At 44.3% G+C, this 72,089-nt stretch overlaps 3 long non-coding RNA genes across 5 annotated transcripts; 2 read left to right on the top strand and 1 right to left on the bottom strand.

Moving 5' to 3' along the window:
* Nucleotides 1-13,950: 13,950 nt before the first annotated feature.
* On the bottom strand, nt 13,951-70,550 carry LOC125407291 (uncharacterized). Of its 2 annotated transcripts, XR_014997954.2 has the most exons (4): nt 70,363-70,550; nt 68,146-68,307; nt 42,919-43,067; nt 13,951-15,705 (listed from the first exon to the last, which is right to left on the bottom strand). It is a non-coding gene; the product is annotated as an uncharacterized LOC125407291 (long non-coding RNA). The 2 variants fall into 2 exon arrangements; XR_015735693.1 differs by lacking the exons at nt 13,951-15,705; nt 68,146-68,307; nt 70,363-70,550 and adding exons at nt 34,016-34,170; nt 43,245-43,280.
* LOC125407290 (uncharacterized) lies at nt 49,089-62,420 on the top strand. Of its 2 annotated transcripts, XR_014997953.2 has the most exons (3): nt 49,089-49,216; nt 59,133-59,453; nt 59,807-62,420. It is a non-coding gene; the product is annotated as an uncharacterized LOC125407290 (long non-coding RNA). The 2 variants fall into 2 exon arrangements; XR_014997952.1 differs by lacking the exon at nt 59,807-62,420 and having other exon boundaries at nt 59,133-59,718.
* LOC148119008 (uncharacterized) lies at nt 50,420-55,844 on the top strand. The gene is made up of 3 exons (XR_015735692.1): nt 50,420-50,539; nt 50,648-50,766; nt 54,594-55,844. It is a non-coding gene; the product is annotated as an uncharacterized LOC148119008 (long non-coding RNA).
* Nucleotides 70,551-72,089: the final 1,539 nt, after the last annotated feature.

Below are 72,089 nucleotides of genomic sequence, written 5' to 3'. Positions count from 1 at the left end.
TTCAGATTGAAGGAGAATGAGTTCCTGTTTCTTCATGCCTTTTAGTCCTTTCTCGTGCTGGGATTAAAGGTGTGCACCACCACTTTCTGCCTTCCATGGCTAACTAATGTGGCTACTGGGATTAAAGGTGTGCACCACCACTTCCTGCCTTCCATGGCTGACTAGTTATGGCTGTTTTCTGTTCTGATCTTCAGGCAAGCTTTATACATTAAAATACAAATGAAATATAACTACATTTCCCCTTTTTTGTCTAAAATAAAAAAGAAGGCTGCAATTAATAGAAGAAAAACTATATACAATAAGTACAATAGCTATATACAATATATACAGTCAATAAATACATTGGCAATGTCTAGCCCATTTGCATTTGGCAAATTCAGAGAAAATATTCCATATCTGTCCTATCTTGGTGAGTCCAAAGTCTTGTGCCTAATTTACTTTCTATCATAATTTGCTTTCTGTGTCTGGTAAAAAAAAAAAAAAAAAAAAAAAAAACTATAGCTATCTAATCTCCAACTCCCTCAGAGACCCAAGAAGGGGATAATATTAATTGAATAATCAGGGAAAGCACATAAGCAACTTCTAAAACAATGTAAAAAATGACAGAAACAGCTGGCTGCCTGGACAGTTACCCAAAGTTCCTCTGGAACATTGAGGCATCCCTCTTCTGCTTACAATCTTAGCTTATCCAACAGACTTTCTGTGGAGCAGGATATTTTGAAGGGCTGTCCCTCCTTGTCTTGACAATGTTTGGCAGTTACTCTCTTTCATGTCCTGTGTTTCTGATTAGGACAGCATACTGTCAACAGTCTAGGCCAGGACATTCTCTTGCCCAGTGGCTGTTCCTCTCCATTCTTATAATGCAATGCTAAAATTGGCTTTCCATTAAATTCCTCTGTCTGGATTCAAATATCTCTGTGATCTATTTTATTAAGTTTTTCTAAAGCCTCTATCTTAGCACTCAGATTAACCAACATTTTTAGTGATACAAGAAAAATTATAAGGCTGATAATGTTTACAATTAACATTACATAAATCCCATCTAAATTAGTTAGTCTCTTATTTAATTGTTCCATTTTTAAACTGTTCACTGTATTATCATACAGAGACACAAATTCCCTCAATGTAATGGTGTTTCCCATTTTTTAATGTAGAGGAAAAAAACTCTGTTAATGAATTTCTCCCTTTAAGAATTCCCAGTTGTCTTACCAAATCTTTTGATGATGTTGAAGATGTGAGGTTTATTGCTGCCATGGAGAACAGTAAAAGCCTGGTTGGATTTCAAGGAAGCTACCTAGTTTGGCAGTAGTCCAAGATGGGGTTTCAGGGAGAGCCCACCAGGGGAGAAAAAAGAAAAATCTAGCTTATAGGGCAGTAACTCCGGCTGCTTGTAGCTCTGGGCTATGCCAGTGGTTGTAAAGCCACAGGCAAATGGTTTTTCTCATAAATTTGTACCCCAAACACTGGGTGCCAAATGTAGGGTGAATAATAAAAAGCCAGAGACAGATATTGGGGTCCAATCTGATGATCAGAAAGGCAAAGCAGCCAAGCAACTAGAGAACTCTTTCTTACCTCTCTGAAATCTTCAGACTGAAAGGGAGCGAGTTCCTGTCTCATCCCACTTTATATTCCTCTCTTGTGCAGGGATTAAAGGCGTGCATCACCACCACCTCCTGACCTCTATGGCTGACTAGTGTGGCTGCTGGGATCAAAGGTGTGTGCCACCACTGCCTAGCCTGTGAAGTTGGACTAGTATGGCTGTTTTGCATTCTGGTCTTCAGGCAAGCTTTATTTACTAAAATACAAATGAAATATCTCTACAATAAACAGTATAAAAACTACAGCTGGGTTACTCAAGATTGCGTGGGTGTAGCAAGCTCACATAGTGTGAGAAACAAGAAACTTGGCCTTGGAGCATGGGCAAGGGAGATAGATTCTGAAACATTAAAGGAACAAGCAGAATAAAATTCCAGAAAGGAGGGAGGCACCTGAGAAGGAAGAACGGTGAACACTGCAAAATGGTCCCAACTTCAAGGACAGTGAAGACTGAAATAAAGACTTTGCCAGAATAATGTCAGTTAAGCAGTAAGTTTGAGAACCCAGTGACTGAAGCGTGGGGGTAAATGAGAGACAAGTGTAGACAAACTCTACTAGGGTTGGCTGCCTCTGGGAAGGAAAAAGGTGTATCACAGTAGTTTCTGCACATTCGCCTTTGATACAGAATGTTCTGAACACATCTGCTTATTGATGTGAAAGGAGAAGGCAACACAAACAGGATACAGAAGGAGCAGGCTTCCGACAGATGTGGGGGTGAGGAAATGCAGGTGAGAAATGCAGAGACCAGCCTTGGGTGACCTCTCCGGCTCATCCAAGAGAAGGGAAAGATAATGGTGGCTCACAGCTATAACCCTAGCCCTCAGATGCTGAGGCAGGAGGGTGGCCATGTGTTTGGGGTCAGCCTGAGTCACAGAGTGAAACCCCAGCTCCGACAAACACACCAGCAAGGCTGTATTTACCTTCAGGAGACAAGCACCGTCAAACTTGCACACAGTCTATAACTAGAAACCCAAACTCCCCCACTATCAATGGAGTAGAAACGCAAAATGCCGATGGAAGTGAACTCCAGTAGAGAGAATAAAGGAGGGGATAGCTGGGTCACTGAACAGCATGGAGGCTGGAGTCCATGAACTTCCAGTGACACCAGTCAGCCAATGTCCTGGAAACAATGGAAAACCTCTCAGTTTGCCTTAGCTATTGAACACATTGAACATTTCATAACTGGAACCTGACGTCATCCTGCCTGTGAACATTTACAGATAAAGAACCAAATGACCAGCAAAGGGCCAAAGGAATTTTCACACTAAACAACCCTTCCGTGGAACTTTCCAGACTCTCACGTGCACAATGTCCAAAGAAAAGATGTATCTTGTTTATGCTCTTTTTGAGCCTTCAATGGGAGTACCTGGGGTTGTTTGGATGAAGATGGCCCCCATAGGCTCAGGCATTTGAACACTTGGTCCCCAGTTGGTGATGCTATTTGGGGAGAACTAGGAGGTGTAGCCTTTCTGGAGGAAGTACATCACTGGGGGGTGGGTTTTGAGAGTATATAGCCCTCTCCCCTCTTCCAATTTACTTTCCTTGGTTCATGTTTGCAGTTGAAGAAGAGATGTGACCCCTGGAGGTGGAGTCAGGTAGGTGGGGGCAGCCTGCCTAAGGTCTGAATTACTGAGTTGACTTATCTATCCAGTCCCAAGGTTCAAGATTTAAAAATTAAAATATTTAACCTTGATTAGCAATTGATTAACAACATTTATATTAAAAGCACACATTCTGGAATTACTAATGGGAACATAAATTAGCATCATTTCCTAGAAGGCAATTTGACAATAATCACTTATTTGAACCTGAAAGTGGCTCCCAATATTTACCCCATGAGTACATTCTCACAGGTGAAATGCATCTTTGCTTGTAATAGCCAAATATGGGAAACGAACTAAATGCCTTGGCAGTAGGCTAAGACCGGCCGTGTTATTCCTCGAGATGGGTAGACTTCCAAGATCTAGTGTAATTCGGAACAGAATAGCATATGTAGCATGCAACCATCTATGTAACATATTTGTACATGTAGAGATATGTATATATGCATAAGGTTATAAGCATATAACATACACTTATATATATATATATGAAAGTAGGGCTGGTAGCTGGGAAAGGAATGGTTACCTGGAAAAGAGAGAAAGAAGGAGGTTTTCTAGTCTATGTGAACAGACTGAATTTTTAACAGAGGATAACAAGCTTGAAGAATCACTGTCTATCAGACCAAATAAGGATAAACCAGCTCCTACAAGCACAAAGCCCTCTCAGCAGTAAATGAAAGTTCAGGAAGGCTGGATAACCTCTGCAGACTTTTCTCTAAGCATAAATTCTAGCTGACCAATCGAGCTTAATATTCTTAGGATGACAAAACCACACGGGCAAGGGTCAGGGTGCCCCGACCCCTGGAGAACAGAACAAAACAGTTCCAGCAGCAGACATGTGAACCTTGAAGCCTCCTTGCAAGCCACCACTGTGTGACTGAGGCTGAGCTCCCATGGAAATTAAAAGGCTGTGTTTGTTTTAGTGACTTGCAGTAATAGCATCAGAAAAATTAAAACAAAGAGAAATGTCTCTAACTTGTCCTGCATCAGACTTGAGGAGCATTTTCTCTGCTCCCAGTTTAGAAAAGAAAAAGCTAAAATGGCTCCTAAGGCAAAACTTCAGACCAGCGGAAATCTGACTGGTTGTAGCCCTTTGTAGACTCTGTCTCTGGATCTGGCATGCTTCGCAGAAGAAAGGATGAGTGTGACTCCCACGCAAACCTACAGTGACAGGGACCTCAGTTTCTCAAGCTGATGTGAGATCTAGAGCGCTGGCCCTGCTGACTTGAGAGACAGGGAAACAATATCTTTTCTTCGATTTTTCTCCTCCAACATTTCCGAGCAGCCACACTAGGATGTGGGTATTTACCCCGGCAGCTAGGCATTCTGTCTCCATCACCAGGGAAGTAGTTCCCTGAGCTATAAACATACAGAACGCTGACTCATTATCAAAAAGGAAGTTCAGTTTGGTAAGAGAGGTAAGAGAGAGCAGGACACACTTTCAAGCATGCGTGGAAACGGTAGTGTCAATCATTGCCAGGACAAGAATGGAATGCTGCTGAGCTGATTGACTTAACCCCGGACTTATATCAGGACCTCTGACTCTGACTGATAACACTGTGGGCCCAGCATGAACTTGAGTATCAAGAACTTTCCATTTCATTGTAACTGTAATAATTTTTCCTATTGTGCTACAGAGGACACCATTTTTCTCTGTTTTGTCACACAAAAATTTAGCCTGATTAGCCTATACTCAGGTTGTGATGTTATTTACTTATCAGCTATGATGTGGAAAACTCATAAAACAACCATCTTTCAAAACTTAGAAACAAAATGTATACAGAGAATGTAGAAAGTGCATAGTTGGCCAGGCCATGGTGGGGGCATGCCTTTAATCCCAGCACTCAAGAAGCAGAGACAGACAGATCTATGAGTTCGAGGCCAGCCTGGTCTACAAGAGCTTGTTCCAGGACAGCTAGGGCTACACAGAGAAACCATGTTTCAAAAAAACAGAAAAAGAAAGAGCATAGTTGTTTGGGGGGTGGGGCGGGCGTGGGGAGTTGGTGATTTACCATTTAGTACACTGGTGGAGAACTTGTGTGGTATGCACAAAGCCCTGTGTTTTATCCCTAGCACTTAATAAACTGGGCATCGTCCCACCCCCCACCCCCGTAATCTGAATACTCAAAAGGTGAAGGTATGGGTAGCAGGAAAGGGGTTCAAGACTATCCTTGACTACATGGTGACTTCAAGACCTGTCTGAGATACATGAGACCTTGTGAAAGAAAGGAAGTGGAGAGGGAAGGGAGAGAGAGAGAGAGAGAGAGAGAGAGAGAGAGAGAAAGTGTAGCTTTATGTATCACAGAATTATAGCCATATACTTCTCTATTCAACTCTACTCACAAATGTATAAGTAGAATTTTTCTTAATTTGATTGTATATTTCCTTCCTTTTCTAACATAAAAACTAAACTAAAACTAACCTTGGGTGCCTCTCCAAAAGGATGATTTTTTTTTCCCTTGCCTGGGCATACAGCCAGTAAAGATTAAGCTGGGGAGGAATTGATAAAGCAGGGGTGGGGTGGGGCGGGTGGGGGTGTTAACCCCTTGAACGCCACTCTCTTTCTCGGCAAAGTAAGAATCCTGTACAAGAGGGCCTTTCCAGACCTAGGTGACTTGTGAATAGAATCTGTGTATCTGAAGATGTTTTCACACAGTGCAGGAGGCTCCGATATACACCCAGATTGGAAGACCCCTAAATTCAGCTAAGGTTTTGGCTGACTCTGAGAGCTGGTGGTCCTTAAAGATGGCCTCTCTGGACACCCAGGAGACTATGTAAGTGCAGAACTGCAATCTCAGCCGTAATGGGGCGGGGTGCATTTTTCTTCCTTTTTGTACAGCTTCTGCTCCTAATCCTCCTCCTAAGAACTCCATATTAATATTCTGTCAATGGCTTCAATAAAAGAGGGGACTGCCTGGTCCCTTACTCAAGATGTGAAGTGCTGAATCCCAAGGCTCAAATACATTCTTTTAATTTAACAAAAATGCCAGTCCTCTTCTAAGTCTGTAGCTTCTTTTCCTTCCTTACACAGCCAGTTGATCTCATGTGACCAGCCAGCGGCCCTGCGGTCATGGTTGTCTGTTTTGTCTCCAGTCAGTGTTTGGGTACTTAGTTAGCCATTGTCCACTGACTAGCTGCTCTGGAAAGTGCTGGGGGGATGTTAGTCTTTACCTCTGAGTTTTGGGTATCGGAAGTCACCATCTTTCCCAAGAGGGAGAATGTCAGAGATGAATGACAATTGCAAAGGAATCAGCCCTTGGGGACTGGGTTACCACAGGCAAAGAAGACTGAAACCCGACAGGTTTAAAACATGAGAAATAACAGCCTCTTCCAAAGCAAGTAAATAGGATTCCAAAAGCACCGTATCATCTATATAAATATCAGATGGTGCCTCCGAAAATTAGTGTGCTAGGTCTCATTCGATTGCATTTTAATTCTGTTTTCACAAAAAATTAGACCAGGAAAAGAAATTAAATGCCTAATGAAGGTTTATTCAAATAGAAACAATAATAATAAAGCTTGTAGTTTTGAATATTTGGCAGGAATTTAATATATAACTTCACCAGTGGGTGGAAATCTCCATGAGCCAACACTGACGTCTGCTTCAGTGACTCACCCATGGCTGGGGAGTCAGGCTGAGATCGGCCGCTCTGCCCTTCTCCCAGGGCTTTCCCAGGCTCCTCTATGTTTAGCTATTTGTCCACCCCAAACATCCTGATAAACAACCCGGTACAAAAGTGCATGCGCTGAGAGATGACTGTCCATCTCTGAGGTACCACAGAGGTCTGCCAAAACTATCAGGAGGATGCATGGTGCTGCCTCCCTCGGCTACACAAATGACAGTAAGTTAGCCCTCAGCCAGGGAGTCCCTTCTCCCACTACCATTAATGTATATTATAAATTTAATTCAGAATTCAGCAGGAGCTGAAGTCAAACGAGTATGGCTGACGATACATCCTCGAATCCATGAAGAAATCAATACTGAACACACACTGACCCGTCTTCCGGGTACTTCCAGCGCTATCACGTGTTCTGAAGATCACAGCACAGAGAAGGCTTTGGTCTTCAGAGCTGACAGGCAAAATTCCCAACTTAGGTACTGAAGTAAACATTCATCATACTGAAGTGACCAAGTCAAATCTTTAAACAAGCTTGGGGCCCAATCCTACATCTCTCTTGTGTGAGCCACAGTGGCCATACCCAGGGTTGGGAGCCGCAAAGGCCAGTACAAATGACTCAGCCTTTTCTAAGGACAACTCCTGCCGCCTTTCTTGAGATCTTCAATTAAAACAGCCGAAGCAGTTCAGCCCTTTTCTCCAGGTGCCCAGTGAGCTGGTCTCACAATCTGAGGTCACCTATGCTCAGCTCTACGGTCTCTGGAGAGGAGCAGAACTTAGTGAGAAGTGAAAATATTGGAATACAATAATATATCTGCAGTGATGAAAATAGCTGTTCCGTGTTACTCGGAGAACAGCGCTAGGAGTTGCTCGGTTAATGTAGGAGCAATAACAAGATGGGAGACAAACGAGTTAAGCCATCAAGCATGGCAAAATCGAGTCACAAGGAGATGGAGTCTGTGGCAAACGGCCTCTGTATCAGGAGAACATCTAATGTAAATTAATGTCCAAGGGTATTTGAAAAATCCATCATCCACGAATATCTCTGCCAAATAATATACTAATTATTATTTCATTGAAATAAACAGTGCCTCTCATATTCCATTAACATGGTCTCTCACTCTCTAAATTATTGTCCTTCATCCGGATGCTGAAATCAGACTGCTTTTTCTCTGGGATACAGTGCTATCTTTCCCTCAAAAAAGCATCCAATCTCCCCATAGTTCCAGCAGCACCAACAAAAATTCTAAGCCTCCTCTGCCGTCGCTCCTGTATATAGAGATTCAACCAAATGTTGTTATTTGTAGAGAACATGGATGAACTTCTTTCTGTCATTATTCTCTAAACAGTCCATAATAACGACCGAGATGGTGTTTACGGTATAGTGGCTATTATGTAGGTAACGCAAAGATCATGTCAAGTAAATATGAGGTGTTGTTAGGATTTTGATCTTGTGTACATATTGTAAACTTTACACAAAGGTTTTGAGCACCTGTGGATCTTGGTATCCTTAGAGGGACTTGAAACGGCTCTCCCAAGCTCTGACAGTCTGGATACATATTAAATACCCACTGTCCACCTCTTCCCAGTTCCCATGGCCCTGGCTTTAGCCAGAATCATCTCCCTCCAGACCAAAGTTCGGCCTTCTGCTTCCCTTCTTGCCCTCTTCAAAGTCATTCTCCATCAGCCACCAAGATGACCCTCACCAGGAAAGCCTGACTTTCCCATGACTCAGGATAAAATGTACCCGTACCTGGCTTTCACACCCAAGTGCATGCCTGGGTCTCCCATGCTGTCCCTTACCATGTCCGACCCCCTCAACAGACCCAACTGCCTCCCTCCCCTCGCCGTCACCATACACAGGCTTGGGGTTACCTCCTTAACTGCTGGGTCCCGCCCTCACCTGGTTTTAATTCAGAGTCAGCACTCACAAAGGAACACTTTGGTCTCACTATTTCTAATGCAGCCCCAAGTTTTAGATTCCCTGTCACTTCACCCTGATTAGCTCCCCCATGAGTCTAGAGAGGGCCCAGGGCTGAGCAAATGGCCCTGACGTTACTCTGCACTAACTGTGATTGGGTTGGTTGCAGGGTGCCCCCTGAGATCAGTTAACTAAGCTGTACTCAGTCGGCTGGCTGTTCAAGCCGTAGCCAATTAAGTTGCTTTCTATGCCTCATTTCCACCTCTCTATAGATGAATTAACATTGTTTGTTAAAATTCTGCTCCATGAATTATTCTTTATTTTCGTTTGTCAAATAAGCGCTGCTGAATGTAATTTATCGTAAGAGACTGCCTTCTTGTGGCTTCAGTACAATGAACACACTCCTAATAGCGCTCTAGTTTCCTGGGAGCAACGAGAAAACAGACGTAGGTAGCTGCTGAGCGCTCTGGGCTTGCTCTGCTACAGTGAGGGATTGTGGGTCAGTCCTACAGTGAGGGATTGTGGGTCAGTCTTGCTCAGACTCTGAAATCCTGCGCATCTCTTTTGTGAGACACGGGAGTTTGTTCAAACAAATTCAGCCTGGGTTTTGAAGTCACGATAGAAATGGGATTGGAGCCTGAAGAGAAGTCTTGACGCTCTGAGCTGGTCTGACAAGGAAAAGACTGAATGAAGTTCCATAAGTGGTTAAGCCTTAGGGAGCCACGGTGCTTAAACTGGTTTCTGGGGAAACCGCTTCTCCTGCCTTGTGGGCCGCCATCTTGACGCTGCACGGCACTGACTCAGCTCTTCCTGCAGGCAAGGTGGGGGTGGGGGAAGTGGGAAGCCCTGGTGTTTCATTTCACAAGGACACTACTAGCTGCCCCACCTGATCATTTGCACTTACCAGCTTTTGCCCTGCACTCCTCAGTCTATAGACTCTCTCTCCCTGAAGTAGAATGAGGGTGGGCGGTTGTTTCTTTCCCGAGTGCAGCTGCATTTTAAACATGGAATTACTAGCAGAATCAAAGGAAGGGATCTGAAAGGGCGCAGCAATCAGTGGTCCGTGCAGGCCTCTCAGGTGGGATGGGGAGAATTACAACAAGGCTGTGCTCTCCTGCGCCCTAGAGATTTCTATGCGTTATCGTGGGGGTGGGGCTAACTGGGACCTAATAGCTCCTTATACGGAGAAAAGAAGACATGAATTCTTTTGCAGTTGGAAAATAAAGACAAATCTGGTGGGGAGGGAATGCAATAGAGCTAGAAGTCTGACATTTAAGCAAATGTGTTGTGTTATGGCTATCGAAAGTAGGAATAAAAAAACCTTGAGTGCATGTTAGCATGGGCTAGGCAACTCTAAATCAGACTCCTAAATGTTCTCACTTGTCTTCTTGTATTTCTCTATTATTTTAAGGCTAGAAATAAGTCTGTAAGAATTGTAATAAGTCATTAAGTAAGCAGAAACTTCACATTTTTGTCAAAATCAGTTTCCTTATATTCTTCACTGTTTCTATTTGCTTTGTGCATTCTTTATTTTAAAAAACACTTTACCTCATTTTATTCGAGTGTGTGGTGTGTGTGTGCGTGTGTGTGTGCATGAGTGCACGTGTGTGTGTGTGCATGTGTGCATGCATGCACGTGTGTGTGTGTGTGTGTGTGCGCGCGCGCGCGCGTGCGTGCGTGTGTGCACGCGTGTGTACCACAGTTCCCATGTGCTGGCCAGAGGACAACCATCGGGAGTCAGGTCTCTCCCTCCCTACTTGGATGTCATCGGGCTTGGTGGTGAGGCCCTTGACCCACTGAGCTGCCTGGCCCAGATAGTGAATTCTTGTAGAGAATCTAAGCATATCATTTCAAGATACGATGCAAACATACCAATGTTATCATATTGATCAAGAACGCCCATCTGTAGCAGTTTTACATTTTTCTGGCTCCTGTACTCCTCCTACACAGTATGAAAATGACTGAAGAAGAGAGGTGTCCTGAGAAACAGCAGCTGGCTCGTCTGCACACTCTGGGGCGGGGGGTTGGAGGGGTGGGGGGTGTCTGTTCTGACCCAGGGGCAACTGGGTTTTCCTGCTGCCCAGCACTTTCCTTACCTAATACAGGACAGTGAAGGAGGGGAAGTTATCCTCAGTACCTCAGTAACAACATGCTTGAAAAACTAGATCACTCTAGAGCACCCACAGGGAAGGCATCCAGTCAATGTGTGGTAAATAAAAAGGATTCCTGAAATGATTGGTCAAAGTCACAAGCGTGAGACATCTTTAGAAATTAAACTTCTGAACTTTAGCAATTCAAGATTCCTTCTGAAGCCATATCTTCTTGAATGTACTCTTCTTCTTCTTCTTCTTCTTCTTCTTCTTCTTCTTCTTCTTCTTCTTCTTCTTCTTCTTCCTCTTCTTCTTCTTCTTCTTCTTCTTCTTTTTCCTCTTCCTCCTCCTCCTCTTCCTCCTCCTCCTCCTCTTCTTCTTCTTCTACAAACGAACTCGGATTATCAGAATGGAAAAAGTGGACCAAGAAGCCAACTCATAAGCACAAACCTGACAACGGCTTATTAACAGGATAGAACAGTTTGGTGGCTGTATGGCTGTGTATGACTATCACTCCCTTTAACACTGAATGAACAAAGCCTGTCCCCTTCACAGGGGAAACAGGCCTCTTCCACCACCCTCTACACTCAGGTGACTTTCTCCCAGGGTATTTTTAGCCTGCATAGGAAACACTAAAGACAAGGAAGCTGAAATGTCACTGACCTTTTACCTGTACTGATGCCAGCACCGCTGACATCTGCCGACAGTGACGCAGACCCAAGCTGACAGCTTTTTGGCCAGCGAACTACACAGCTTCTTTTTCATTAGACCGGATACCCTCACCAGTGGTTTTTACAAGGCCCGGGAATTACTTCAGACGCTATTTGATTCTGAGACAGGGCACAACACATAATATCTTTAGAATTTACTCCTTCTGGAAGAAAGAGTGGGGCAGTCATCTCAGCGCTGTTTCCCTTGACTGACAGAGCCCTGAAATGGGAGTCCAGGAAGACTGTCTTCAGCAAAAGCAGTCGGCCTAGCCCTTGTGCATTGCCCGAGGCTGTCCTACACTCTGCACCTTGCCAGGACAGCTGTAGTAAAATCACCTGTGTCCAGTCATGCAAAGTCAAGGACCAACACTTTGGTCACTAATATGAAACAGTACTTTCTAGTCTGAAAATACACGGGATCTAACTCACAGGCAATGTTATGTAATATTTTCTTCCTTCGTGGCTGCAAACCACCGACAGATGACATCTTCCTCTCACTTAATTAGATAAATCAAAATTAATGTTTTAGTTCAAACCTAAAACTTTGAGGGTGTCATGTGATCCAAAACAGGGCAGAATGCAGAGGGGCAAAGCAAACAGGCACCTGCTGAATGGGGAACGAGGAGGGGCAGCTATCCCTCACTGTGGTTAATCCAGTCCAGTCTCTGGAAGCAAACACTGACCCATCTGTGAGGGCTCCACCCATTCCCCCTAAAGCCTCTCACTAGGTATCATTACCCAGCACCGACACCCTGTGACGCCAGCCATCAACACGAGTTTTGGTGAGGATGAATGGTATTCAAACCAGAGCAAGTGGGAGGCAAGAGGGTCGATCAGAAACGGCGGCTGTAACAACCGGAAAAAAAGTCACCGGACAGGTAAGAGGAAAAGCTGCAGAAGGTGGAAGAAGACTAGGTGGAGTTTTCACCACTGAAGGGCCAGCAGGTGCAGTCAGCCGCACCACGTGGTGCAGGGAGCTGACTAACTGGGAAGTGCTTAAGGACCACAAGCTCCTAGTTTTGCATAGTTTATGGAGATCAGAGAACAAACTAGACCTCATTCTTCAGCCCTTCCTTCATGAGTGGCTAGTTCCTTTCACTAAAACTCTTCTCCTAAAATACCATTATTTCTCCTTCCTTGTACTGTGCAAAAACCTATACTTCTATAGACTCCAAGTTAAGTTGCTGACCCTGCTCCCAATTCAGCACCTTAAACAGACAGAAGTTTGCTTTTTTGTTTCCTTGTTTTTTGTTTTTTGTTTTTGCATGTAGCAGGCCAGAGGTGGGTGGGGTCACACGGGTGAAATAACTCTACTGTCATCAAAATGACACTTCTCTCTGCAGTCAAAAGCAGCTCCAAGGCTCGGCTGCTTCTCTCCCAATTGAGGGGGGAAGTGGAGAAAAGACAGTAATTTTCGCATATTTTCAAACCTCCCATTCAGAGTACTGGCTAGCACTGAGTCCCACAGGACTCCTACACACAGAAAAAACTGCAGGAATTAGTCATGCAGCCAATCCGGTGGTCAACTTGTGAAGAGAAGGGAAGTCGTTTGTAAAGGAAAAGTGGTTCCTAGAGCAAATGATCAGTACTCACCAGGTCCACCTCCAGGTCTAACATCAAGTCTACCTCCAGGTCCAGCTCCAATACCCTCTTCAGTGAGCAGACCACTCCGTCCATCTTTAACTAGGATCCTAATATTTTCTAATCTTCATATGACAGAAACAGAGTTTTAAGTCAAATTCCTATTTTACTTGCTGGTCTTTCTGCCTAGCTGGCCCTCTCTATCAGCAGGGTACCATTCTGCTGATGAGATGTCCTCTCCATCACAGACATTGGCTGGTGTTTCTAGAGGTTTCAGTGTGCAGTTTTTGACTATTTTTTCTGAGTAGTGAAACTGAACACCCCTGTGAAGTCTATGACGAGAACGCTGCTGTAGCGCAGTAATTGTTACCAATGCTCCTGGCTGGATATGTCCATGTCATCCTCTGTGCTAGCCAATGAAATAAACTTTCATATTTATTATGACACCTGTTAAGCCCTCTTATAAAGATCCCCCCCCAAAAAAACTACAGTGTCTTCATATTAAGGAAGTTCATTTCTCTTATCTAACAGTTGAGCAAGGAGACTCTGCTACCAACCCATGACATCTGTGCGGTCTTTACAGCTGCTATTATCACCTCCTAGCCAGGACAAATGCTTTTATACAAGTGAGATTCAGAAGATTTGTGCTTAGGCTCCAATACTATCTGTATTCTGGTGACGTGTATCATCAAATACTCAGAATGCCTTTCTGTATCACCTTATCTCACCATTTCTGTATTCATTTATTCTCATAGCTGTCTTTACCGAATGCCTAATAAGTGCCCGGCATTTAGTTAGGCAGCAGAAATCCAAAGGCGAGGCAGAACCACCTAGAACATTTACCCAAAAGTTTTTATTTGGATAATTTACTTAAAATTTTTGTCACTCTTTTCTGAACATAAAATTAGGTCTAGAAATTAAATTCAAGAGAAAGCGTACAAAAGAAAGCATACTTGCCTTGATTTTGTATTGTTTACATCAATCCGCCTAACTAAAAATTATAACTTAATGTAAAATTCAGTGGATCATTGAAGACACAAAACCTTGTCAATAAGGACAGGCTGCTACGTTCTTATCAATCAGCTGCCACATTGATACGAGCTTTCCATCACGTAAATGAAACTACACTATGCAAAGCCATTCTCTTCTGCCGAGTTCTCTCCAACTGGGAATCCCACTTCCTGCCAATGTGCCTCCACCATTTATTTGTAAGGAGCACATAACCAGGAGAAGACTCGTCTGTGTCATTGGAGTGAGGATGGGGTATCTAAAGGGCTGGGGAAGTGTGGCTGTGGATGCAGCTGTTGGCTGCAGGTACGTTCGGCTTGCAGCGTCTACTTAGCTTGTACTAAAGTTCCAGTAGGATTCTGTCACTCTTCCAGAATTTAGAAGGCATGAAGAGAAACTTACGAGGTACCAAGCACTGTATCGGCTGTAGTGGAGGTGTCAAACTGCGTATGATGTATGTTATCTTCCCCCAGAACTGTTTTCTTTTCCCCTAAGGAAACAAAAAGAAATGGGGCTGGCAACACAGCTCAATGGGTGAAGGCGCTTGGCTGCCAAGACTAACGATCTGAATTTGATCCTCAAAATCCATATGAGGGAAGGAGAGAACCAATTGCCTCAAATGTGTGTCTGACCTCCATATATGTAGTATGGTACGTGCCCCCCTACACACTCACAGAGACACACATGGACACGCACACTCACACATACATACATACACACACACATCACTAAATACAGTCATTTTTTAAGGCTGTTGTGATGAAGAAGATCTGAAGGGCTGGCATTGTATGTCTGTATTTTCCCAACAAAGCCTGAGTTTCCTGAGTCACAGCTGAACTCTGTGGTGTTCTGCTCCTGCTCCTCTCCTGGTCAAATAATCGTGGTTGTTTTCTCCCCGCTTTTCGCCTGAAGAAGCATTTTGGCATTCAGAAGACAAAGCCAGGTGGGTCCAAAATGATTTTATAACAAATCCATGTAGCTCTTTGCCCAAGGCAGACAGTACAGCCAGTCAGAAAAGTCTGGAACCGCTGGTTCCTGAATCCTTTTTCTGTCCATAGCCAGCCACAAGCTTGCTCCGCAGTCTTAGAGAAAGCCCCTCTATTTTCTACCTTAGTCTTGCCCTGTGTTATGTCAGACTGGGAGATCTCCTCCCAGGTCCTGCCAGTTCTACATCTCTAAATCTGGGTTGGTCAGTTTGACACTGTGAAATAATAGGTCTAAGACTCTGGATGTTTGCCATGAGCCTGGTTTCCTTGCTCTAGATCTGTATGCTAAAAACCAACCCAAATTCAGACTTTTAAGTTATTTTAGCTTAGTCTATGTATCAGGCGCACCATCTTTGATATTCACATGGGGATCCAGTCCTCAGATCCTTCAGGGAATCCACACTGGTGTGTACCCGCCTTCTACCACACTAGTGTGTGCCAGCCTTCCAGGGGCAAAGCAGGATCTACGGCTTCATCTTCCCAATGCTGGACCTTCCTTCTCCCTCTGGAAGCTGGGAACTGGTCCAAAGTTCATCGAATATGCCGAAAATACATCCAATCCTAAGCAAAATTGTCTTCCTTTAGTTTCCTCTAGCTGAGAAAGAAAAATAAGAATTGGAAGTTTATACTTTTAACACATATAAAACTTATAATTTGTTAAAATTATAAACACCAACAGTTCACACCATTTTTCTTGTTAGGGCTACTGCTATTATGATGAACACCATGACCAAAAGCAAGCTGGGGAGGAAAGGGTTTATTTGGCTTACACTTCCACATCCTAGTCCTCCATTGAAGGAAGTCAGGACAGGAACTCAGACAGGCAGGAACCTGGAGGCAGGAGCTGATGCCGAGGCCATAAAACTTACTGGCTTGTTCCCCTTGGCTTGTTCAGCCCGCTTCCTTATAGAACCCAGGACCACTAGTCCAGGGATGGCTCCACCCACCATGGGCTGGTCCCTCCCCATTAATCACTAAGAAAATGCCGTACATGCTTGCCTCCAGCCCAATCATATGGAGGCATTTTCTCAACTGAGGCTCCTTCGTCACTGATGATGCTAGCTTGTGTCAAGTTATCACAAAACTAGACAACAGACCATATCTCCAAATCTCAATTTATTTTGTTTTAACATTTATGTTAACATATATCTTCACATTTTATCTACAAGATACAACTTCTTGGGTCTGTAAGAGGTTTTATGAATATGTACAGTCAAAAGTCAAGAGGGATTTCCCAGTCTTTTTCAATAACGCTGCTAAAACAGGAGGGATTACAAGCCTGTCACTCATCCTGACGTGACATCCCTTGTCAAGTGTCCTGCATGATACGGGGACTTGCCTCTACCATCTACAAGAAGCAAAGGGAAATATCTGGACTGAAGTATCAGAACAAACTCTTGGCAAGCTGAGAAATACTTTGCATGTTGTCTCAACCCGACCCATGATTGTTTTAGGACAAGTATCCCACTGTGGCTGGACACTTGATCTGTAGAATTCCTTAAAAGAAAGGAGTCAGGCAGTGCGAATGTATCATATGTTCCACAAAGATACAAAACGTTCTGGACATGGTCTAGCTCTCAAGGAGTCCTCGGGCTAGCTAGGTCACTTGAGTACTTCTAAAAATACGACGGGATAATGTTTCTGGACTTGTTTTCATGAGACACCAGACCAATTAATAGACAAAGAAGTAGCCATCATCAAAGTTTGCTTTAAGAAAATTATGCAGTCTTTATTGTGTGATTCTTATGCATGGAGTCTTCCATTCGATCTCTGTCCCTAAATTCAAAGCTAAACTGCGCAGCAAGATTTGGGGTTAACGTTATGTATAATAGGACATTTTCTAAACCAGACATTTTGAGCCTTCATATTTGCTTTTTTCCCCTGTAGTTGTAAATTTGCAATGTGTTCCTGCTAACACTGTGTTCTCAAGTTTCCCTGTGCGCCCCCCCACGACCTTAGCCCCTCCCCCAGTCCCAGCATGCTGACCTTACTAAGTGCAAGAATATCTCTTGGAAGCCGCTTCCATCCAACAACACTTTCTAGAATTCCATGTATCGCTCGTTAAACATGCTTTTACATTCTCCTATGCCAAAGGCTAGTTGTTACAGATAGAGCCTTAAACAGCACAGGAATAGTCCTGTCTCTACAGACGTGACTGCCAAAATAGATTTGGACACGAACCCAGGGGCACCAAATGGGGAAGCGATAGAAAATCCTGCGGAGGCCAAGGCAGAGGCTCCTGAAAAAGGAATCTCACCCCAGAAACAAGAGCCAAAGCTCTACTCAAGCCTGAGTTCTCAGCTGATACAGACAGTTCCCACTGGGGTCCAAAACACAGGTCTTCCCATTCCCGCGCATGCCTGAGTATACGGGGTGTTCGTCATGCAGAGGCAGCCTGCATAGTCCTTGAATACTATCAGCAGACCTGAGCCAAGTGCTGTCTTAAGCTTTTTATACACACCTGTGGTTTGGTTTGGTTTTTTTTCACTTAATCCTCGAAACTTCTCTTCCAGGTCGTATACAGGATCACACCTGTTTTCTAAGTATAGAGAAGGTGAGTAACTTGTCCAAGGTGGCATAGCTGTGACTTTGGGAGCAGCCTTTGAATTCGACAGCCTAGCTTAGCCTTCGCTCTCTGGCCCTGACCTCCTCTGTACCTCTGTAGCCCAGCATGTTTTCTAGGGTACCCCCCAACACCCTGCTTTGATGTGAAGAGTAAGGGGAAGTCTTTCCATTCTTGCAGTTACTAAACCCTGTAACAGGAAATTGGTGCAAGCACACCCAGACACAGAGTGCACCCTAGCCTGGTCGCACAGAACTCTAGCTCCAAGCACCCATCAGGAGTGTTGCCAAACCTCCGGGATGCAGAAGGATCCATGTTGGAGGGGGTTAGTTTTGAGTTGTTTTTTTTTTTTTTAACTTTTTCGGGGCCCACCACTCCACTCCCAAACAAATACAAGGAGACTTGTTCTTACTTACAAATGCCCGACCTTAGCTTGCCTTGTTTCTAGCCAGCTTTTCTAACTAAATTAGCCTATATTTATTTAACTACGCATTGCCTCTGGGCCTTTTACCTTTCTTTACATATCTTCCTTTCCTTCTTACTCCATGGCTGGCTGTGTGGCTGACCCTGGCGTCCTCCTCTTTTTCTTTTCTCCCTCCCCGCTTCTCCCTAGATTTTCTCCTCCTGTTTAACCTCACAGCCTGCCAGCCTAGCCTGTCTCTTCTCCTGCCTCGCTATTGGCCATTCAGCTCTTTATTAGACCCAACAGGTGTTTTCGGCAGGCAAAGTAACACAGCTTCCCAGAGTTAAACAAATGCAAAATATAAAAGAATGCAACACACCTTTGCATCACTAAACAAATGTTCCACAGCATAAATGAATGTAACACATCTTCAACTAATATTCCACACCAGTGAGAGGAGGGGATCCTGTTGTGTTTAGAGAACAGTGTCCTAAAAACTTAACCACAGGTCAGGAAAGGGAAGGGCCCTTTAGCCCTGAAGTACAAAGGAAGTCGGCTGCTTCAGGACCAGCAAGACAGCTTAGCAGGTAAAGGCACTTGCCCCCAGCCCAACGGCCTGAATTTAACCCTCTCAAGCCCACATTCTCACAAGTTGTCCTCATACACAGGACAAGACAGATTAATAAAATACAAAAGATATGTTGCTTCAGCACCCTGAAAGGTGACGAAACTGCTGCTGTGCTTATGAACAGACACTGAAGTTTTATAATCCACATTTCTTTTCTGCCTCTTCCACTCTGAAGCCAGGAGGGAAAAATATACCCATTGTACTAATTAAATCCTACCTGACGATCTGGTTCACACTGGTCTCTATTCTTTGTGGGGAACAGACAGAGAACAGGGTATTAGAACTACTAACAAAGCGGGGTGGGGGGAGATGAGTTATCAACAGAAGCAACATTTCAAGTGAGAGCCTGCCAGAAGGAATTGTGCCTGAGTTTAAAAAATAATGGCGTGAGTGTGTGTGTGTGTGTGTGTATGAGTGTATGTGCATGTCTGTGTGCATCTATGTGTGTATGTATGTATCTGTGTGTGTATGTGTGTGTCTGTGTGTATGTCTGTGTGTGTGTCTGTGTGTGTATGTGCATGAGTGTGTGTGTGTATATGTGTATCTGTGTGTGTGTCTATGTGTGTATCTGCTTGTCTGTGTGTGTGTCTGTGTGTATATGTGCATGCGTGTGTGTCTGTGTGTATATGTGTGTCTGTGTGTGTCTATGTGTGTATCTGTGTGTGTATGTGTGTCTGTGTGTGTCTGTGTGTATATGTGTATGCATGTGTGTCTGTGTGTCTGTGTGTATGTGTGTGTCTATGTGTGTATGTGTGTATGTGCGTGTCTATGTGCATGTGTGAGTGTGTCTGTGTCTGTATGTACATGCGTGTGTGTCTGTGTCTGTGTCTGTGTGTGTATGGGGGAGTGGTGCAAATTATCCCTCTGGCTAAGAAAGGCGGCAGCACACACATAGGAGCCTCCCCTCCTCCTGTCTGAGGAAGGAGTTAGGTAGATGGAAACGCCTTCAAAGAACCTAAGATGTGAGAAATGGAAGGCATAGCAGGCTGGAATTGTCACTGGATATTTTTAGGAGAGCTTATTTTGCAAGCTAAAATTACAGAACAGAACAATGTAGTCAATTAAAAATATTTCAGGATGAGTTTCTGGCCTTGGGAGAGGATAACAGGAGAGTCATAACCGGTGACAAAGAACCAGAAGAGACTACCATCCCTGCAAAGCACTGGTGCCACTTTAAAATGACATTTTAAAATAAACTGACTTATTCCCCAATAGTCAGATCAAGTTGTCAACAAAAGGAAGTGGCTTATAGAAGAATTCAGAACAAGGACTAAAAAATTTTTCAAGGGAGAGTACTATTCATTATTTAGGCTCTATATTCTTCATTAAAGGGTCTAGCAGGGGTGGGACTATAAGGCCATACACTAAAGAATCCCCACACTCAGTTTTCATGGCCTGTGGGGCACCCCTATCTGGTTCCTGTCCCAATGGAACCCCATACTTCCTATATCCATGTAGGGGTTCAAGAGTTATCATTGACAGATGAGAAAACTGAGATGTGAGAAGGTCAAATATATTTATATGGGCTCTCAGGTAAGAGTACAAATATATTTATATGAAGGGCATGCAGGTAGGAGTGCAAGGCCCATGCTTTCTTTCCAAACTGCCTATAGGCCACAAGTTTCAGTGAGGTGAAATGTGAGAAAAAGTTATTAAAGAATTGAAATCTTGGGCAGTGGTAGCGCGTGTCTTTAATCCCAGCACTTGGGAGACAGGGGCACGCGGATTTCTGCGAGTTTGAGCCCAACCTGGTCTACAAGTGCTAGTTCCAGGACAGCTAGGACTGTAACACAGAAAAACCCTGTTTCAAAAAAAAAAGAAAGAAAGAAAGAAAGAAAGAAAGAAAGAAAGAAAGAAAGAAAGAAAGAGGGAGGGAGGGAGGGAGGGAGGGAGGGAGGAAGGAAGGAAGGAAAGAAAGAAGAAAGAAATAAAATTTCAGTTATCTTGTCTTGTTCTGTCAAACCTGTCTCTTAGGTTGCCTCGACTCTCAGTGACTGTAGGTGTACCCACATCTTCTATTGTACTTCTTGTAGAACAATGGGGTCCATCATCTGCACTGAAACTTCTAGAAGATTCCATTACACATTGTCTATCTTGGTTCTCATCCAGTGATTGCATCATTTTCCAAAGCCTACCCTCTTTTGGCACATTTCTTTCCTCTGGACATGACTGTCCTCATCCACTAACAACCAGAAGAGCCACCATGGCTACTCTCTCACACTCCATCTGTCGTACCCTCCCCCACCCCAGGATGCTGGGCACATAATAGATGCTCATTACAACTGTAAAGAATCAGTCACTCTCTAGCCTGTTCTCCCCCTCCATGATAAACATTACCCAATTATGGCCCTATGAAAACTTACATCATCTGCTGTGGGAAACGTATAAGTTTCATAAAACATGATATTTCAGTTACCTGAGGTTCAAATTTCTGACTTTGTTTGAATCCGGTGTTTTCTTACTTTGTACTTTTACCAGGCCTCCCGTTGCTCACGCACTGACAAAGAGTAGTAGAAACTAGCATTTATGGAATGCTTATTGTGTGCTGGGCATGCTAACTTGTGCGTGTGTATTATCGATCTTCATAATCACTCTCCTCAGTTTCTAGCCCAGGAGACCAAAGCACAGAGAAGTAAGACAATTTTCCCAAACTCACACCGCGAGGGGTAACATTAAAATCCACCAGTAACACAACTTGAAGAATGTCATGTGGTATAGTTACAGAAATGATTGTACAATGGTTTGTGCTTTCTCCCCGATGGCTATTCAATTGTAAGCATTTTGCATGACTTTTTCTTTTTAATCTCCTCAAAACATTTTTGAGGTTTATATTATTGCATTTCTAATTAGGTTAAGAATTATTAACCTAATTCTTAGAACATGCTTGCCTCAGTTTCCCCTTATAATAAGGAGAGCACGAATATCGTTGCAAGTATTACTCTAGTGGAAAGCATACGAATTAGCCCACGGTGTATGGCAGGGTCTGTCACTGCAAGCTAGTATCACATTTGACCTGTCACTCTGACCTTCCTTCCTCATTAAGGTCTCCATTTTAAGTTGCAGACGCTCACTCACTAGTGACTACAGAGGTGTGATAATTTCTTTCTAACATTCAGGGTATGGATTAAAATAATAATTGTTTGACCAAATAATGAAGAAATATGTGAAAAATGGCTCAAACTTGTATAAAACATAATTGCCCCTAGTACCGTGACCGGAACATAATTTAAGGTGGACAAGCATTTGGTAATTAGTGTATAAATAAGTGCATGCAGAAAAATGAAAGAACACAGCCAGGAAAGAAAGGGGATAGAGAGATGCTGGGAAGCAGGGTGATGGAGTTTAAACTGATCTGCAGGAGACAGGGAGGGAGGAACTCCGAGGCACGGGATGAAAAGCACACAATGTTCCAAAGGTCGTGTTTTAACACTTCACCTCATGCACAGAAAACCTTGTCTATTTAAATGAAATTAATATTTCCAAAATGCACAGAATGAAATCACTTAAAAAGCAAATAGGGCTCACGTCCAAGGTGAGAGAATCTCATTGAAATGTGAGGAAGGAAGTTTATGGCCAGGTTTGTATTTCATCCTACGTTTCCCACGCTTTTCAAAGAGCCATGTTCTAATTCCTCCTCTAACGTTTGGAAGGAAGTATGGCAATTGTGAAAATAGATGTTCCAAATATCTAACCTAAATATTTACATTCTGCTTTTTTAGTTAAACAATTGGCTTTGTTCTTTAACATTTAGGTCAAAATACTTAAATGTTTTAAAACATCAATAGCAGGAGGATATGGGTGTTTTTATTTCCACTCCATAGTCTAAACTTACAGGTTTTAGCAAAACCTTCACAAGAAAAGAATTGGAGCTTTAAAGCATAATGCACACACACCCTGAAAATAGGGGGAAGGGAGGTTGCTGGCAACACAAAGGCAGCCCCCTTCACCTCCCTCAGTTAATCCTGGCAAGCTGTGCTAGCCCTGATGAGAGTATTCTCAACCTCAGGGGAGTGAGTCCAGTGGCTCCTGATGCATCAGCATCCTCACTGCGGAGCATTCTTGAGCACTCACAGGACACGGGAGTTAAACCCAGACAGGAGTGCCAAGCATGTCACACCTCAACGCCATTAGCTTGGGACACCTGGCTTACAGAACGTGTCTTCCCTTAAGGCGGGAGACTGCTGTTCCTGCGAAGCTATCTTCTTTTCCCTCCATAAACTGAAGCTGTCGCCTCGGAGAGCAGAGTCGAGCTAAGCAGGAAGGACTCACTATCAGGGCAAACGCCAAGAGGACTCTTTTGAGGTTGGGTCAGCATGGCCCAGGAGTAGCTCCGAGATTCAGAAGCAGAGGGGACACAGGCGAGAGAACAATCAGAGTTTGTGGCACCCAGTGAGCGACAGGCGCACCACTGCCACCAAGTCAACAAGATAAAACTGGGTGAGAACAAGCGGGAAACGCGAGCATCTCCCAATAAACCTCTCTCTTTGCTGCCTTTGTTACACTGCTCTGGCCCTGAACTGTGTGTCAGTGCCTTGGAGCAAGCCCTTGAGCTGAGCTGTCCCTCGAGTTTCCATTACTGCTCTTGTCCACACCAGAAGCCAGAATGAGACAGGCAGGTAGGTATGTGTGTGTGATCAGTTGTCCTGAACTGGTCACCTTTCTGACACCGTAACTGAGTCTTTGGTTAAAAAAAAAAAAAAAAAAAAAAAAAAAAAAAGCCACTCAAAGGTCTTTTGCTGCATAAACTTCAAGGAAGCAGCCAGATTCTCTCAGTCACCTCTATCAAACCTGACTTGGGCATCCAGAGCTGAGTCATCCGCTCGCTGACCTTCCACTGCGGCTCACACTACTGGGATCAGGTTCCACCTGTACCAATACTTTGTTGATGACAACAACAGTTTACCCTTGAAAGCTGAGTGACAGGGGCAGCAGCTGACAGACAGGCTTCCAAACCAATTATAGGAGAGACCAAGAAAACTGAGGCCCTACAAAAAGGGTCATGAAGGCCACGAGGCCAAGCGGGTATTCCAGTGGGCACCTTTGTCTGCAGAGGTTCCTGGGGTTGCCCGGGGTGGGGTGATGGATCAGTTTCAACAGCAGCAGAGGCGTAAGTCTACATTGTCACAGAAGGAATGTAGATCTGAACACTGAGGGTCGTCTGCACATATCCACACTGGTGAAGGAGAGCAGACCGCATAGATCTCTAAAGTTGACACAGAGCAATAGCCACCACGATCCTTTCTAATCCTCCAGTTCTCTGTGGGAAAGCTGGCTTTGTCTCCCTTTTGAGAGAGGACAGACACAGCTTCTGCTACATCAGAAGGCCCTTCTGCTACTTCCACACAGCCCTGCCCTCCACAACCCCACGGCTGGACCCTTCTGTGAACTCATTCTATATTCCTTCCACTGTCTCCCAGTACAGACAGAGAGCTTTTCCTCTCGTTCCTCAAGGGCATCACCCCATTCCTGAATCTCTCTTCAATGGGCAAGAGGGGAGCTCTGACCCATTGATCAGGTCATCAATCGGGCTCTTGTCATAACCTAGCAAGCCTAAGCAGAAAGTAAGAGTGTCAAGGTGGATAGTAAACTACTCCTTAAGGACCACAGGACCTAGACTCTAGTTGGCTGCTGCTGTGTGTGTGGTCTACAGATGGCGTCTCCAGGGCTTTCTCCCCCATCACCCTGCTCGTGTCTCCGGCTTGACGCGCTCTAGGGAATGAGTGCCGTTGGCACAGAGTCTGTTTCCTTCTGTACCTGGAGCGTCAACTATCAGTATTTCCATTAGTCACACATATTCAAGATTTCACGTCAGTTCTCAAAGACACTTTCGGTTCTAGACTGTGTGCCAGAAAGTTGGTATAGTCCCAGAAGAAGACAGGAGTTGGTCAAGGTCGCCAGGTTTCAGTCTCTATTTGTTTAAAGTTAGCTCTTCTTAACTAACTGCCCACAAGATGTTATCTCTCTCTCTCTCTCTCTCTCTCTCTCTCTCTCTCTCTCTCTCTCTCTTTCTCTCCTCTCTAAAATATAGTCTCTCACTTTACAGGAAAGAAGAATTCTTCAATTTCAGTGAAATAAATTGTAGGGTAGTCTTGGGGTAATTAGTTTGTGTTTGAATAATCTAATCTTATAGGCATCGTCCTTTGTTTGGCATGATGTTGGAACCTCTGTGGGAGCCATAGCTTTCCCCTGGGTGAGGAAAGTATTCTCTGGGTTCCCATCAGATGACGTCCAGTCTTTTCACTATGTCGTGACTGAAGTTTCGTCTTCTACAAAACCTTTGGATCCTGACACACGGTGAAAAGGGGTCCTTTGCAAAGCAGAGAAAGAGCACAGGAGAAAGAGGAGCATTTGTGTGAACCACCAAGATAGGTCTGTGTGATAGAAAAGACAGAGCAGAGCCCTGCTAGATGACTCACACATTCCAGGGGATCTAGTGGCTTTCTCCTTGCCTCACAAGAATCCAGCTTTAGAGAAATTATACCGCTCCTTGCCCACTTCAGCCCCCTTAAGCAACAGCCTAAGACCAAGTGGTTAGAAAGAGGGAAGAGCAAGAACACAGCCCCTCCCCTCCTCCCCCCTGGAGCCCTTTTCCATATACTGCTCTGCACTTCGTGGAGCAACTGGGAGGCACTCTGCAGTCATCCGTCAAAAATGCGCTGAGAACCTACCTCACTTAGCCCTAGGGGATGAGCAGAGTCTCACTGCCAAAGAATGTAAAGATCCCCCTCCCTCCTACAGAGAAAAAAAAAGATTAAAAAGTCAGCATGAGCAGGTAAATAGGTGAATGCATGCCTTCACAAAGATTTTAGCCTGAACAGATCCATGTGCACATCCTGTCTCGACCCCTCACCAGCTGAGCGACCCTGGGTAAACCACAAAAACCCCTCAGAGTGGAGGGAGTCTGTAGGGATTGAATGAGATCCCAGTTTCTTTGTTCTTTGTTGGTTGTTGCTGTTTGCTTGTGTGTGTTTTTAATCGTAGCGTGTCTGAACACGATAAGGAGCTCAGTGAGGCTGGGAGCAGTCACCATCCACAGAAAGGAGGCCTTCCCTCCACCTGCAGGTGAACCAAGGCTGGCAGCAAGATGCTGCGAGTCCCTTTGCCTCCCTTCCACACACAGCAGAACACCCGTCCTCCTGCCCTCTATTCCAACTAAATGATGGAATTACTGATGGGCTACAAGGGGCCTCAGAGCGCCTTATTTAGACAGCTCTACTCACAAGAGGACCTCTTGACTCCCTCTTTCCATCCTGACCCCCCTCTTTCCTTCTCCCACTCCCTCTCCCACCCTTTCTCTATGCTCTCTTCCTTCCCCTCTCTCTCTCATTTCTCAGGCTGACTTTCTTAGTAAATCACCACTTTTGAATTCCTTAAAACCAATGAGTCATGCACCAGTCCGAACTTGTGCACATTCCTGTCCCATTCAGAACCCTTGCCTAATAAGTTTTTAGTTAATAATAAGACATCAGGCCAAGAGGAGAACTCAGCTTAAACGCACACACATGGGAAGGTGTGCATAGAGAGCTTCCCCCAAAACACCCTTTACCCATGGTCCCTATACTTAATTCTAATTAAGTATACAACAGTGTGACATGTAGGAAGTACCCGCTCCCTCTCTAGAGCCCTTCTGGGGAAACAGGACAGACACTGGGAAACACTGAGTGGCAGACATGGAAACATGGAGGCAGTGGAGCTTAGGTCAGGTCCATCAGTGTTGGGGAAAGAGGACACCCACAGGCTATGACTCTGGGCAGGGAGCAGAGCCCGCAAAGCTCCATGGGAAGGGCCTTGAAGGGCAGTGGGGTGGCAAACAATGACTTGATTTCAGAGAGGACACTGGCAGCAAGTAGAGATGCCAAAGATAACAGAGAACATGATGCCCTGGGACCAGAACTCCCTGCTGCTCCCTCCACCCCACCGCAGGCGAAGGGACCAGGAACTGAGCAAATCCGATCCGGAGATGTGCTTCATGCTACGAGCTCACCCACCTTACGCACGTTTATCTCAAGTGGGAATGGGGATGCCCCAAGCTCAAACAGACCATGTCAAAGGCTGGCAGTGAGCTGTCACCCTCACAGGCCATACAGGCAACTAGCGGAAATGGGGAACATCTAGCGGAAATGGGGAGCATCTAGAGAACACAGAACTACCTGGACTTAATCATTTTAAATTCTTTTTTTCTAAATATTTTCATGGTCATGCCTTCCCAAGTAGTATTGTCAGTTCATGACCAGAAAGTATATTATTTTTGCTTTTTGTATGATGATGTCTAACACAACTACTCATGTTGACAGAAGGTATGTTCATAAATACTTGCTGACTAACTGCCATGGTTCTGACTCAGGTCTGAAGGCTCACACACAGACCGCTTTCCAGAACCCCTGACTCACTCCTCTACAAAGTCCTGCGGGCCCCTGGGTGGCAATTTCTACAGGAAATCAATGACCTCATCCCGAAACCTTGTTCAATATGATGGGCACTATGCTAGAACCTTAGGAGTCATTACCACCCTGTGCTAAAACAGAGGTCAACAGCATTGAGAAAGTATCACCCTGGGGGGAGCCACACAGTAAGTCCTGAGAGGAGACAGCAGCCTGGCTCTACCTGATGCCACACAAATTGGGCAGTCCTGCTCGATCAGTCAGAATAGAGCTGAGGACAAGGTAGAGAGAGCTTACCTAGCATACACACCACTATGGGCTCAGGGCCAACACACACACACACACACACACGCGCACACACACACACACACACACACACGCACACGCACACATCTTGCTTAAGAACCAGACAGAGGTGGGAAGGGAGGAGAGAGGAGGAAGAGAGAGAACAGATTTCTACACATAACCCTCAACAGACACCTCACAAGGTCAGAACCAGATTATTTAGCCAGCCAAAACAGCTAAAGCCCTTTTCTCCATTCCCCAAGAACCAGGGCTAACTGAAGGTCAGATGTCTTCAGGTTCCCAAACACCCTCCCTGTAACCCTACCCCTGTGCACCAAGAGATTTAAACAATTGAAGCCTGAGGTCATTGGTAGCTGGACTCATCCCACAGGGTGCAATCCACTGCGTCCGGGGACACCCGCCACTCAGAAAGAAGGACATGGCATAGGAGCCTCCCCATCCCTCTCCAGCCCTGGCTCACCTCCACGAGAACCGCTGTGGCTAAGGAGCAACCGGCCAACTTCAACACCGGCCCAGCTCCCACAGCACACTGGCTCCGTGTTCCTCAGGATGGGACTTGGCTGGACCACAGGAATAACATCAGCCCCACAGCAGCACCAGGAAGGCAGTGTGTCCACAGTGTTGTTTCTGGAAGGGTGGGCAAGTCTGCGCCAGGGAACCTGAGGCCACACCAAACTGAAAGAGGCCCTTGTTGAAACGGAGCTGTTGCTTCACGTTCCCAGTCCCAGTAGCCTGAAGCCCACTGCTTGCACCCCACCCCCATCGCATCTGAACCTGAAATCCTACAACCACAGCCCTGAGAAAGCGTGGAGGTGTAGTGACTTGGTCACTTGTGGACAAGGAATGAAGAAAACAAGGCAGGCGATGTGAAGAAGTAGTGGGATCTGCGACCATGCAGAAATGGGACTGTGTTAATTAGATAGGGATGAGAGGCTGTTCAGGGGCTGCTACACAATCAATTCAGACAAAACCAGAACAATGCTGACTGGGACATAAAATCATAGCTAGACGATTCCAGCACTTGGGAGGTATATGCAAGGAGATTGCAGTTAGGGCTGGCTTGGGCTACGTAGTGAGTTCAAGGCTAGCCTTGATTAAGGTATCAAAACTCAGCCTCAGTAAGGTAAACTCTAAGAGGAAAAGAATCTTTACTTTGCCTTTCTTAAACAAGATATGGTTTGGAATTCTAGTCAGCCATTTCTCCCAACCTAGAAAAGGTTTATCAGACCTCCTGAGTGCTGGGATTAAAGGCATGTACTCCCATGCCCAGTGCCTAGAACAATTCTTAATGTTTTCTTTTTGCTCTGTTTTTTTGATATCTGATTAGAGCTTTGATCACTTTTATTTGTTTGTTTATTTTTATGTGCACCAGCATAAGGATGTCAGATCCCTTGAAACTGGATTTACAGACAGGTGTGAGCTTCCATATGGGTACTAAGAATTGAACCCAGGTCCTTTGGAAGAGCAATCAGTGCTGAGCCATCTCTCCATACCCCTGGTCACTTTTTTTTTAAACCACTGTATTTTTAGATAACTCATTCATAACCATTACAGTCTGAGCCACCAACAACCCTGAGCCTAGAGCAGAGGTCTCCAAAGGAATATGCCCTTGATCGTAGCTTCTTAAGCTGTGGGCTGCAACTCCACCTGAGGTCATATAAGGGAGTGCAGAGGTCACAGCCTTAAAATGTTTCTGAGGGCACAGCGTTCCCTGAGCCTTGCAGAGGATGATTCTACCATTATTCTATCATTTACAAAGCTCAGTCACCATGCATTCTCAGCACCTGTGTAGCTAGGAAGCTCCACATTCACCACCATGCACTGGAAAGACAAGCTTCTCTGATTCAGAGTGAGAGCAGTGTTTATTTGAGACTGACTATCTAGAAGACAGCTTGATGCTGTATTAATTTAGCTAAGTAGCAGTATTCAGTTCTACCCTAGGGATTACAACCTTCCCACCATGTTTTTCTTTTGAAAACAGGATTCAAGTACCAGGGGTATACTCTCTCCTATAGGCTGGGTCTGACTCCAAACAGAGAGCAAGCAGTTGGTCACTCCATCACCGCAGCGCCACTATTGCACATCTTACTTGTCAAGTTGGTATCGCAGATCATAGAATTCATAGCTGGATATGACCACTGATGCTTCCCCGGACCCCAGCAGCCTGGGACTATGAGAGCTGCCAGAAAGGAGGAGGCCTCCGTCTCAGTTCTAACTTGGGGAAACAAAGAATTTTAATATTTTCGTATCATAATTCCTCAGCATGTGAGTATCAAATTAGTATTCCTTTGGATTGTATTTTATTAGAATGTTTGATTTCAAAACTTGCCGTGTGAGTTGCTGACTTAAGCTTCATTTTACAAGAACATTAAATGAATTTTGGCTTGGAATTACGGTAAAACTTCCAACGGCCTCAAACACATGTCTCCATTTTGGACTATGTATTTATGCAAAGTGGCATTCTCTGCATTTGACAATTAAATCAAAATATCAATCAACCCTAAGAACACTGAAGATGCTCTACATACTGCAGTATAAAACATTCACCCAAGATTTGATTCCTTATGTAAGAATGAATAAGTATTTCCATTGTATCATCATGCAAATTTATTTTAATCTTTAATACATTGTAAAATTATATATATTCAAAATAAATATTTTCAAATAAATTTCTTTATAATTTCTGCAGGATTAAATGTTTCACTGACATATGATTTTATATACCTATGTACCTTAGGTCATGTAAAAATATCTCAAGCATAGAAGTGTAAGCAGAGACTGCTCATTTGTTTCCCAGCTTCCCAGACCTGAATAATCACACCAAGACTATATTAATTATAACACTGCTTGTCCAATGACTCAAGCATATTTCTAGATAGCTCTCACATCTTGGATTAACCCATTTCTATTAATCTGTGTATCGTCACAAGGCTGTGGCCTACAGGTAAAGGTTCTGGGCGTCTTTCTCCTTCTGCAGCTACATGCCATCTCTTTGACTCTGCCTACTCTCTCTCTCTCTCTCTGTCTCTTCCAGTTTGTCTGTGCTCTGCTAAGCCACTGGCTGGAACAGTTCTATTAATCAGCCAATAAAAGCAACACATATACAGAAGGACCTCCCACATCAAAGAAGGTGCAAATGGGGAGACATTTAACAAGCTCTGAGTGCTCCACAGTGGGTCGGCAGTTAGATTTCCACATATCCTAATCTTTAATAAAACAACAAATCAAGTAATGAGAAAGAAGCTTAAGTGCAGTCATATATACTACATACAGACATGACTAGATGGAACGGCACCTGCCCTGTCTGTCCTGCACCCGCACATCCAACCTTCCTTGAAGATAGAATGTGGGTTCCACCAGTAGGCATGCAGCAGCAGGCCCACTCACGCTTCCTTCTCGGTAGAGCAGAGTGAATTTCAGTCTACCAACTAGGCAGCGGTTCTCAACCTGTGGGTCGTGACCCCTTGGTGGGTGAAAGATTCTCTCACCGGGGCTGCATATCAGGTACTCGGTATATCAAATATTTACACTATGCTCCATAGCAGTAGCAAGATTACAGTTATGAAGTAGCCAAGAAATAATCTTATGGTTGGGGGGGTCACCACAACATGAGGTACCGTGTTAAAGGGTTGAAGCATTATGAAGGCTGAAAGGCGTTGTGCAAGACGTTGTGTAAGTGGCTCCTTTCATATAACTCAGAGCTTCAGAAAGTAGATTCTTCTAATGTAGATGAAAAGTTTATAACTCATACTAGTGAACCAGTTATGTGAAGTCAAAAGGCAAAAGAACAGTTAAGCTGAGAGGTGACTGTCACCTTCTCTCTCTTAGGGATACGCTGTGATGGCCTCTCATTGGGCAAATATCCTCATACGAACAGCTATGCTTACTGTGTCTCTTTTAGGTAAAGATGACATTCCAACAGTGAACAGGAAAGCAGTTACCTCTCTGAACAAATCTCTAGTTTTGAAAATGGGTATGGTTGGCAGCCTCTGCAACAGTCTCACCGGATCTCACCAGTCTCCTTGGTTACCACGCATTTTGGATAATTCCGTCACCTTAAGTGTGAGCCACAGGTAGTGACTCTAACAAAGAGAACAGGGATTAAGTACCCAGCCATGACGTCCATCCTTTTCGCCCTCTCTTTCTTTATAGAGAAGCTGAGTAGACACTAAGTCCATGAAAACCTGAAGCCCGAAAGCAGGCGTGAGAGTGAACTTGGAAGCAGGTCCTCCCCTAGTCTGGCTGGAGGCCTGGCATCGCCCCAGCTGCAACTTAAGAGAGACTCTGAGGCAAAAGAGCACAGCAGAGTGTCTCCTGGAATCCTGACCCTCAGAAACTATAGGCAATAAGCATTTTCTTTTTCGAGACACTGGGGCAGAAGTGATTTCTTACTTCTGCAAGAGCTAGGTCATGTTGTACAGAAATCTTTCTGGGTAGACACTGGGAAATAATAAGAAAATGCTTATTTTCATTTTTTTTAAATTTTCTATCTGTACACTCTAAAATACTAGAAAGAGAATTACCTAATCTATTTAAATATTTCAAATGAAGGCTATTCAAAGACTTAATGCAAAGCTAAAAATATAAAATAAACAGTCTCTAAAGAGTTTGCAAGAGGGACTAAAAGGTAGGAAGTTACTAATTAAACTAATAAAAGTCTGAAAAGAGTGCTTCAGAGTTAAAAAGAAAAATCGTCCCAATAGATACATCTACAAAATCACCCCTGTACCTCAGGGAACACTGCAGAGGAAGGGGTGGAAGATTGTTAGAGCCAGTGGACCAGAGTATTCGCTGGGAGACTGGACACACTCCTAGGAGTGTCAGAAGCTACACCCCTAAAGTCTCACCAACATGGCTGCCTAAACATGAGCTAAAAACAGACAACAGTAGACATGCCAGAGTGGATGGGGGAAAGCCACGAGACCTCAGTCCTACACAAAGAGCTACAGACAAGTAAGGAATTCTGAGAGGGAGGAAAATAGCCCTCCCTCTCAGAACACACCAATCGACTATCCAATACCAAGTGGTCAGCCCTGAAAACACACATATGATTAACACATGCAGACTGAGCAGGTTGCATTTAGGAATGCATATACATGCATCCACACAGGTATGCAACAACTGTAATGAAAAAAGAGGCCGTGGATTGGAAAAGAGAGCAAGGAGGGCCTGGAGGGAGGAGAGGGAAGGGGAACAATGTAATTATGGTATATTTTTAAAAATAAAAGAAAAAAATTCTAAAATGAAAGAAAACAAAAAATAGTGTCTTGTATTTAGTTAGTCCTGCCAAGAAGCAGACCTTCAACAGGAACTGTATTTGCTTGTGTGGCAAGATATTTTAATTAAAACTAGAAATCAGAATAAACTGAGCTTAGACGCAGTCCTTGAACATATCCTATCACGGAGCATTAAATGAAGGTTTTCAGAGATGTGAAAACAGGGCATGGGAGCCAGCTTGCTCTGTAAAGTGCCTGCCTTGCACTATGAGGACCTGTGTTTGATCCCCCGAACCCATGTAAGAAAAGTGGGGTGTCGTGACTGCTTGCAGTCTAACCCTGGGGAGACAGAGACAGGCGGATCCCTGGGCTTTCTGAACAGCAGATATAACCTACTTAAGGCACTCCAGACCAGTGAAACACCCTGACTCAAGACAAAAAGGTGGATGACAACTGAGGAATAGTGCCTGAAGTTGCCCCCTGTCCTCTATACACATATGTACACACATGCATGTACATCCACACATATGTGCTTTGGTACACACATGCATATACACAATACATAACAAGAAAATGTATAACAGCATTTTCAAACACATTGCTTATTTTGTTTTGAATTTTAATAATTTATGGGCAAAAAATAAATGTGTGTCTTTAAATATTATCTACTGACTCTCATCTTTGTATATTTCATCGGGGATATAATAAACTAATCTGAAAAAAACACGTAGCTCATTGGTTTTTGTCAACTTGACCTAAACCTAGATGTATCTGGGAAGAAGAAATTTAACCGAGAAAATGCCACCGTAAGATTGGTATGTAGGCAAGTCTATGGGGTATTGTCTTCGTTAGTGATTGATGCAGGAGAACCCAGCCCACTGTGCGTGTTCCCACTCCTAGACAGGAGGCCCTGGGTTGTCTAAGAAAGTAGGCTAGTCAAACCATGTGCAGCAAGTCAATAAGGAACACTCCTCCATGGTCTCTGCTTCAGTTCTTACCTCCAGGTTCCTGTCTTGAGTTCCTGCCTCCAGGTTCCTGTCTTGAGTTCCTGTCTGCAGGTTCCTGTCTTGAGTTCCTACCTTGACTTCCTTCCATGATGGACCATGACATGGAAGTGTACACCAAATAAGCCCTTCCTGGCCAAGTTGCTTTTGATTGTACTGTCTTATTATAAATGATTAAATATATATTTAAAGAGGACATGCTCAAGTTACTTCTGTTGGATATATGTAAACTGGAAGAGTTCAGGTATCTCTGGCCATGGCAGGGAGTTCCAGTACCTTCCCTTGGTTGGGACAGCCCTTCCTTCTAAGTCCTGCACTTTTAGCTACCTGAAATTCTCAGTGCTCCTTGAGCAACCTTTGCAGTTTCCCATAAATCCGTTCCCACAGTGACTCCACACCCTCTATTCAGTGAAGAATTCCTGTTTATTTTCTAACACTCAGTGTCCTTGTCAATCAGTCAAAACACCTTCCTCTCCTCTCTGGATAATCTCAAGTCCCCTTGGAAATATTTCACAGCAGGACTTGTTTCTTTTCCAGCCTTTACCAGTCTTGGGGTTTTCTGTTAGAAAAGAATGGGGTGGGGGAGGTGAGTGGGAGATAGGGAGGGAAGGAAGGAAGAAAGGAAGGAAGGAAGGAAGGAAGGAAGGAAGGAAGGAAGGAAGGAAGGAAGGAAGGAAGGGAAAGGAATTAATTTAGCATTTAGTCCACCAACTATTCTGTTGAATAGATGCAACAATAGAAGAATTAAGTTTTTTCCCTATAGCTAGAAGTCCATATAGCAAGCTGAGAAGGGAATTCCCCATCCTCTCTCCTGGCCAGCTAGTCTTATACCTCACAACCAATATTCAGCCCAATTAATTTTTTCAAAAAATACTTAATGGTGCTGGAGAGATGGCTCCATGGTTATAAGCACTCGCTCTTGCAGAGGACCTGGGTTCAGTTCCCAGTACCAATGTGGTGGTTTACAACCATCCATACCTCCCACTGCAGGGGCTCCGAGGCCTTCTTCTGATACCAGGTACACATCTGGTGCGCGCACACACACACACACACACACACACATGTGCAAGACAAATCTTAAAAACATATTTTTAAAATATATATTTAATGGGCTTGAGTACCAGATCCCACATTTCTGAGAAGAGTTCTCACATATTGTACAAACAGCATTATCCAATACTGAGGAGCCAGATTTTCTGGGAGTCAATTCACCTCTGTCACCTATTGGATCCATAACCAGTTCAGTTTCTTTACTTGGTAAAATACAGGAAACAATAATGAATTATATTACAGAAGTGCAGGGTTGAATTTCAATAAATGTTGACTGTTGCCATGTTGTCCATGTACAGAAACAGTTAAGTAAAGAAGTGCCAAATGAATTCTAAGTCCAGATCAGCTCTGTACCTCTAGTGAACACAAGGGAAGGATTTACCAAGTTGAGGAACTGAAGAACCACATTAATGAACACATATTAAAGTTCTAGCTACTTTTATCAGCATTGGGTCCTACTGTTCAGTACGCATTCAGTCAATTATTTTGGATTATGGAATTCACCACATATTACCCCATAATTCCCCAAACTCTTCCTGCCCTGTAGAGATCTGAATTCCCGTTGCGGCTCAGACCATTCTCTCCAAAGCCCTCTCCAGCTGTCTATTGTTGGGAACAGGATGTGAGAAAACAGTTAATGTGGCTGATGCTGAAGGAAAAGAAAAAGACATGAGAGGAAGTGACAGTTCAGGACCAAAATTCTATCAGTAATGTAATGGGAAATGATTCATCAATACAGCCTCTACGCACAGCACAAAATGTTCTAGGACTTCAGAAAGTACGAAAGGATTCTTTGAAAATCAACGAGTAACAACCTTGGCAGGTTTTAAGTAGAATAAAAACATTTTTTAAAAGTAAAGAATCTATTGCCCAAACTCTTTGTATTGCAGGTAACTAGCACACTGTTAGCTAGCTGAGAAAGGATTGCAGGGCCAGTGAATCAACTCAGTGGGTAAGAGTGTTTGTTGCTCAAGCGTGATGATGAGTTCAAATCTCCATCACTCACAAAGAAAGTTGGGTATGGCGGCACAGTCCTGTAACCCCAGCACTGTGAGAGACAGAGAGGAGGACTGGAACATGCTGCCTGCTGGTCTAGATCTAGGTTCAGTGACAGACCCTGTCTCAGTGGTATAGAGAAGGATACCCTCCACCCTCGTCTGATCTTACACACACACACAACACACACACACACACACACACACACACGAGAGGGGTTTTACAGGCTCATGTAAATGTCCAACTTAGACATCTGTCTCAGGAACTTCACAGCCATCTTTGGGTCGCCTCCCCTTTCCCTATCTATGCACACACTTCTCTGACTCTTGGTCTACCTTCTGAGTTTTATTGCCTCCTACCACAGGCAAGTTCCTTCCACAGAGGACGAATGACCAAAGTCACCAATAAATCCAGATAGACAGCATATTAGCCTGCTGATCAAACCAGAGCAATTTATTTTCCTTAAGGATGCTGGCCAGATTAGAACAACCTCACCCCCACCTGTTCATCCCTGTTACATGCACCAGGGAGAAGATGCTCAGAGCTCTGGTCCCCGACACATGCCTCTTCCTGTCTTCTCACCACGTCCTGCCTTGGAAACAGCTTCTGTACATTTCCTGGCACTGAGCACTTGGACTTTTTGTCATAAGCATCTTGCCTGCTCCTAGAGCTCATGAGCATTTCCAGTGCCAACCTTCTAATGAAGTCATTATTCAATAATCTGTGTGTCCTTCATAATTATGCCATTTCCAGACGTTGCTACCTATTGAAATACAATTATTCTCTTCTTCCTATGTGACTCTTTAGTAAGCATTTCCTTAAGACAGTTCTCAGAAGTTGACAGAGTGAACTGGCAAGACTATGTTGAAATCAGCCACAGCATCATTGCGTCTTCCTGGGCGTCAGGTTTCACAGCCATGTCACCAGTGCACAGTGCCTTTGCCAGTCCTCCACTGCAGCCTGACCTCCCCACCTGGGAAGACACACCTGGCACTGCAGTCGGTGCTGACTCAGATCAGGTCACAATTCTAGAGAATGTCTCAAAATTCCAATTTTAGAAGTTTAGTGAATCATGGGGAAGCTGAGGCAGGAGGACTACATGAGAAATAAGTCACTGTCTCAACCCTCCTCCACCCAACACACACACATGAGCGCCCACAGACGTGCACATACACACACACGCACATGCACACATGAGCATGCACACACACACATACACACACTCTACTGTCTTAAGTATTCAATGTATAGAATTAAGAGGAGCAACAAACACATCTTCACGGTCATTTCTACAAGAACAGCTAACGTTTCTATAAGTGCTGCTCCACTGAACTCCTCTCCTTTCTGTCTTGGTGAAAAGGCCTAAATAAATCTGAGGGACTTTCCTCACAAAGAAGTAATCATGAGATTCGTGTTGGTCCATTCTGAAAAGTACTGTATTTTCAAAAGTGAGCCACGCCCAGAATTAATTCCTTAATATGGGACCCACAGAGGGTTTGTTCATTGTAGCTGTCTGGACCCCGTTCCCAACCCTTCCACTTAGACTTCCCCACAAGGGAGCCAAGTATTTACACCCTCTTAAGTCTCCACAGGTGATTCTAATACAAAGCCAGGATGTGGGAACCAAACAAACCCAACAGTAATGAGGTATTAATGCCAGCTATTCTGAGCCCCTGGCTGAAATTGAAAACAAACTTCACTAAGGGCCTGCTCTTCCTTTCCCCTGCCTCATACTTCCTACCGCCCCCTCCACATCATCTCTGAATTCCAGGCCACCTTCTCTAGGACTGCCAGCGTGGCCAGGAAAGGGTGCAGATTTTCGGGCTCCTCAAAGTCACCACTATTTTGGCATTTTGTTTCCCTCCCGAACCACATACTTATTGAGGACAAGTTCGAACATGGCCCCAGAGTTGGAAGGTACAGAGCCTGCGCCTCTAAGCCATCAGAAGGGTGTTGTGCCATGGAAGGCAGGAGACTGAAGCTGGCAAAGCTCCACTCACTGTCACACACCCAGCGAGCTGGGTCTCCATTATTGCATGTACGTACACCACACCCCTGTCTAGGGTAGGACTCAGTACCCCGACTGGCAAGCAAGACTAGGACTTTCTCATTAAGTGACATGTGTTCAACCAGGACAGCATAGTCAGGAGATTACAAGAGGGGTGTGTTCCCAGTTTCCTCTGCTGCCCAGCTTTCTCGAACAAACGTAAGCACGCTGCCAATATGACATATGTCATACCGCATCCCCAATACAACAGTTACCTAGAGATGAGTTCTCTGCTGGAAGTGATCATGCTGTTGAGGCCTGACCCAGACAAGGGCCCTTTCTCTCTGTGTGTTGCTCATAATTATAGAATCTTTGTGTTTCAAATGAGATTATGCCATTTAGGTTGGGCACATGACATTTCCCTCAAGGCCAAGGCTGAGTAGCTTTCTGGTACTGAGCAGTGACATTCTCCACAGAGAGAGAGACATTCTGAGTCACCTGAATCTGTACCACGGTCCTCAGAGGGAGACAGTCAGTAGAAGCTAGCACCTCCCATAATTGACCTTGGGACCTGAAATTGGATCATTGCCAAGGCTGGTTCCAGAGTCATTCTCCCCTCCCTTACTGTGCCAGAACTGCCCTGGCATACCAACCTTTCTCCAGCAGCCTCTAGAGTGCCTCTGAGGCCATCTCTTCCCACACAGAATAAAGGGATCCTCTGGGTTCTTATTTGCAGTCAGGGGGACTCACGTCTTCAGTTCCCTGGGCTCAGAGAGTGGCCGATCAGTTAGACACAAACCTTGGGCACATCATAGAGAACGCACAGCCAATGCTGTACCATTGAACAACTCTGAACGTGAGAGCCCGCAGCTGGCACAGGCACAGGCCTTTCACAGGGGCAGAACTGGGCTCAAGGAGGAGCAGCCCACAGGTAATGGGACAGCGGATTAGAGGAGACCACCTGGAAGGGCACAGGAAGCCGAGCCCGAACTTTATTCCAGGATACAATAATCGATTGTCTAAACATAGCACGACTGAAGACAGTGGTCAGGGTTTGACAACAAAGCCCGTGGTTTGCCTGCTTGAAAGAACTGTCAGGTTTGAGGAAGTGGGCGGGAAGGATCAAAAGTCCCTCTTCATCAGCCGGCCCATTCGGGAAAGTTGGCTGACCACTGTGAACTGTAAGATGTCTTACCTGAAAAATGGAGCACTAGGAGCTATTATGAAAATTAATGAAATGCAACAGATAAACTAACAGAAGACAGCTGCCCAATAAATCTTACTTCCCTTCTTTATTTATTCACGGGTTCTTTTTTAGCACGCTACACATATGCATGCCGTTATACATTATTATATATATTACATATGATACTATATATATAACATTATATATATATATAGGAGGAGGGGTTGTGTGTATCCCCTCCTCATCCCCTGCTGCTGTCCCCCTTTCTCCACCTCTGTTCATATCACATGCATCCCATTACAATCTTTCCTCCTCTCTCACATTCCCCTTCCTACTTTCATAACCTAAACAAAAGTATAGAAATTTAAATATAAATTACACATGTAAGAGAAAACATGTATTCGTATTTCTGAATCCAGCTTGTTCCACTTAACACAATGGTCTCCAGTGCCATCCATTTTCTGCAAACGGCATGATTTCACTCTTTTTTATGGCTGAAAAACTCCATTGTGTGCATGGATCACATTCCCTTTGTCTGATGGACTCCTAGCTTGGCTGCATTTCTTGGAGTGCAATTCTTGCACATTGTGAGTAGTGCAATGGAAACATGGATGTACCAGTATCTCTGTGGTGCATTGACTCAGCATCCTTCTGGTAAATTCCCTGGAGAGTTTACTCGAGTCATCTGGCAGTTTTGATGTCAAGGTTTTGAGGAACCTCCACAGGATTTCTATTCTGGCTGTACAAGTTTACATTCCCATCAGCACTGAACAAGAGTTCTTTCTCATTTAACTGGAGTGAAAAAGAATCTCAATCAGTTTTAATTTGCTTTTATCCAATGGACAGGAATATTGAATTCTTTTCCAAGTTATTTATTAACCATTTTAGGTTCTTATTCTACAAACTATAGCCTATTTTGTTGGTTGGATTATTTTACTTTAGCGTTTAATTTTTGCAGTCCATATAGTCTAGATTGCCACTTCCCTTTCTAGGGACAGTTGTACTGTGGTCATAACTTGAATCCACTCATTGCAGGGTTCCCTGGAGACCCTTATGATGCTTGGTGGGAAGGGGCTGTTACGTTTGCTCGCTAACGTATTGTCTTCATTCCATTAGAAAGCAAACTCAGAGGAATGGCCTTTTTCTGTCTCCTTTAGCTTGACTTCCAGTTCCTAATACAGGGTCTGGTCCACAGTGACAATGGGAAAAAACAACTCTTGATGAGTTACAGAAAGGAGATTGCTCATTTGCCTCCTCCTTCATTGTCTTTTAAGAAATGGTCTGTCTTGTTAATTTTTCCTTGTTTTGCTTGTGAGATAGAATCTCACTGTGTAGGCCAGGTTGGCCACAAATTCACCAGCACCTTGCCTCCACTCTCTGAGTGCTGGGATTGTAGGCATGCACCACCACACTCAGACTTAATTAATTTTTCCATCCAAGAATTGTCCTTTGTAAAGAATATTGCTGCATTTTTTTTAAAATTTAGCTGTCTATGCATTATCTACCCAGAACAGTGTATACTATGATAATAAGTAATATATTTAGGAACATGCATAAGATATCCAAATGAAAATAGCATGTGTGCGATCATGGGTGTCTCTGCAGAAAGAGGAGAGAACAGGCGTTTGACAAGAAAGGAGTGCTAGGCAGGGATCTGCAGATGTCCCGTGTTGTAGCTCATTTGGTTTTGTTTTCTTTTGTTTGAAGGAGTCATTTCTTTGCTTTTGTTTCCATTTTTGTCTTTTTGTTTTGTTTTTTCACTGTTTGTTTTTTGCACTGAGAATTAAATCCCAAGCCTTGAAAGTACTGGAAAAAATATTCTACCAGTTAGGTATATGCCCAGCCTCCCTCTCTTGATCTCCTGCCCCCTTTATTTTGTTTTGATGAAGGGCAGGTAATGGAAACACACAAAATGTAACTGAATCAGAGCAGGTAAGCCGAATGGAAGGGAGCTCTGATATAAAAAGAGCAGCAGGCATTGCTTCTACCCTAAAAGCTTGCAGAGAAATAGTCTTCCAAGTTTACAGATGGGGAAACTGAGGCCAAGCAATTTGCCCGAGGTCAGTCAGGCAGCAAACTGCTGAGGCAGATGGGGAAGCCAGGGCAGGAACTGTTAGCTATCTAACCCTTTCCTGCACCGAGGGTTCAGCTTGATTTCCCAGCAGATCCTAAAACCATCAGCAGAATTCACAGCGCATCCTCCCCTGGAAGAACCTGCCATTGCCCTTAGACAATGCTGCTCTCCAGAGGGTGAGGCCACTGCCTGTCCTTTAGCTGACGAATGCTGTACTTGTGAGAACCAGTTCATGATTAGGCCATATCAGTCCCCTTCCCCAAGTTCTAAATAACTTCCTAACCTTAGTAACTTCTCATGCACAGGTCATGTGATGGCTGTGACCCCCTGCAGCTTCTTCACTCAGCATCCAGGCTGGAGGGCAAGGACACATGGGACTTGTGGTGGGAGACATGAAGGGGAACAGAGACTTGCCGTGGCCTTTCAAGAGTTGGCCAGAACTTTTCGTCAGACCTGGATTGCATCACTTCCCCTCACTCCAAATACCCAAAGTGAGTCACATGACCAAGCCTGGCATCAGCAGGAAGGTAAGTGGTGTCCCTCCACGTACGGCACTATCTATGGATGGCGGCATCTGTATTCCACAGACGCCACGTGGTCTGCTTTTTCTCATCAGTAGGCAGGGGTTCTGTTCCATTCCAAGCAAACACAAGACTAAGAACTTGCTTTTTGTCGCTGACATGTCATTTGTTTGAGAGGCACAGGCTGCTGGAGAGAGTTGCAAATATCCCCCAAACTTTCCAGAAAATGCAGATCTGTGTGGGAAGAGCGATAAATAGCAAATGTCCCCATGACCCTTTCTAATGTCCTTGGTTTCTCCCCCAAAACTACCAGGGCCACACCAAACTGACTTAAAAATAATTCTCTTGGAGTGTAATTAGATTATAAAAATGCTTCAAAAGAAACAAATAGCATTGGTGCCCGGGTGGGCTCATTTTCCCATTGTGGGCTCTACAGTCCTGGGTGGAAGGGTGAGGTGCCCATATTTGCTGTGATATTTTGAAAGTCTTCACAGTCTCTGAGTGAATGAGCATTTTCAATCACTGGGCCTCACAAACTATGTGGCCAGTGTAGCTAGGAATAGATTACTCCTTCCTGGAACATTTCCCCTGACACCTCGGGTGATGCCAAGCACTTTTGTGCTGTGCCCTCGTTTGGCCCTGTGACTACAGCCCTCGACACCTCCATAGAGGAACTTCTCTCTATCTCCTCTTCCTCTCTGCTTCACGGGTTCCTTGAAAGCAGAGCAACGATGAACTTATAACTTTATTATGCAGATTTGATGAGTAAATGCTTATCTGATGTAACTTCATGTATCATATGAAGATATGATACCTTCATGAAGTTCCTAGTCTTGTGACTTCTTTTTTTAACTTGCAAGAGAACACCTCCTAAACCAGGCATAGGGTACATACGTATAACCCCAAAGTTTTGAGGTGGAAGAGAAGGATCAAGAGTTCAAGGTCAGTCTCAAGCTGGAGCCTGTGCTTATGACCTCCAGAGAGAGAGAGAGAGAGAGAGAGAGAGAGAGAGAGAGAGAGAGAAGAGAAAACATGTATTTGTCTTTCTGAATCCAGCTTATTTCATTTAATACAATGATCTCCAGTTCCATCTGTTTTCCTGAAAATGTCATGATTTCACCTTTTTTGGGGAGTGGGGGGGAGGGTTTCAAGATAAGGTATCCCAGTAGCTATGGAGTCAGTCCTGGAACTCGCTCTGTAGATCAGTCTGGCCTCGAACTCACAGAGATCTGCCTTCCAAGTGCTGGGATTAAAGGCATGTGCCAACAACCCCTGAAAATTTCACTTTTTTTTTTTTTAATGGTTGAAAAATTCACAACCATTCACAACCCTTCCACTTAGACTTCCCCACAAGGGAGAAAGGGGGTGGGGGAGGGTGGAGTCAAACACAGACAATAGCACAATAGCACATGCTCAGCCACACCATAGTGTTCTTCCTAGAGCCTTGTGGCAGCCAACAGCCAGCAAAATGATCAAAGCACAGTCCTCTTTACCTTCAGATCGCTGTGACTGTCCCCAGGAGGACACAGGATGGAGCTGCACTCTCAGGTCACTTGGATCTGTCCCCAGGTTCATGGTTGTCCTCTCCTGAAGTACAGATAATCATATGCTCCTTGATTTTAATTCTTGAAATTTTCATGCTCTGCCAAAAGCACAAGACAAGAGACAAATGCAAATTAGCATGCTCCAAAGGCAGAGCTAGAAATCCGCACACCATACATTATTCAGATCCCACACGGGAATTAATGCCTCTATTTTCAACTAATCAAGTCATTCTGATGCACAGCAAGTAGTAAATATAGAATAAATTTCAACAAACCCTAAAAGGACCTGCAGCTCTCTATGTACTCTTATCTCGGAATGAAAATAAACCGGAGTGTGGGGCACTTACGCTGAAAAGAATGCTGGGCAGTTAACCAGAAATCAAATGCGGAGAAATGACTACAGCATTAGCATCTCTTAGATGGCCACAGGCAGCATTGTGACACGCTAGCATGCACACACATATGCACACATGTATGCATGCACTCACAGGTTTAAGGCCTCCATGCTCCTGAGTTCAAATCCTGATAGCAATTTGCTAATAGTCAGTTTGAGGTATTTATGAAAACCTCTCTGAGGCTGTTCCTGCCTCTGTTAGATATAGAGGGTGAAACCTGCCACCTCGCAGGCTTATTGAGAGTGAGGAGAAGGTACGTGTGTGCAGGACAGTGCCCAGAGCCCGGGAAGCCTAGGTGACAGCTTCACGCCTTCCCAGTGGTCCTAGTGGCCGATTCCCAGAGAGTTGGGCATTTATTGCTTTCTCTTGCCCCATTCTCCTCTTCCCCACCAGATTAGTCTCTAATTAATGATGCTATCAATTCCAAGTCACAGTGACCAATAAAATAGTTTTGCAAAGAAATGCTCAGAATCTATGGATTTCTCTACTGATGGAGAGGAGTCTGCGTACATTTAGAAATAAATGGTTGAACACACACCAAAGATGCTCTTTCCAGTTGCTAGCACTGAGTAATCAGGAGAGGTCAAGCAGACAGACGGAAGCCTTGCTTTGCCCCACTGGGAGAACAAGAGGTGCCCAAAGAGGCACCTTGTCCAAAGAATTTCTTAGATTCATCCCAAAAGAACAGTCCTCTGTGACATTATCCTCCCTTAATGTTACCTTTAATGTACCTCACAAATAATATTTTGTATTTTAAAAACTCAGTAGTAAAGCTATAAAAAAAATCTTCAAATACATATGCCAAATAGTCTCTGTTTATTTTTTCATGTAATTCAAGGAGAAAAAAAAAAACAACAACGTAAAACCAGCAATTACCAGCAACTGCCTTGACCAAAATAACCAAATAGTTCCCCAGATCTTGCCTTGGCATGAAATTGCGTAGACGATCAATAGAATATATTTTAGTAACAGCAGAATTTCCTGCAAACCAGGTTTAAATGTTATCAACCGGCATGCATTGACGTCACAACCTGACACTAAACGTTCCAAGTAAACATAGTTTTACTCAACTCTGGAGAGTCCCAAGCCTGAAAAACTGAGTCTTCAATTAGAATGAGAGAGGCAGAAAGATCAGTTGCGTCAAAAAGGCTCTGACACCAACCGTTTCATCTCAGCAGCCCTAATCCTCCGAGTTGTTCAAGTGGAAGCAACAGATCCTTAGTTCCAAGGGTTTTGGACGTTATGATGAAACTGTGAGATGTGATTTTCTTTAACACTGCATAGGCCGGGCGGTGGCACACGCCTTTGATTCCAGCACTCAGGAGGCAGAGGCAGGTGGATCTCTGTGAGTTGAAGGCCAGTCTGGCCTACAGAGTGAGTTCCAGGACAGCCAGGGCAGTTACACAGAGAAATCCTGTCTCCAAAAGCCAAAACCAAATCCAAACCAAAAAATTGCATAGATAAGTGACCCTGAAGTCTTATGTGACTTCCAAACGCTACAGTAAAAGGGCAAGTCGGGGGAGGGCACAGTGCCACAGTGCTTGCCAGCACTGAAAATAAGTAAATAAGTAAGCTATATTAAGGCTCGGAACCTGAGGTCCACAGTGCACTACTGCCATGCCCAGCATTACACGCAAAAATGCGTATATCTATTTGAGGACATTTTTCTGGATGGAAAGGTCAGAGTTTTCAACGGATTCTGGAAAGGAGCCATCGTTTCTCTCTGAGCCCCTCCTACCACACCTTTTGTTTCTCAGAACTGATCCTCCCTGAATTCCACCCTGGCATCTTCCCCATCTGTAGCTCTACTACTAAGCTCCAAGCTCTGTGCACAAGGGAGCCACTCACTCAGGGGGCTCCCATTTACCGTAAACTCTTTCATTAACTCTGTGGGCTTCTCTGTTTACATTCTGGCTTGGTTATCTTGCTTTAAGACTCTTTCTATAGTCAAAGAACGGAAGGGTTAATTTTTAATTACTAGTCTTCTAGCAGTTTAATGCATGTTTTTTTAACAAGAAACCCTTCCTATCCATTGGTAACTCTGATTTACATGACGAGCTCTCTTCGTCCCCTCCCTCGAATGGCTAGCAAGTTACCCCAGCACCATTCAGGAACAGCTCATCTGCGTATGACACGCTGACTCTTCACATGTATTTGGCCGGTTTTGAACTCAATATTGGTTCCATTTTCCTATCTCTTTGGAGCTAAGACCACAGTATTTAACTACTGAAGGTAGTTTGTTCTCTTGTTTTCTGGAGTGCAGGGGACTGAACCCAGGGCTTTGCACTGCAAGTATGCCCTATCACTGACTTTATCGACGAGGTCTATTCCTGTCTACCGTCTTTCCTAAAGTACAACTCTAGGAGCCTTGTGTAAAGTGGAATTTGTCTTTATGCAGTCCGTCCTTTAACAGTGAAATTCTGTTTTCCTTTACTTATAAATTATAATTCTGAAGGCTGAGGCTATAACTCAACTGGTAAAACATTTGCTTTTCACCTACAAGATGTCAATCACCTGGGCTCAACTCCAGTACAGCAAAAACTAGACAAATACTACCAATTTTAGTTACAAAAACTGTTGTTTCCAACATTTCAATTTTTAACGTGATTACTTACTAAGAAGTTAATTTTTTCAAAAGTAAATTCACTTACTGTTTCTAAAAACCACTGCAGCTGGGTTTCCTGTCTTACCAAACAGACATCATGCCACCTACCGAGATCATGGCAATTCCCTCTGCCCCCTTCCAAGATACACACTCCTGGTCCACTTTTTATCCAGTAGCATAGTGAAGTGCCCAGTGAAATCTATGAGTCCACGCTTGCATTTCTAGGGTTGGTTCCATTTTTATAGTCGGAGGAAATTATGACATATTCTCTTTGATTTTTCTCCCACGGGTCTCACTGAACAGCTTTGGCTGGAATCCTCGTCTAGATAAAGTTGCCTTCAGCTCACAGAGATCCGCCTACCACCATATCAGTGGGCAATGTCAGAAATTTTAATCTAAGGGTGTTAAACACTGGATAAGATTCAATTGACAGCTGCACACAATTGATACAAAGAGATTTTAAGAAAATACTGATTTTTTCCCCTTTCCTGGCAGATTGTTGTGAAATTGATAAAAGAAAAAGTAAAAATTGGATTATATTTAGAAAGCTGATAATTCTGCTAAGTCTAATTTTAAAAACAAAATAAACAAACAAAAAACCATAGGGCCATGTTTCTCCATGAAAGCTAAGAGACATCAAATCTACCTCTCTACACCACTTCTCATTTACTAGCTGAACACACCTAAAAACTGGTTCAGAGTTAACTTGCATGTCTAAACACAAAACCAAGGCTGTGGAAGTTTGATGCCACATGTCTACATGACGGTTTTCAGGTGCCACGTCTGACTTCACAAAGTAAGACAGTTCGTTTCTAGAGCTGGAGACAATACAACTCAATGTTCTACCAAGTTCGCTGAGTTGACTGTGGGGCTGGACTAGATCCTGTTGCCAGCCACACTCACACAGTCCTACACACACACAGTTCTCCACACTCACACACACACACAGTCCTCCACACTCTCACACACAGTCCTCCACACTCACACAGTCCTACACACACACAGTCCTACACACTCACACAGTCCTACACACACACAGTTCTCCACACTCACACACACAGTCCTCCACGCTCTCACACACAGTCCTCCACACTCTCACACACAGTCCTCCACACTCACACACACAGTCCTCCACACTCACACACACAGTCCTCCACACTCACACTCACACACACAGTCCTCCACACTCACACACACAGTCCTCCACACTCTCACACACAGTCCTCCACACTCACACACACAGTCCTCCACACTCTCACACACAGTCCTCCACACTCACACACACAGTCCTCCACACTCACACACACACACACAGTCCTCCACACTCTCACACACAGTCCTCCACACTCACACTCACACACACAGTCCTCCACACTCACACACACAGTCCTCCACACTCACACTCACACACACAGTCCTCCACACTCACACACACAGTCCTCCACACTCACACTCACACACACAGTCCTCCACTCACACACACAGTCCTCCACACTCACACACACAGTCCTCCACTCTCACACACAGTCCTCCACTCTCACACACAGTCCTCCACACTCACACACACAGTCCTCCACACTCACACAGCCTTGTTTCACCTGGTATCACAGGCCTGACTAGAAATACTCAAATTAGGGGCTGGGGAGATGGCTCAGAGGTTAAGAGCGCTGACTACTCTTGCAGAGGGCCCCAGTTTGTTTCCTAGCACCTACACAGTGGCTGGCTCACAACCATCTGTAACTCCAGTTTCAGAGAAGAGAAGGCCTTCTTCTGACCTCTGAGGACACCCGGTGCACAGACATGTATGAGGCAAAACACTTGTACACATAAAGTAAATAAACCTAAAAACAAAAACAAAAAAAATACTCAAATTGGTGCCTTCGACTCCCTGAAAGTTTCTTTATTGTTATCTAGCATATTAATTTAGTAGGAAATAACTTCTTACAAAATGTATTTGTGGCTTTTGATCTTACAGAACTGTTTTCCTAGAGGTTTAAAGAACTAATAAGTGTTTGAAAAGCGTAACCACCTCCAACACTTCTATGTGTGAGGAAGTAGGAAGTAAAGCCGATGAGTCTTCGTGACACAGGGGCGCATTCCAATCACTGGAAGCTAGGCACACCCATTCACGAGTGTCACAAAGCACTCCAAACCACAGAGGAAGGAATATCTGAATGGAGCTGATAACAGCCCGGCCTGAGGAGAAAGCACAGTGACCCATTACAAGCAATTGAAAAGTTCCATAGAAAAAAATGGCAGAGCCGGAAATTCCTGACCAGTAGTGTAAGCCCTCACACAAACGCAGTGGCAGATAAGTGCATTTTTATGACTCTGCTTCTGCCTGCTGCTTATTACCTCTCCAGTTATGTCACCTGCTACACGGATTATAGCCTCATTCTCACTCCATTTAGTGGTATGATTCAATAAACTGTGACTTCATCTTAATCATCTCAAAATACCCTTGGCCTTTGCAAAGCAGATGAAGAGGTTAACTACTAAAATAGTGGAAAAAAATTGCTTTAAGTTCATCCTCGGGGAAATCATTACGTTGAGGATTCGATAAACCATGCCCTAATTTGCTAGCACATAGGCAGGACATTAGGCTTGGATGCTGAGGAATGTGATGAAGGCTACAACTGCCCGACCATCAAGAAGATGCTGGGTGGAGAGAGAAGAAGGTGACCTAATAACACACGGTGTTCTGTGTACAGGGAAATACTGGCGGAGATGTCTTACTCGTGTGGCCTCACTTCCTTCTCACACACTGCTGCACAGTACTACGCTCATTCTCCAAATCAGAAAGCGGGGTTTCTTAGAGCTCCAGTGACAATCCATGTCCCTACACAACCTAGGCAGAACTAGATTTAGTAACCGGCTCCACCACCTCCTGCTTCCACCAGGCTAAGCAAACCCCAGATCCTCACTTCCCTCAGCGAGAGTGGTGCCCCCCCCTCACCCCCTCCAGAGCTTACCAGAATACCTAACCAGCAAAACTAGACACAAGAGGCAGCTGCTTTGGTTAACTAAACAAACAGTTAAACCAATAAGCGAAAGTGATAGGACGGGTTTCCAAACAGTTTCCTGGGACACTTTGTTTTCAAACATTGGCTGATGCAATGCTGAGTTGTATTTTCCCAGCAAGGTCTGACTGGTTGTCATGAATCACTTCCTTCATGTTCTCGGGAGAGATACAACTGGGCAGGCCAGGTCCCCACCCCGCTTCATCTTAACCAGCCACACACTGCAGGTAAGCACGCGGCTGGAACCGCTCCCAGTGACACTTCAAGGAGTCTCAGAAGCCTCCTGGACAGTACAGAAAGTGTGGGCTGCTGCCTAGCGGGGCACTCCCAGGGACGGCGAGGTGTCCCTAGACTGAGAGCCAGGACTCCCTTGGGCATTTCCCACTTTTCTTGTCAACTACACTTGGCTTCCAAATGAAGTCTAAGGAGGAACTATAACATAAGCAGGGAGCAGTAGAACAGCATCTCACTGGAGTGCTTTACAGATTCAAATCTGTACTTATTGTAAGTTACCTAGTCAGGCTTTAAAGAACACAGAGAATGCAAGATTGACGGTTATTCGGTGATAGCGACGCAGTCTTCGGCATGCAAATATGTCCTTTTGTTCTGTCTCCACCGCTTCTGAAACAGCCGACTAACCAGCAACTGCGTGTGTGAGAACAGTTCTTGTTTGTGTGTGTGTCTTGTTTTGCTTCGTGTTGTCTGAAACTTGTTCTTGTGTGTGCGCTTATGTTTGACAGTTTCTGTCATGTTTCAAACAGCTACCTCTCGAGACTATGCTGAAATATGCATACAAACAAGTTAACCACGCATCTTCACGCTACCATTATTTTATTTATTGCAACTGTGGAGACGTGCAGCTGAAATGGTAGCATAGCTAGAGGACGCAAGGGAATTATGGGAAAACTACTACAAACAATGAAAACTAATCCAGTATGACACCTGACTGTCATACATGGAGAAGTCAGTAATTCCCCAGGCATCTGAACAACTGAAAGATTTATCAGGGCGGGCCAGAGAGAGGGCTCAACAGAGACAGGTCTTTGATTCCAATCTTGATGACCTAAACTCCAAGCAGACTTGAGTTTGATTCCCAGGGCTGAGATGGTGGAAAGACAAAAAAATGTGTGAGTGCATGCATGCATGCATGTAAGTGTGCATGTGTGTGTGCATGTGTGTGAATGTGTGTGTGCATGTGTGTGTGTGTGTGTGTGCATGCGTGTGTGTGTGTGTGCGTGCATGCGCACACAAACAAATAAAAGAAAAATAAGGTATAATAGAAGGAATTACTCTACAAAGACAGCAAGACAAACAGCAACCTCTTTGCAAAGTCTAAAGAAAATAGAAATTGGTGTCATGGTTTTGTTTTTTTTAAAAAACCCGTTAACTTTAAAATATTGGCATCAACAAAAAATTCTAAGAGGATTTTTCAGTTTGAACAGATTTCCTTTGTAAAACCATAGTAATGAACAGTAAAAGCCAAGATGAACTATGTCAAAGGAAACAGAAGAGGCACAAGGAAGGACTGAGGAGGTGATTAAAACCACAAGGTGAGGAGGAAGGAGGTCCCGACAGGCATCTGCCCTGCGCACTTCTGCCTCTTGACTCCAGGAAGTGAAAGCCGATGCCTCGTCATCATCTTAGAACTTTGCTTTTAGGCTACGGAGGGGCTCCACTGTTAAAAGCACTTGCTGATCTTGAGAAGAGCCAGGTTCAGTTCCCAGCACAGCATAAACACCAGTTACAAGGATAGGACGGCCCCTTCTGGTCTCTACAGGTACTACAAGCACATGGTGCATATACAAACATGCTGGCAAAGCATTCATACACATAAAAAAATTGTCTTCTTTTGTTGGTGTACAAAAGAGTTCCAAAATAGCCCGGAATGGAGTATAACAAAGATTTATTCATTAGGGGGCAAACTCGTAGAAACAGAAGCAATCGCAGTCCTCTGCGTGTGCTGGGAACTGAAACTGAATTCAGCAGCCAAGAGGCCCATGCATTCATTCTTTCTGTCTGTATTTATAGTACATGAAATCATGCTCAAAGTGGGCCAGTATCTTAAAAACTATTGGCTGAAGGAGTTCCCACAGCATTCTTCTAAAAAAAATTATTTCACACATGTACACAATTTAAATAATAAATTATTTTAATACATAAATGTTAAATGAAGTTTATAGTGTTTTTCTGCTCTATAAAATTAAGGAAAACATGCCTGTTGCATTTTAAGATCTGGAATCCATTTATAGATATTAGGTTGACTATCTTAACCTGGGATTGGGTATACCTCTGCCACAGAGATGCATTTTGAAAGTTTCATAATACAAATAATAAGGTAGTCATGGCTTTCAAAAACACTTAACACAGAGATGGAGATTTGACTCAGTGGATAAAGATCTTGCCACAATGGGTCCCAGAACGCTGATTAAAACGGGGCAGGTGTAGCAGCTACCTATAACGCCAGCACTTGGATGCTAAAGACAAAGGATGCCTGGGAAAGAACAGCCAGATTCAACAAGAGTCCTTGACTTAATACATAGAACAGAGGGTGATTAGGGAAGACACTGATTCCTGCTTTGGTTCTCCACATGTATACCTAAACATGTAAGCTGGACACACAAGGACACACAAACAAAAATGCTTAACATTAAGCCCTAACATTTGCTATAGTCATTTTTAAAAGGTCGGAGGAAGGGGGAGGAGCTACAGTTTGTGTAACTCCTCCCTAGGAAATATTAATACAACTACACTATTAACTTTCCCTTCCTCTTCTCCCTACTGCTTCAGTAAAATGGAAACTATAATATGTGATATAATGCTCGACATACAGAGGAATATTTACTGAACAAATAATAACTAAGAGTTCTCTTTTGGTAAGTTATCTTTTGGAGACCTAATGACACGGTATTTTAAAACTATGTCGACACGGGCTTTTTAAAGGTTAACAAGAATAAAAATAGTTTAATATAAAAAGTAATCAAAGTCGGGTATGGTGGCGCATGCCTTTAATTCCAGCATTTGGGAGGCAGAGGCAGGCAGATCTCTGTGAGTCCAAGGCCAGCCTACCCTACAAAGTGAGTTATAGAACGGCCAGGGCTACACAGAGAAACCCTGTCTCAAAGCCTCCCACCAAGAAAAAAATAATAAAAAGAAAATCAGTCTCATGGTTTCAAACACAGACAGACAGCAATGGTTTCCAACTGTTCTTCTGCAATCAACGGGTCATCAGTCTCACTCATTGCCCCATTGCAGTTATAGCAGCAAAACATGAGCAGCTCACAATAGAGGACCGGAGTGGGATACAGCCTGGCACATTTGTGCAGCAGAATACCATGCAGTTGTTTAAAAATAAAATGGATCTGTGATGGAGAGATGTCTCCGTGGTTAAAACCACTTGCTGCTCTTGCAGTGGTCCTGGGTTCAATTCCTAGCATCCACATCGAACGGCTGAGAACCATATATAAATTTAAGATATAAGTGTGGAGTAAATGCCTATTTACTTCTGATGAAAATACCTTACTCCAACCCTAACCTTTGGGGACATTCAGGTTTTGAGAAATGTTGGTAAAATGTTGGGGAATATTATTTTAAGGCGTATGACTTTTGTTTATGCTGCATTTATTTAACTGTAAAGCTGTGGTTCTTTGCCTGTCTAAAACACCTGATGGTCCTAATAAAATGATGAACAGCCAATAGTGAGGCAGGAACAAAGATAGGTGGGTCTGGCAGGCAGAGCGTATAAGTAGAAGGAGAAATTTCAGAGGAGAGAGAAAAGAGGGGCAAGAGAACAAGGAGAGGAGGAGGTCAGGGGCCAGTCATCCATTCAGTCACGGAGTAAGAAGTAAACTAAGGGATACAGAAATAGAGAAAAATAAAAGCCCAGAGGCAAAAGGTAGGCAAGATAATTTAAGATAACAAAAGCTGGCAAGAAACAAGCCAAGATAAGGCCAAGCATTCATAACTAAGAATAAGCCTCCATGTGTGATTTGAGAGCTGGGTGGTGGGCCCCTCAAAAAGCAAAGAGTAAAACATCACACAACAGAAAAAATTAAAACCCTTACTCCATGAGATACATATAGACAGACATATAAAAACAGGAGACTCTGGAGAGATGGCTCAGAAGAGCACTGATTGCCTTCCAAAGGACCTGAGTTTAATTCCCAAAACGCACATGACTGCTCAAATTGTCTGTAATTCCAATCTCAGGGGATCCAACCAAGCATGCAATTGGTGCACAGACATAAATGCAGACAAAATACCCATATACAAAAAATAAATTAATTAATTAAATTTTAAAAAATAGAAGCCATAAACTCTAGATTTAATGTGATAGTATGACAAAAATCTGTTGATGGGACTGTGCTAGCTAGTTTGATGTCAACCTGTCACAAGCTAGAGTCATCTGAGAGGAGGGAACCTAACTGAGAAAATGCCTCCTTAAGATTGAGCTATAAGCAAGCCTGTAGGGCATTTTTGATTGACGTGAGAGGGCACAGCCCATTGTGGTGCTGCCATTCCTGGTCTTGTGATCCTGGGTTCTATAAGAAAGCAGGTTGAGCAAGCCATGAAGACAGTGAGCACACTCCTTGACAGCCCCACCTGCTCCCAGGTTCTGCTGCTTGGGTTCCTGCCTGCTTTCCCTCAAAGGACTGTGCGATGTGAGCCAAGTAAACCCTTTCCTCCTCCAAGCTGCTTTGTTCATGGTGTTTGGTCCTAACAACAAAAACCCTAATTAGCACAGGACCTGAACCCCAAAGGGTTAACATGATTCTATTCATGATGCAATCAGAGAGGTGGTATAGCTAACTAAGTTGGTAGAGTACTTGCCTAGCATGCACCAAATCCAGGTGTGGTGGTGCATTCCTATAATCTCACTCCGTGCTGGAGAAGTGGAGACAAGAGAAGCAGAAGTTCAAGGTTGTCCTGGGCTACATAGTGAGTTTAAAGTTAGCCTGCTATACAAAAGTCTCTGTCTAAAAAACTGAAAGGAAGGAAGGAAAAGACAGAAGATGAGACTAAGAAAAAATATAATCAGAACATAACACATGGGGCATACTTTACCTAACAAAAGTATAAATCTCAAGAGACTACTAAAAAACATGACTAAACACATGTGGATCATAGTCAAATTTCAAGTTGTGGGGAGGATGAATATGCATTTCAGGGGTAGAATGAGTGCTTAACATTGGCAAGGCCCAAGTTTAATCCTTCAGCCTCAAAATATGTGTCTCTGTGTGTGTGTATACACATACACATGCATATATACACATAATATATATATATATTGGGGTGAGGAAAAATACCTGTAAATGATACGTGTGAAACAATTAGAGGAATACAAATATAGATTTCCTTCAAGATCATCTTGTGGAGTTATTTGGTTTGCAGGCATAGTTGTGCCTGCTGCTTGCAGACGGTAAAGTTCATGCTGCCTCTACTTTCATGGTTCAGAACAGTAGAGTCTGAGTAGAGGAATGAGACAAAAATGCTGGTAACACTGTGTGAAGGGTCTACAAATACCAGCGTACTATCTTTCTAATGCTCTGTAAGTCTGAATTGTTTCTATATAAAAAGTTAAAGGAAAATTTTCTTTCATCCTCTTAGAATTCTAACAAGTCATATCTACCAGCAAGTTTTCCATCTTCCTCTTGATTGCCAGACACAGATTGGCAACTCTGTTCATGGAATCCAGGTCTTGATTGCTTTCGTTCAGAGTACTATGAGGCACAGACACTGCCTCAACCTGAGCTGCTGCTTCCTGAGTCTTTGTCTAAAGTATGAACTTAGTGACTTGAGGGTTGATGTTCTGAGCCTCTATATAGAAGCATGATTAGGAGAGGTAATAGCCTAAGAGAAATTAAGACTGGAATCAGTCTGCTGAGCTTTAGGACTGGGTCTCAACCTGTGGGTCTTGACCCTCACAGGGGTCACTCAGCAGATATCCTGCATCCGATATTTACATCACGATTCATAACAGTAGCAAAATTATAGTTATGAAGTAGCAGTGAGATAATTTTATGGTTGGGGGTCAGCACAACATAAGGAACTGTATTAAAGGGTTACAGCATTCGGAGGACTGAGAACCACTGCTCTACAGTAAACGGAGAAACCGATTATATGGGAGGATGAAAAACGTCGAAAGCAAACCACCAAAATAAATTGTTGGGCTGCCTCTCACAAGTAAGGCTAAATTCAAGCCTTGCTCCAGTAGCTTAACACCTTGGCATGAGTGTGGAAGTACAAAGAACACCCGAAGGGAAGCAAGTGCTGATGTGTACACTGTCATCTGTACACGCTTGGTCCAACACCTACCTGTTCACCTTTCATTCTGCAATAGTAGCCCGACAGTGTTATCCACGATGCTGGAGCTGCAGAGCCCATCATTGGCAACATAGTACCTTTCTCATTTGCAGTAAATAAAACCATTTCAAGCACACTGGAAACTACATGACAGGACGCACAGCAGATGGAGCACACTGAGCATGCGCAGAGAATGCTGCCCTGTCTCCCGTCTAGTCTCCATCCAGGAATGGAGACCGTTGGAACAGTGGCAGAAGACCAGCGCGGACTGTCACTACATGTGTGCGGAGCAAGCTAACAGAATTGGGTTTTCTTTGAGAACATGAAGAAGCTCCTGTGCTTCCCGCAAAAACAAAAGTCAGATATTCCTATTGAAATCAGTGTTTCACCTTTTAACAAATGTCTCCATCAAGGTGTGATGATGCACACCTATAATCTCAACCCTTGGGGAGCAATCAGAAAGATCACCGGTTCAGAGGCAACCTGGGCTACCAATCAGACTATCTCAGAAAACTAAAGAAAAATAAATGCTTCCTCCTGTTGTGATTTACCCCATTCCTTCTCTGTTTTCATGTTTCCTTTTCTTCTGAGAGGTGTCTGTAAAAAAACAAATATGTGTATGTGCTCCAAATAGTTAACTGCAGAAGTTTATGAAATAAGGCTGTATTATTTACAATAAGGTAGAGGAGACCCAACTCATCCCTTTACTGAAGCCATGATAACTGTAGACACTGAGATTAGTTAAAGATATAGCAAAGATTAGCAGCCAACGGCAACAATTCAGTCTTAAGATAATTTTCTAGAATAGATGGATCTAGGCCTGGCATTCCCTGCCTGCCTGTAGCAAACTTCCTAGAGCATCCTTCTTTCCTATCTATCCTGTCAGTCAGGGACACATTAAAAGAGAATGAAAGAAGAAAGAAGGCGGGCAGTTGTAGCAGATGACTTTAATCCCAGTACTTGGGAAGCAGAGGTAGGCAGATTTCTGTGAGTTCAAGGACAGGCTCCAAAGCTACACAGAGAAACCCTGTCTCAAAAAAAATTAATTAAAAATAAAAGAAAAAAGAAGAAAGAAAACTCTCCTAATGGCAATAGAGAATGGAAAGCCATTTATGTCAATGCAGTGCTCAGGCACAGGCTCAAGGCACTGAAATCAACTGGGAAGTGCATATAACCTATGCAACATCAGATCTACCTCACGGTCACTCTAGATCTATTCGATCCCCCACTGCAGGATGCTGTACAGTTATCCTGAAATACAGTGGCTTCTATTTCCTGGCATTCCTCTCCTGACCACCACTGTTCATTGCCCTGCACCTAGAACATGAGAAATTTCAGATTTGCAGGCATGTAAATTAGCTTAGTATTAATACCAGAACTTGATCTGGCTAACAAAACTGGAATAGAATAGGGTCAGGGTAGGATAGGGTCAGGGTAGGGTAGAGTAGGGTAGGGTAGGATGGGGTAGGGTAGAGCACAGTAGAGCAGAATAGGTAGGGGAGGGTAGGATGGTGTAGGGTAGAGTTGGGTAGGGTAGGGTAGGTTAGGGTAGAGTAGGGTAGGGTAGGATAGGGTAAGGTAGAGCACAGTAGAGCAGAATAGGTAGGGAGGGGAGAGTGGGGTAGAGTAGGGGAGGGGAGAATAGGATAGGATAGGGTAGGGTAGGGTAGGGCAGGGTAGGGTAGGGTAGGGTAGGGTAGGGTAGGGTACAGTAGAGCAGAATAGGTAGGGGAAGTGAGGGGAGGATAGGATAACTCTCACTACCCAAACAGTTTTGTTCTTTCTGGCTTGAGAACCTAGAAAACTCTCCATTCTCTTGATTTAGGTTTTATTTTGTTTTACTTTGTTTTTGTTTTGTTTTGTTTGGGGTCTTTAAAAAACCAAATAAACAGTTGAAGGCATCTGCAGCTGGGAATGGTACAACTCACGGGCCCAAGGCAAGGAAAATAATCAATGAGATATACCCCTAGCTCACCTCTTCTGTCAATGACTGCCAAAAACTGAAAAAGATGAGAAGTATTTTGTCTCTTCGTGTCAAAACTATGAGGTAGCTTCTCTTCTCCATGCATTTGTCATGGAGTGCACCAAGTTTTATTATCAATTAATATTCAGTGATTGACTTGTGTAAGAGCCCTGATGCTAAGAAATGACCAGTACTATATAGATACAGAGTAGAGAAGAGGAGGCTTTCTCTGTGTGCCTGCAAGCCTGCACCTCAACAGATAGAAACAGTGAACACCAATGCCAAGTCAAACCCGAGGGAAGGAAGCAGAGGGAAACACATGCAACCAAATTCCAGGAGGACATGATTTCAGGAGGATCATGAGGAAATGATCTTTCCCTAAGGCTGGACAGGTATGCTACCCTCAGATGGTGCAGAAGTAGAGACAAGTGCCATCAGGACCCAGCTATAAATAGCAGCTTTCCCTGTGACCTTGCCACTCTGCCCAAGTTAGAATTGGATTCCTGGCGCAGAAATTAGGCCTCAATCCCAAGGCCTCCTTTCCCAAATGCAGCGCTCCAAAGGCTCTAGGAGAATGGGAAACCAATGACCAGTGGAAGCTCAGGAGCTGGGCAGCTTCTTGAACATTCCTTCTGCCCATTTTCCCATCACAAAACAGCTGTGGTACAAGCATATGACATGCGCTGTTCATTTAATCTTCAGCAGAAGAACTTTAAAGCATTATTAAAATATTAATAGCAGTAATTGATCATAGGTTCCTCCTTTAGAGATGATGAAATTAGAGTTCTGAGGAATTTACATCCAGCCCTGACCCTTTGTATTACTGTAACAGCACCTGCCTACGCAAGTACTGGAGGTTTAACGGTTACTGGGTGTGGACTAACAACTGAATGGTTCTGCCATTACTTTCTTCTTCTTTTCTTTTTTGATAAAAGGACCTACTATGTAGCCCAACTTGGCCTAGAATGCCAGTTCTTATAGATTCTGCTCCCTATGCTAGGACTGCAGGACGGAGTCTGCTACCACCAGGCCCAGCCCATTGTCGCTACTTTAATGCAGTTGATACTCATTCTCCCTCAACAGATTAGCAACACATATAGTAGCAATTCTAACCTAATGCCTAAAGACATTTTGAAAACCAGATAACAAATCTAATATAAAATGCAATGTTTTATCATTAAAATGTATTTTTGAGGATTGCTGGGAAATTAAGTGAAATTCAGTACAAACTGAAATAGTCTCCCATGTATATGCTCTTAAAAGTTCAGAAGGGGGTTGGAGAGATGGCTCAGTGGTTAAGAGCACTGATTACTCTTCCAGAGGACCTTGGTTCAATTCCCACTACCCATATGGCAGCTCACAACTGTCTGTAACTCCAGTTCCAGGAGACCCAACACTCTCACATATATGCAGAAAAACATCAAAATAAAAATTTTAAAAAGGATGATCCTTCAATTCTGCAAGGTCATCTGGATCCATTAAAATTTGTGTGTGTGTATGTGTGTGTGTGTGTCTGTGTGTGTGTGTATGTGTGTGTGTCTGTGTGTGTATGTGTCTGTGTGTGTGTGTCTGTGTGTGTGTCTGTGTGTGTGTGTCTGTGTGTGTGTGTATCAAGTGCTGTTTCAGTCTTAGCTTTGAATTCATTTTTTCAATATAAAGAAAATAGCTACACTAAAATATTTAAGCCTCTGGCAACCAAATTAAACATATATCCAGTACATGGTATACATCTGAAGAAGAGTTTCCTAAAAATATATAAAACTGTGATTGCTTTTCATCATTTCCTTCCTAATTGCCAACTAACGTCCCCAGGTCTGAAAGGACCATTCTGAAGCACACATCTATTTATAATAGTGTGTTCATTGTCTTCCTTCCTCCAGCACATTGCCTGTGACCTTCGCCATTTCAAGATGGGTGACACAGTGCCATCAACGTGTGTTTAGGAAGCCATAGGCATCTTGTAAGAGATCTCATAGCTGTTCAAAGCAATAAAGAGTGACAAGGACAATTCTATACTGTAGTACTGCCTGTCAGGAGAAAATGTCACCCTTACATAAAGTACCCAGAGGCCTAATTAAGAGTGACAAGAGAATGGTTTTCTGGGTACAGCAATGAGGAAGCTGGAGTGAATGCTGGCAGCAGGAGGAGATACGGTCTCCGGAATATGTGCCCGTACAACCAGTCTTCGCCCAAGTATCCAGGTGAGAGTCGTGAGCCTGGGCCTACATTGTGGATGGCAAGGGCTGCCCAAGATGGCGGCATTCGGAAAGAGGAGCCCGTGAGAACCTTTACGGGGAAATGCGGTCGGGAGCTTTCCGACTTGACTGAAAGCATCACTATGAACCCTCCAGGCACCTACGAAGAACATTAAAGGGGTTTTAACGCCACAGTTCCTGAACACTCCCTGCTCACAACACTGATCCATACAGTCCCCGCAGCACTATAAATAAATCCCGCCTGAAGGTCTCCTTCCTGTTCACACGCTTCTCCATAAATCCTGCTCATAGCTCTATTCTTTTATCTAACTTTCATCTCTGTGATTCCTGTCTGTCAGGAACAAAAGGTCCAAATAAACGGGGCTCCAGATGCCTGCTCAGTTAACTGCTCCCTGAAAGCGGCTCCTTCCCAGGAGGGGGGAAAGAAGAGGAAGTGTTCCTGCAGCCCAACATCAAGGCCGTCTGTGTCGTGATAGACTCCGTGGGTCCTCACTAGCGATGCGTCCCAGCATCTCATAATTCTGGGGTGTATCACTGCCGTCGAGAAGTCCTGGGAGAAGCCTTCCAGAGGTTCCTGCCATATCACAGGCCCCTTCTCAGAGAGGCAGGGACCACTCTGGGCAGCTGAGGAGAGTGGACATCCGTCCTCCTCAGAGTCAAGGGTGACTTCTGAGATGGACCAGTCTCTTCTAATGTGGATTTTTTTTCACCCTCCAGAACATGCATAGCCCTCACTTCTATCAGTACCACTCACATGTTAGCCTCATTGAGAGCCCAGCTCCTCTCTTTGGAAGCTATGGGGCCTGTCTGGGTCTGTCTTCTCGCTTTTGAGAAGAGTATAGTGCATTGATTGCTACTGTGTGGATTAAATTGGTTTATGTGTAGAAGGCTCTGGAACACTTGCTGGAGCCCAGTAGATTCCAAACGACTGTCAGCCACCGTCTGTTACCAGTACCACTGGCAGCGGTAGTATTACTGCTGTCTGTCATCCGCGCAAGTGACCCCTACACTATTGTCCCTTCATCTGCTGTAGTGAGTTTGAACACCACTGTAAAGTCTGTGCAAGGGGGTGAGCTTCGCAAAGCCTGGCCGTCTTTGTCGTGATGGGCTCCATGGGTCCTCACTAGCGATGACACTAGAGTGCCAGAAGCTGGGACTCCCAGGGAGAATTTATCATCTCTTGAAAAAAGAGGGTAACAATATGTGTGGGGTGGGGGAGACACTCTAAACTAAATCCTATACCCAAACCCATTCCCTCAGACAGAAGTCTTGAAGACCAGACAATCAGTTCTTCTCTCGGAGTTCCTGCACAATAAGCCATCCTGAAGACTATCCTAGACACTGTGTGGAACTAAGAAGGCCATCACTCTTAGGTTGACACGTTCCTGTCTACTGACTATGGGAGTGGACTCCAATCCGTCGATGGCCAGTGGGCGATCGCCCCTGCTCTTCTCTCTCCCTCACACGCACAACACACATGCCTCTCTGCTCTGGTTCCCTGGCCACCAAGATGGATTTTCATTTATACAGAGTATCTGTGTTACTTTCCTCCCACCAGAGAGAAGGATTCAGATGCCAATGGATGGAGGTGGTAAGGGATTTGGTGTTGGGAGAAGCCACTTTGATCTCAGTGGTTAATGCTGCGAGGTACTTTTCTTGCCTTAATAAGCTAAACAGAGTCCATTAGCTTCGCGCTGCCTCCCAAGAGCTTCATTGACTGCCACACGACCCTAGAAAAGCAGCACTCCAACCTCCTCAGCTCCACTTACTGAATTTGCTTTATTGTTTGCATTCGGTAGACTTCGAATTAACCTTCGTAGTACTTGTCACCCTTCCTGGCATCGCACCCTCCTACCCGACCAGCCACACTAGAACTCTGTGATCCTGCTTAGGGTGTTTGGATTCACCAGAATCCCTTGGAGGGTGTTTAGCCAGGCAGGCTAGCTGCAGAACCCCACTGAAGGTGTTCACAGACTCGTCACAAGGCTCTAAAGTGCACACGGACAGAGCCCAGGTCTGGAAAGACGGTCCCAGAAAACCTACTCTTTTGACGCCTGTGACTTTTACCATCTACCATTCCCCCTCATCTAGAGATCAGTCAGCCTTGAATTACTGTCTTTCCTGCTCCTCTTTCCCCGGGACCCGGAATTCCTGTCCCCTCGTGGTTTCCTTTTCCTTCTCTAGGCCCATCTGACCTCCCCACATCTAACTGGCTTCCAGCTCAAGCCGGTGCTTCCTCCCCAGTCATCCGCCCTTCCCACATGTAAACGTTCCCACCTTGAAGCCTTTTCCTCGGCCCTCATAGCGGCTTTGATCTCTGCTGCACAACATGGGTTTCAGGGGCTTCTATAGTGCTTTTATATCTCGCCGGGTTTCACGGTCTCGAGATTGGCTAAAAATTACAGTACAAAGGAAGCCATTATACTTTCATACTTTAGCGTAACTGCCAAAACTGTATAGTTAAAGCCCTCTGCTGTACCACGCTTATTGCGCTGTAGCCCCTTGTTTACATACCTGTTCCCCTGATCAGAATGAAAGGGCAAGTTTGTGCCACATGTTATACATGAAACTTCACTTATGGTGTTATAATGGTACGCACTGGGTGCTAACTCTTATCAACGGACCACGGTGCAGTGTGAAATTCAGTTGCCTACTTGATGCAGAGCCTTGTTAATGCAGATATCAGTCATTGCAGTAACAATCCCACCATTTCTGTCATGTCTGATATGACAGGTCCTACTATTCAGACCACTTCTGTTTTTTGTTTATATTGCTTGAGACAGGGTCTCCCGGAGCCCATACCAGCCTCAGACTTGACCTCATGACCCTTCTGCTCTCTCTGGAGTGCTGAATACAGATGTGTAGCACTTCTGGTTTTGTTCGTAAACTCTTTAACAAAGATCCCTCCATCACAGCACACGTGCCATTAAACGCCCCAAAGATGTGAAGTTAGCCCTGAATTCATGTGGGTTCCTTCAATTGTGTGATATTTTGCAAGTTCCGGGCCTAGTCTCAACAGACTGTGTGGTTTCCTTTTCTACTCTCTTGGGTTCCAGGCATGATGCAGAAACGCTTGCACCAGCTTCCCAAGTGACTGCAATGGACAAGGCTCTGCCCGTGAGTCATTCTGGCCACCGCTGCTTGTTGTCAACTGCACTTGAGCCTTATTCTGTTCCTGCTGCTGTCACCAAATACCTGAGACTGAGTATTGCAAACACAACAGAATGCATTCCTCACAGTGCTACAGGCTGAGAAGGCCAGGATCAAGGCACCATCAGACTGGTGTCTGTCCAAGGCTCCCCTGCTCCCTTCTTGCAGCATCCTCACACAGTAGAATGGTCAAACATGGTCCCCAATGCCTTACAAAGACACTAACCCAGTTCAGAAAAACAGAGGCCCCATGACCTAACCATGACCTAAAGCCTTGCCTCTTATTCCATCACATTACATGTTAAGTTTTCACACAGGAATTTGGAAGGAACAAGAACTGAACCATAAGAGGTTCTTTTTTCTCTCACTTTTTTTTTCAGACGGGGTCTCTAGCCAAGTTTCTGATCCTCCTGTCGCTATCTGCTGAGTACTCAATTGACAGACATGAGCTACCTTGCCCCATTTATATGGTGCTAGGGCTCAAACTCAGGGTTCATGCGTGCTTAGCAAGCCCCGTATTGAGCTACAGCCCCAATCTGAGCTATCCTGAGAAGTAAAGCTTTCTTGCCTCCAGCCCAGGCAAGCTCCCAAGCCACAGGAATGACCCAGCAGATATCAGCTGTTCACCTCAGACAGAACCAACCCACATACTAAGGCACTGTTCTTTAAACCACCATGTATTGAATGTTGATTGTTACACAATAACAGATAACATAACGGAGATAATAAGATACACCAGAGGGATACAAACCGAAAGAAAATGCAATTAAAAAGACAAACAAATAAGTAAGTCATACTATGAAATTTGGTAATTCTTGACACAAAGCTCCTTTCGCTCGTATAGGAAGGCAGGTATAAACAAACATCTCCACTACGCAAACACATGGAAGATGCTGTATTAACCTAACAAGCACCAAGGCAGGCATGGAACTGGGTGGACACCAGGGTTAGGCCTTCTGGTCACAGGCACAATGCTAACCAAGGTGTTTAGGTGTTTGGACGAGGAAAACCAAAATGTGGTCTTGATGAGGAGGTGGGAATGCAAACCACTGTTGCCCACTCAACACAGTCACTGGAACTGGGCAAGCTTCCAAATAGAAGTCAAACCTTAGACACAATGCCAAGCCCCTGAGACGCTGTGCAAAACTGAGGGCTAGGCAGTTAGAGCTCTTCCTACCACAGTCTCAAGAGCCCATCGGAGCCGAGCGGTGGTGGCGCATGACTTTAATCCCAGCACTCGGGAGGCAGAGGCAGGTGGACCTCTGTGAGTTTGAGGCCAGCCTGGTCTACAAGAGCTAGTTCCAGAACAGTCTCCAAAGCTTCAGAGAAACCCTGTCTTGAAAACAACAACAACAACAAAAAAAAAAAAAAAAAAGAGCCCATTGGAACACATTTCACAACTTCAGAAACAACGGATGAATGACAGGAAAACACTGTTATTGGCTCAATTATTTCTACCTCAAGATTTCTCTAGATTGCCTGAACACACTTTACCATTTGGTAACTTAGGCTTCCTTGTTCTTTATGACATTCTGCTTCGCTGACATAGCCACCTGAAAGCGCTTTTAAACTCTCTGCTTAGCAAACTCCCTAAAGAATATTCCCACATTTTAAAATCTTTGAAGTTAGACACATATTGTAAGCTTCCTGTCTTCTATTATCAAAAAACATCTGTTGACTGAAGAACCTTCTCGAAGCCCTGTGGGAAGTTTTCCAGCTGTCCAGGACGGATCAAAACTGTGATTTCTACTATGAACACTGAGTGTGCATTTAACCTGAAATTTGTACATAACAAAACACTGAGGAGAGGCGCCGTGATCTTCCTGTAGTCTCGCTAGGGGTATACCCATGAGTGTGTCCGGAGTGGCATATTACATCCGCGTCTGTTTAGGTCCACTCTGAATATTCCTAACAGCGCGGGCACTGTGTCTATTGACACACTACATAAAGCCTCCATGGCCCCCACACACTGGGCCCTGATTCTCTCCTGGGCATGAAGGTGTTTTCCTCAATACTCCTTCTGCCCCATTCCTCCAGCATAGCGACTCTGTTTTCTTCTGGAACTTGAGCTCAGTGAAAATGAGACCTCTGGAAATGTGAGCACCCTCAGCAGAATTGTTTTTCAAATTTTGTAGTTCAGCTGTGAACTGAGGAAGCTGAAGCCTCTTCTGTTCAATGTGCTTGAAGGTTTGACATTTAAATTTACCTTAAAATAGTCTTTGCATGAAAATCCAAGAAAGGGAGGACTGTGGTTTGTACCTTGGCCTGAACTTTTATATGAGTGGGACACAAACAGTGGCCGTGTTGAAGCTGGCTGTAGGATTTGCTGCTGGCTTTGATTAGAGCAGGAGCAGCCCAGGATCCAAAGAAACCAGTAATTCATATGACTAATTCTAGCTTTCACCTAACCCTCTACCCCGCCCCCGCCCCACCCAATCAGCATACATGGAAATGTTCCTAAAGTCATTCTGGTCTTCCGAACGACTGAGTCTCCTCATACCCTGCCTATTTCCACAAAGGAGAAGTGCTCCCTGGAGCGGAGCTTGCAAAGGCCAGCGACTCCCCCTGCGCAATCTTTCTGCGCAGGAGTGGGACGAAGCATCTCTCACTCTGAGATGTTTGGAGGGAGGAGGGCTTCTGAATTGTAGAAGCGTCAGAATGATGGCTCTGAAAATTGCATTTACACATATTCAAACACTCTAAATTGTTGTTGTTGTTAGGTTTTTTGAGACAGAGTTCCTCTGTGTAGCCCTGACTGTTTTCTCACTCTGTAGACCAACCTGGCCTTAAACTCAGAGATCCACCTGCCTCTGCCTCCAGAGTGTTAGAATTAAAGGTGTATATCACCATGCCCGGCTTATTTTTTTTTTTCAAAATACCATTTAACCTAAACTTTAATTTTTAAAGCATATTGAAGTGTCATCTAAATAGACTCCGTTACAGGTACTGTTTCCATTTTTAAAGTTCCCTCTCCCTCCACGTGTATCACTGACTCCTTTTAACAATGCCTCCCATTACAATTAGGAGATTGAACTGACTAGCCAGAATTTAACAAGCTAGTCTACAGAGACTGCACACAAAGTATGTCTATGCAAACGCCACTCGGAATGTACACCCTGGGTAGCAGATTTTGAGAATGTATCATAAACTGACTACTGCCTGAGGTATGCCAAAGCCCCATACCCCATGACTCCATTTGATAAATGCACTGGCAACCCTTGCCATGCCAAGGAGTTGTGTCAAACTAAACCCTCACACCTCTTCTCTTAGAGCTCCCTTTAAAAAATGAACAAAATAGGCTCCCCTGCCCCGTGTCTGTGTTCCTATGTTGAATGCAGAAATTTCTAGATGAAAATCTTACGCAAACATCCCAACATAAACAAGGAAAGTAGAGTGGCTGTGGGGCTTCAGAGGAGACCAGAAGCCCTGTAATGACTTCCAGTTAGTTCATTAAGTCTCTAGTTCGGGACAACGACCACAAGCACATAAGCTCTGCTTCTCTCCAGAACTAAAGAACACAAGAAAGGAGTGGAGTTAAGTCGCCCTAAGGTAAGGGTGGAGGAAGGAAGTACCAAGAGAAAGTAGCGTTCAGATGCTTGCTGATGCTCCAAGGCCCCTAGTCAGCAAATGGAGAGCTGAGACCATCTGTGCATTATACCTGGAGCCCCCTCCATCTGGTAAAGGCATCCCTGTGCATCTTAACAGGCTGTGCATTCACACGGTCACCCCTGCACACAGTGCCTGGGGTTCTGGTGCAGAGAAGAGCTGGAGAAAGACAGTAAGGGTCTTTGGAAATAAAATACCCCTTCCTGGTTCCCTTGCTCCAGTTCTAGGGTATCCAACAGTCTCATACAGACATATATGCATGCAAAACATTAATGAATATAAAACAGAAATAAATAAAACATTTAGAAAGCTCAATAACCTCCACTGACATATAGAACTTTTCATTTCTTCTCCAAAAATTTGCAAGCTTGCTTCTTATCATAACCTCCAGGAGCTGATGCATGAATGCGTTTTGTTTCCTCAGTGGAAACAGAGATGTTACATAGCTATAGCTGTTAGACTTAAGTACCTGGTGGTACTTGGAAGCAGAAACAAAGATGCTGTTGTCAAGGTAACCACACATTTTTTCAGTGATAGGAATAGCTACCATGTTTCCTATGCTCGAGGGAATACATATTGTAAAAAGATTGGCTTAGTGCAGATGAATATTTACTACTTAAAAAGAATACCCGCTTCTTTATAGACTTGTGAAATGTATTTAGACTATTCATACACCTGTCAAAAACATCTTATCTTTCCAAGGCACCTAATCTTATTTTTCTTTGCCAGCAGAATTGAATGCATCCAGTAATAACTAATATCTTATGCTACCCATAATATATCAATACATCTCATTTTATACATTAGAAGACTTATTAAATATTCAATTAGCACTTACAATTTCAAGAAAGACCATGGTGAATTCTGTGTAGAAATGCATTTACAGGACTATTCATTAGTTATGAAAACTCTTCCTTCACAGTAGAATCTCAGAAACAGAGGCCAATTTTCTGAGATCTCAAAGGTTGCATGGGAGTTGACAGACCCTTAGGGTAGCCCGGGAATGCAACAGCAAGGAAGAAGCAGTTCCACAACACAGGGAGCAAAGCAGAAGGCAGGAGCAGGGAGGGAAGGAGACAGGATGTTTGGGTTAGTGGCAGCCTTCTGCTTTGCTCCCTGTTTACTGAGCTTCCCTGCGCTAGGCTCTGGGGTCAATGCTGGCTGTTTCTGTGGGGGGGGGGGGGTAGAAATTAGGCTCAGCAATGAGAAACAGGCAATGTAGTGGGTTCATCTTTTCTTCAACCGCACTAAACTTTATTTTTGCAGATGTTGGTGCCAGTGAAATGCTCACCAGTGAGAGGAAGAGATTTATTTCTAGTCTATATTATTGTGTTCTCGCTCGCTCGCTCGCTCTCCTGAAAACCCTAAGAATTTTATATCATTACAAAGTTTCTCAAAATAAGACGAGACAAATTACTGATATTTCCCTGTTAGGTCAGACTACTGTACAACACATAACTAGGTGACCAGACGCTGTTTAAATCCCAGCACACGCCCAGAGACACATCTATTCTTTACCCAATGAAAGCGAAAGGGCTAGTTCTCTTCCTATAGCATTTGGAGAACACAGTATGCGGCTCCGTGAACCTTGGCCTTTCAGTTTGTAAAAGAAGAGATACCACTGCCATAGCCATCTCAAAAGACCGTATTACTTCAGCGGGTAGTACATTTGAAAGGTGCTTTAGGTGAGTCTGAAAGCTGAGTGTAGTGAGTGACACAAGACTGTCATACCTGCATACAGGACGCTGAAGCAAGATCATGTTGTGTTCCAGGCTATCCAGGGCTATATAATGAGATCCTGTCATAATAATTAACTAAATGATTTTTTTTTAAGTTTGAAACCTGGAACAAGTGTTATAAGAGGTGTGGTTATTCCGTGTGTCCTGGTGAGGATTTTGGTTCGTTTGGTTGTTGTTCTCACCTTCACACATGCTAGAGTCACCCGGAAGAGGCAGCCTCAGCTGAGACAATGCCATCACTCCGGCCTGTGCAATTCGCTGCAATCAGTGGAACATTTTCTTCATTAAGGATTGATGCGGGAGGGTCCAGCTCCCAGGGTGGTGCCACTCCTGGGCAGGTGTTCCTGTGTTAAACAAAAGAACAAGCTGAGCAAGTCAGGAAGCATCCCTCCACGGGCTCTGCCTCAGTTCCTTCCTCCGGCTCCTGCCCTGACTTCCCTTGTTATCGGCGGCGACAAGCTGTAAATGAAAGGAACCCTTTCCTGCCCAAGCTGCTTTGGGGCACGGTGTTTCTCACACCGAAGGAAAGCACGCAGGACACCGTAGGTAGCTAAAGCAGAAGGTTCCTGCTACCCACGTCAGAATGAACGGGCTTTGGGCAGGAACGGGAATACCGGTGAAAGGGGTAAAAACAGGTCCAGAAAAGCTCTCCGCGTGAGCCGTGACGTGGAGAAAGCTCACCTTGAGCTACTGCTCCCTCAGTGCCCTCTTACTGATGGAGGGACACTAAAGTTGGTCGCTTCTCTAAAACTACCAATTCCTCAGGGCCACCAGAACCAAGGAACGGATCTGGGGAGGTTCTTTGGAACAACCAAGACTCTCTGCTATGCTGATTAAGTCCAAACTGAAATGTGATTTTAGTCGACTGCATGTCCAATGAGGAATTTAACCGTGGTAATACTGAAAAGAAATAGTAGATGAGAAACGGGAGAAGCCAAAACCCACAAACCTCGTGAGGCTGCTCCTGACATGATGCTGTAGTCAGTAGACTGACCGGCAGTAGCCGGGGCCTTTGAAGGCCTCACTTTCAGCGACAGTTGCAAACCACCGGAACTAAAACACATACGTTAAAATCTAAGAGTATGAAGGCACGGGAAGTGCCAATAGCCTCTCAGAAATATGACTTGGAGCTAAAAGGACCTATTTACCCGTGGGGATGGACATAAATAACAATCATCATTGAATTCTATGACAAATTGTAACCAGCTCTTTCTCGGATCAGAGTGTTCAGGAAGACTGAGACTGGGTAAAATAAGCAGTGCTAGCCCCTCAGCAGTGGCACCTGTCTTCACAGCTACTGTACCCACCAAGGAGCACCAGGAAGCCAGTCTGCACTCCCCTGGATGCTGGGATGGATGAGCGGCGTGAGCCAAGAGGAAAGGTACCCTCTGAGCCAAAGTCTCCAGCACAAAGCACATTGTCAGACTGTTGCACAGGCTCCAGGAGTGGGGGTGGGGGTAACCAGAGGAAATCCACAATGTTTTATTCCCTGCAAATGCAGCACAATCCACACATTCTAGCCAGAGACAACAAGAGTCTTCTCCCTCCCACTGTAAATACCACGAATAAGTTGTTTGTCAATAAGTCGCCCATCCCCCAAATCTGCCACCATGCTGAGTCGGAGTCAAAGTACAACACTGCTCTACTTTCCTCACCCTCTTGCCCTCCAGCAGAGGCCCTAAGGAGAATTCATTCTAAAGGTCAATTTTGATTTCTTTTAACTTTCATTCACAGTGTACTGTGTAGTTGTAATGTGACATTAGCACCTCTGATATGCCAGGCACATTCTGAATCTTTTTTTTTTTAATTTATTTGAGCTAAGGGTCATATATAGTAAAGAGATGGATGTTTAGTTTTGTTCAGGCAGACTCTCACTACGCAGCCACAGAATAGCTCTGAACGTGCCATCTCTCCACCTCCCTTTCTCCAGAGTGTCTAGAGTCACCAGTATATACCACCGCAGTCAGATCTAGGCACATTCTTTGCTAACGCAAGCAAGCTCAAACATCCTCAAGAATTCATATCATTCTTTGTATTTGTGGAACCGAAGCACACAACTAGGGAAAGCAGGTATCAAGTCTAGACCTAGAGCCTTGCATGTCTGCATGTCTTGCTGTGGGGACCCCTTCAGCTGCAATGAACAGGTGCCACTGAAGACTGCATTATCCAGTACTCCTCCTTAAAGTCACATATTAATATCATATAAAGGAACATAGTAGGATATGATATTGCAAACTAAGATACTTGAAGATCAGTTAAAAATAATCCCCATTTTATTTACCAGACAACATCATTTCCTCAGACAGATCCAAATTATTTGAAAGGAAAGCAAAATGCTCGCTCCCCTCCCTCCCCCCCGTCTCTTACTGTAGGCCCAAGCAATTGCAAACATCCCATACCTGTCAAAAACGTAAAGCATCAGAAGAGGCATCCACCACCTTTGGTCCTGAAGCTATAAAGCTCAGGCAGGAAAAGGTCTTAATCTTCTTTAAAGGAGAGAGGTTCTTAGCCAAGATCTACCCATGAAACCTACTCTTTGGAATCACAGCGGCTACTTCCTCTTAGATACCAAAAGTAACTTTTCTAAATGCAGTTTTCAGGACAGCAGAGCCTAATCATCTAAGCCAGTTCGCCACATGAGCTCTTTTTGTTGTTGTTGGTTTGGTTTTGATTTTGAGACAGAGTTTCTCTGTTAAAATCCCTGGCTGTCTTGGAACTAGCTCTGTAGAGCAGGCTGACCTCGAACTCACAGAGATCCACCTGCCTCTGCCTCCCGAGTGCTGGAATCAAAGGCATGCACCACCTTCATCTGGAGCCACGTGAACTCTTATATATATTATCAAAGACATATGTGTGAAAATACATATGTGCACATATCTTATATGGCTTCAATCAAGAGCCTCCCATTTGAAATACTATAAACTACAGTAAATGGAGAATCAATTTATGAAGTGACAAGGGATTACTAGAACATTAAACAACACTGGGCTTTCCCCAAATTCTGCAAATGGATTTTAGCCTAATGGATTACAAGGATAAGCCCTGGGTACTTGCTGATAGCACATCTGGAATTACTGTCTTCTGGAACTTCTGTAGAATGAGGTGTTCGCACAGCCAAGCACAGCTCACCCCCTACTGCAGTGTGTGTGTGTCCTGGGCTTCACCCTTTTTCAATAGCAAGTTCAAATACCAGAACAGCTTGTCCGGGGATCACGTTGGCAGGAATGTCCTCATCTTGGAAACCTGGGGACCAAAATATGCTCATCCCTAAGAAAGGCAGATCCTGCAGATAACAGGGACTGGTCAGCATTCTCACCAGTCATAGACCTGCCGGTTCTCACACTCCCACCCTCTTTCTAGTATCAAGCCCATCTCTTCACTGTTTGTAAAACAAAGGGCAATACGAAGGAAGTTGAAACATGTCTTAACAAAATAGGGAAGAGACCTGGGGGAGCGGCGGCCTAGGGAGAAGGGACAATTTTCACAGCGGCATTGAAGAGGCATGGGAATTTACAAGCTTTTACTGTCAGTTCACAAGTCCTGTCTCTTTAATGGTCTGACACTTGGATTACAAATGTCCGTGGTGTGACGTGAGTGGGAAAGAGTAGGCAAGAGACCCAGCCAGCTTCTACCTCCATTCCAGTCATTAACTAGACCTTCATCCTACAATACATGAGCTGCCTCCCTCGCCTCAAATGCATCCATCCATAATTCACATAATTCCTCTATCCTGCAACTCAGAGGTTTGGGTTTTTTGTTTAACTTGCATGGATTGAGTGTTTTGCCTGCAAAGTGTGTGCATGTGCACCACAAGCACGCCTGCAAAGATCAGAAGAGGACATCAGATTGCCTGACACTGGAGTTACAAACAGTGTGGGCCACCATGTGGGTCCTGGGAGCCAAATTGGGGTGTTCAGTAAGAGCAGCAAGTGCTCTTAACTGTGAGCCATCTCTTCAGCCCTGACTCAAAGGTTTTAACTGAGCCCCAAGGGGAAAGAGAGCATCCAGTCTATTGAGGATTACACAAAGCATGGTAATACACCCTATTTTCATCTATTTACATTAGTGTGAATTCATTGTTGTTTTTAAATGAATTAACTATTCCTCAGTCTTAATTTCTAATCCA

The sequence above is a fragment of the Myodes glareolus genome, chromosome 19 (genome assembly GCF_982192425.1).
Source record: "Myodes glareolus chromosome 19, mMyoGla1.1, whole genome shotgun sequence".
NCBI lineage: Eukaryota > Metazoa > Chordata > Mammalia > Rodentia > Cricetidae > Myodes > Myodes glareolus.
Note: the sequence above shows the minus strand (reverse complement) of the source record. Positions and strands in the feature narration are given on the sequence as shown.